This window comes from Ursus americanus, chromosome 2 (genome assembly GCF_024610735.1).
Source record: "Ursus americanus isolate L20-20 chromosome 2, mUrsAme1.1.p, whole genome shotgun sequence".
In the NCBI taxonomy this organism is placed as follows: Eukaryota; Metazoa; Chordata; class Mammalia; order Carnivora; family Ursidae; genus Ursus; species Ursus americanus.
In genome coordinates this window covers 60,119,976-60,192,064 of record NC_142128.1, presented here as the reverse complement: position 1 = coordinate 60,192,064, position 72,089 = coordinate 60,119,976, and the positions used below count along the sequence as shown (strand labels likewise).

At 35.1% G+C, this 72,089-nt stretch overlaps 1 protein-coding gene across 1 annotated transcript; it reads right to left on the bottom strand.

Annotated features, from left to right (window-relative positions):
- Window positions 1-22,768: 22,768 nt before the first annotated feature.
- On the bottom strand, window positions 22,769-45,910 carry RGS21 (regulator of G protein signaling 21). Its single transcript, XM_045809728.1, has 4 exons — window positions 45,900-45,910; window positions 41,477-41,553; window positions 37,303-37,469; window positions 22,769-22,972 (listed from the first exon to the last, which is right to left on the bottom strand). The coding sequence occupies exons 1-4, from the start codon at window positions 45,908-45,910 to the stop codon at window positions 22,769-22,771; spliced, it is 459 nt and encodes a 152-aa protein (XP_045665684.1).
- Window positions 45,911-72,089: the final 26,179 nt, after the last annotated feature.

The following is a 72,089-nucleotide window of genomic DNA, read 5'->3' as shown; positions in this document are numbered from 1 at the left end:
TTTCTTTAGGAGATTTAGTTTGTTCCTTTGATTGGACCTTGTTTCCTTGTTTCTTCTCATGGCTTATTTTTGCTGTTGTTGTGAGTTTTGAATTTGAAAAAAAAAACAAAAAAACAAAAAACAGACACTTCTAGTCCTTATAGACTGCCCTCATACAGGGGAAAACCTTCACCGATCAGTCTGGCTAGAGATTCTGGGGGCCTGTCAAACTTTTTATGGGTATGTGTCCTTGCTGGGCTTCTTTCGTGTTTTCTGCTCGGATTCCCTAGTTTCTTCTTCAGGAGTTTGTGGCGTCTTGCTCGCTCTGGTGTCTCTCTGTGGTCCTGCAGGTTCTGTGGTGCAACCGCTGGTCCGCTCTGTTGTTCTCTGTGATCCCTAGACTTCCAGCCGTGCTGATTTCATCATTGCTCTAGGTCAGGAAAGACAGAAACAAGTCCTTACGGCAGCCCTCCCCACCGCACCTACCCCCCCCAAAAAAAGCTGAAATTCTAGACCCACAGTCCACGCTTCTCTTTCCCTCCCAAGGGAGAAGCTGAGAGTGTGGCTTTTCCTCCTGATCTCAAGCAACAGCAGCTTAGGGGAGGTGCCTCCGTACTTGACACGAAATGGCATTTCTTGCCCTTCAGTGTAACTGGCCTTGACTTTGAGCTTGCCCAGGGTACTGCAACTTCCTAACTGGTTTCTGGAACTCTCCTAAAGGCTTCTTGGGCTATAGATTGGTGAGTTGATGTTTCTGTTGGAGAATGAGGAACCCTTGGGGCCAGTTGTTTTTCATAATTTTAGATTTGAGAAAAGTAATGCAGTGCCTTGTAATTTCCCTGGAGAGCGTGGAGCAGAACTCTGAAATCAACACAATCACATTTCAACAATGACAGATTTGCATATTCAACGAAGTGGAAGGTAAAGATTATAAATATTCTCTTCCTGTTAGGTAGGTCAGATTTTGCCATCACATGAATTATGATAATCATTTGGTTTTCAAATCATTTTGAGAGTGGAAAGTGAGGAGAACAATTGTAAACCTGTGGTCCTTTGTTGTCATTGGCAAATAAGACAAACATTGAGTGATCTTAGTATACAAATGATGTGTGCACTCAAAGACGGTAATGATAAAGTGTGTGTGTTGCTTATTGATTTATTGCCTCTAAGCTCTCAATTAATCCTTTTTGTCTGATCTGTGAAAATGGGCAGGGGCAGTTTAAATATTTTTCCTTTGCCAGCTGGCACTGCATCTTTGCCGGTAGAGGGCGCACTTGCTCAATGCCTGGTTCCTCTAGTGCGGGCAGCCAGCAGCTTCCCCTTGACCCCATCAGGAGAGAACGCAGAATGGGTCTGGTGAGACGTCTGCTCATGAACAGCTGTACCTGGCATTCAAAAGGACGTATTTCCAGCAATTTCTACTAGTGCAGTTCTACAGTTACTTCTTTGCCATAAAACGCAGGGCCGCTGCAGGTTCTGTCATTTCTTCAGAACAAGAAACACACTTCACAGCCCATAGTGGCCAACACGGGCAGAGAGATATTCTCAGAATAATAGTTTAGTAGAAAACTGGAATGGTCGATTGGAACATTGGTTGTCTAAAACAGGAAGAGATACCGGCATGAAGGGCTGGCTTATACATCCTCACAGGTGTGTGCTCACCTTCAACATGACAGGGGCCGAAAGAGTGTACCCACTGGATAGATTCCTCTGTTTTTTTTTGGTGGGTCTGGAGCAGAGGGGGTAAAAGAGGACACAGGTATGACTATACTTTCCTCCCTTCCTTCCTTCTCCCCTCCTTCCCTTTCTCCCTCTTTCACTTTCCTTCTTTCTTTCTTCATTTCTCACCCCTTTTCTTCCTTCCTTCCTTCCTTCTTTCCTTCCTTCCTTCCTTCCTTCCTTCCCACCGCACTCAACTTTCTTTTTCCTACCTGATGCAGTGGACACAGATAAGGCCAGGGCTGCAAAAATAAGTGCTGGAAACAGGGATGACTCCCAAGCAAGAAACTAATGATATTTTTTTTTTTTTAAAGATTTTATTTATTTATTTGACAGAGACAGAGACAGCCAGCGAGAGAGGGAACACAAGCAGGAGGAGTGGGAGAGGAAGAAGCGGGCTCATAGCAGAGGAGCCTGATGTGGGGCTCGATCCCATAACACCGGGATCACGCCCTGAGCCGAAGGCAGACGCTTAACCGCTGTGCCACCCAGGCGCCCCAAGAAACTAATGATATTTTTAAACCTGTATGTCAGACTTCCTAAGAGCCTGATGGGGTGGGCTGTGCCTTCACCCATCTGGCAAAGTTGGGACTAACAGTGAATGCAGCTGTATTGCTTGCTGGTCAAGAGAGCCCACCAGTTCTGTATTCATATAACCTTACCCTAACATATGGGAGGGGACTGAGTAGAAATATTTACTAGCAATCTAGACCAGCATAGTGGCTGAACCTATTGTCCCTTCCAAAGGTGGAAAAGTTGGGGTGTAAATGAAGAGATGTAGGAATAGTAATTGAGGGTAAAGGAATGAATAAATAGATTATGTAATGAGAGAAATATTATTTTGGTACATTTGATACAATATTACATTGATACCTGGAAAGAGATTCAGAGCAAGAGATAATATTGTCTCTTAATTCAATTATACCAGATGCCCCAAAGGGGGAAGCCATGCAGTACTTTTGGAGGTTCAAATAGAAAAAGTTAGTGGAAAAATGGAATTATCCATGGCACATATTGAAATCAAAAGAACTAATATTGTAGCTTCCCAAAGTACATTCATTTTCTGAAGTGTGGTTTGGTTGCAGGAAAATGGCATTTCTGTTCTGATAAATTAGTATTCCTAATTTAAATTAATTTTATTTGTATATAATTTTAAATTGTGTTTTTGGCTATTTACTATTATGTGAACTATAAAATACAAACTTATTTTGTTACTTATTCAGGTAACATTAAAATAGAAATCATTCATCAGCGTTGGTTATCTGCTAGCATATTTTTTTCCTTTTAGAAGAGGTTCATACCTGCTATAAGTTGAATTGTGTATACCCCCCAGATTTCATAGGTTGAAGTCTTGAACCTCGGCACCTCAGAATGTGACCTTATGTGGTTGTAGGATTGTTGCAGATGTATTTGGTTAAAGTAATGTCATAATAGAGCAGGATAGGGTTCTAATTCAATATAACTGGTGTCCTTATGAAAGGAGGGAAATTTGGACTCAGAGAGAACTCCACGTGAACCTGAAGATGGCCATCTACAAGCCAAGGAGAGATGCTTGGAATAGATGTTCTTTTCATGGTGCCAGAAGAACTAATTCTGCCCATATCTTTTTTTTTGTATAATAATATTTATTTTGTTATATTAGTCACCATACAGTACATCCCCAGTTCTTGATGCAATGTTCCATGATTCATTACTTGCATATAACACCCAGTGCACCATACAATATGTGCCCTCCTTACTACCCATCACTGGCCTATCCCAATCCCCCACCCCCTCCCCTCTGAAGCCCTCAGTTTGTTTCCCAGAGTCCACAGTCTCTCATGGTTCATTCCCCCTTCTGTTTACCCCTGTTCATTCTTCCCATATCTTGATGTCAGACATCTAGCTTCCAGAACTGTAAGACAATAAATCCCTCTATTTTTAATCCACCCACTCTGTAGTACTTTGTTATGGAAACCCTAGCAAACTAATACAATATCTGAAGTTATAAAAGGATGTAGCTTTATTATTCTCTGTACCTTTTTTCAATGTTCTTGAAACTTTCTAACATGATTAATTGCTTAGTAGAAAAGAATTTTTCATATGTATCTATTTTTAAACCTCTTTTCCAAATTGTCCCATGAATGTACTTATAATGTTATTTATTCACTTCAACTAGAGCTTGGAAAGATCTGATTTTAAATAATTTCCATGATGTCACTTCCTTTTCTGCCCACTTTTCTGTTTTGACACATTCATGCAATTTTAGAGAATCAAAAACCTTAGGACCAATTGACAATCATAGAGAAAACTATCAAGGTATAGCATGCATGAATTTGATGTGTAACTAGATTGTAGTAACATGTGTATCAAAATTGCAAAGTAAAATCCATTACATTCTTTATAATAATAATTGGTATAGGACTTATGTAATGTGACTTTCTCTTTTTTGGCCTCTTCTTTTTTTCATCCTTCCTTCCTATGTAGACATTGATGCTTTTCTTCCCCCCTAGATTTCTCTAACATACATACACTTCTTGTCTTAATTCATATAGAATTTTTTTCTTGGAAGACAGTATATTGTAGTAAATTTCTTGCCTATCATTTGTGTTCTTAGAACTAAAGAAAAATGGAAGGAAGTCAAGAAATCAATAATGTCACCAGAAAGAAAAAAAAAATTAGCCTCCAGATTCAATCATTTCCTATAAATCGCCTTTGCTTGTTTCTATGACTAATGAATGTATTATGGAAATTATTCACACTCCAGCAGCAACCTCATGCAAACCCATTTGCAGAGGGCTTTGAATAAGAATATAATTCAGCATTCGTTCATTTTAAATGCAAATAGTGGAATCTGAGTAGGACAGGAGTGTCAGTGTGAAAGGGCGTGTTTTCAGGCATTGTAGAAAGCTGTCATGGTGACTAGAAGGCATAACAACTTATTTATAAAAATAAATCTGAAAAGAGAGTGAGTCAGGCACAGGTTTGTGACTTTACTCCTGTCAATGTTAGACAGAAACTGTATCCTGAAAAGTCTTAGTTATCAAGATCCTGAAAAAAAAGCTTTAGAGAAAGAGTAATGACAGAAAACCATACCTTTACAACGGTGGATATACGCAATCTAGTCATCTGCAGGTTATTTGCGATTCCTACAACTCCAACATTTGGAATATTTTCTAAATTAGAGGCAAGGAAAAATTGTGTGTGTGTGAAATTAAAGAAATATATATCTAGTGAGTTCTGATTTTTATTACATTGTGTCGTGAGTTTTAGAATGGTGATTTTGCAATCTTTCCCCACAGGTGTGTTTTTCTCCAGCACTTCCCTGGATTATCATAAACTAAGTAAGTGGCAAAGACTGGGGAATATGTTGAAGCTCATAAGAAGAAAACTAACTGGAAGTCAATCTTAAATAACACAACAACATTGTAAATTTGGGCTATGTCCTCTCGCTTGACTTGAGTGCCATAGGGTAGAGTGTCAGTGAGATTAGTTTGGGAAGCATGGGCTGAAACCCTGCTCTGGGTGAAGCAGTCCCTGCAGCTCCAGCTGGGAGTTCTACGGGGCTAGACCCCAGGCCCTGGAACTCAGCGATTCAGCTTAATTAGCTAGCCAGCCTTCCTTGGCGGGTTGTGCAGGCACCTAATTAGCAGCCAGCAGTTGATTTTTCCACCAGCATGGTCTTTCACTTCCTCCCCTGTTTAGACTTTGAACTGGATGAAAGTTTAGTGGTGAATTTCTCCCCCTAATGGTATGAATTTTGATGTGAAATAATCAGGTAGGAAGGTCATCTCATTCTAAAATACATATGTGGGTCCCACTGGGAATTTCTTCTGAAGATTAGCTGGAGGGAGTCAGGGGAGAGTTTCGTCTATGAAAAGTGTCAGTTGTTTCCCCACCCAGGGCCCCACACTTGTAGGGTGTAGACCAAGGAAATAGGCAAGAGAGGGGCTAGTTAAGATATTTTTAAAGAACTGGTTACAGAACTTTAGTCAAACTTTGACGTAATTTTTTAATTCAGTGGTGTGCAGGACATGAAAGGCTTACAAAATCAAGGTGTTTAGCATCATAACCACTATTATGGTTACAACTTTCTTATCGTTTACAGAAAGCAAACACAGCCAGCTTCAGTTCGTTGTACTTCCTGGTTCTAGATTAGATATTACAGGAGAATTTAAAATGTGGTGACTGTGTACGAAGCGCATCCCACTGCTTTGTGAAAGGAAGCTTCTTGCCCTGAAGTTGCCTATAACTTGGATGTGGAAAGGAGGTGGAAGAAATAGACTATTTTGATAAATGTTCCTACATTTACAAGATTATACATAAACATTTAACATTTAGAAGCAGAAATTTTGTTCATTTCCAAGGCATTTCAACACTATAGACATTTGTCTTTCTGAAACAAAATTTTGATTTGTTACTTTGTTGCTTCAACTTTTACCATAGCTTCCTCCTCACTCCAACGCACAGAATCTAAGGTGCCTTTCGGAAAGCTTTATCTGAGCTTTCCATCCCTGTCAGATTTGGATGTGTTCTTCTATGAGCCCTGTCCTTTCACTTGAATATAAAATATCATTGGGTTTGTTTAATTTTACTGCTAAATTGTACTTTCCAAAGAGGAAGTTATCCTATCTATTCTATTCATTTTTGTATCTCTAGAAACTAGCAACTGCATACCTCATAGCAAGTATTCAATAAAGATTTCTGGAATGTGTGAATTAACAACTCTAACTTGCGGCACATAAGCAGGTAACAAAGCCAAGCCAAGAGAAGTTCATTCCTCTTTTGTTTGGACACCTACAATCTAGGTTTATTAGGTGTTGGTTGGGGAGAGGAGCAGTAGAATTTCTAGGGGTGCCACATGTCTCCACTTTCACATTCAGCTACAGAAATGAGGAGATCAATGAATGCTAACTGACATAGGACAAGCATGGAGCTGGCTGGGTGTTGAGATTTCCTTAACTCATGGTTCTCTTTCTCTTTTTCTCCATATCCTCTCACCCTATCTGGTACGTTTTGAGGATTGGTTTAAACCGAACATTCCTCAGATTTCTCTTGAGCCTCTGTTCCAAACAGGCAAGCGGACACACACTCACACCCATATACTTTTTCTTAAGCTCTCTCTGCCATCTCATCTGACTTATATACAGGGCCTTGTATCATTGCATTCTTATAACAATTGTCTTATAACTTGATCAGTGAAAGTAACGTAGTATTTAACCCACTGAGAGGACTCCCTGTTTCTCATTCACTTTTCCAACAGCCACAATTATGAAGAACCTCAACAGTTAATTATTTGCTGTATTAATGATTGAAAGGATTACATAGATGACTCGATAAATGGATGGATGGACAGATGAATAGATGGATGGATGATGGTAAGAGGGTCTGAAGAAATAACTGCTTTTTTCCATTACCTTGTCAACTTGAATTATTATTATGTTCCAATAATAGATCATAGGTAGGTGAGAGTAAAAACTCTGCAGGAAGGGAAATTAATAGCAAAATAATAAACATAATAAAATATATTAAAGAACATATTGCAAGCAGTCTGGTGCACAGTCTTAGACATTTATATTATACAACAGTACATCAAGTTACTTAAGATATTTCCTTATTTTGTGAGATTTGTGTGGGGGTTGGCATAGAGAGAGCATAAATTTAATAAATTAGACCACCACCCCCCAGGAAAAAAAAGAAAAGTGATTTTAACCCATTGTTCTGATTATGCTTTTCCTTGAAATTTTTTACTGTAGTTGATTTAGTGCCTGCATATGTTCTATCTTTGTACTTGATGAATAGTCAGTTGATGAGGAGCTGTCCTGTACCACTCATAATGGGAATTGTGTTTATTTTAAAAATTTCTATAACACCAGAATTTAGTATTCCTCCCAATACGCACAAATTGATTTAAGCAGAAATGGCAATGGATTGATGTCTACTGCATTGGGCTTTCAGAACAAAAGCAACACAGTAAATGAAGCTGACTTTCAAGTGGGCAACATTGCTCAGCTGCAATATTGCATAAGTGCAATATGGAGCCACAAGGTGCGACACAACTAAATCTATATATGGTTAATTTAGGATTTGAGATGATGACTTCTTTTTAGAAGATGGCAAACAGCAGATCTGGGAGCAGTGAAGTTTCAGTTGAGTCATCTCACTTGTGACACTTATTTTAAATGCAATCTGTTAACTCAAAGTATTACCATCTTTAAAAAATATAGGTCTCTTTTCCCAGGCATTTTCTCTTATCCATTTGTAGGCAGCTTATTGAAGAATGTCCAAAGAGAAAAATCCCATCTCATACTAAGAAATGTACTTTGACATATTGTGTTTCTCTAGCAAAGGATGACTCTTAGCTCTTCTGTTGATTTTTCCCTCCTTCTCTCAGAGAATGGCTTCCTGCAAGTTCAAATGTAGCTCTATAGTCACAGCCAATGGAACAAAGATATCTGAGCATTTTCCCCATATTCCTTATAATATGACCAATTATTTTTTAGTCTTTGGGTGGCTGTTGGGAGACAGTTTTCCACCAACTTCTCAAATTTCTGCCCATGTTGAAAGTAGAAGCTGTTTGGAAGAAAAGATTCACTGTAACTGTGCTCTGAGTTTTGAAGGGAAAAACCACTTTATTGATATTATAAAAATCTAATAGGAACAGAAAGAAGAAAAGGGAAATCTATGCACAGATGAGGGCAATAGTAAGCAGTAAAAGAGAATAAGACAGAGTCACATCAAATCGGGTACTTACAACATCCAACCTCACCAGCTGGGGAAGCCCTGTGGAGACAGCCAGGCTGGAGCCCCAGTTGAGAGGCCTGGGCAGAGTGACCTCCCCTCAGCTGAGACTTCCAACTGGGCATAGGGCAAATGACGGAGGTCTGAAGTTAAACCTACCTGTAGTTTGGAATGAGCTGCATTCCTATGTTATCATGTCTTTACATCTCCGAGGAGCCTGGAATAGGTGTGCTTGCCTCTTTCCCCCGCATTTCATTTTTTTTGGGGGGGGGGGCTATGGAGCAGCCAGCCTGGAGCTGGAAGGAATGTAAGGCAAAATTTATATCTCTTAGCATCCGGACCAGAAGGGCCAATTCTGACCTGCAGGCCAGCTAATGTCAACTAATCAGGCTCCCGAGATCACTCATGCACACAAGTTTCACAAATATTCTTTCTTTCTTTCTTTTTTTTAAGATTTTATTTTATTTAAAGATTTATTTTATTTTAAGATTTTATTTTATTTATTTTAAGATTTTATTTTATTTTAAGATTTATTTTATTTTAAGATTTTATTTATTTTAAGATTTTATTTATTTATTTGAGAGAGAACATGCACAAACAGAGGCTAGGGGCAGAGGGAGAGGGAGAAGCGAACTCCCTGCTGAGCAGGAAGACCAACGTGGGACTGGATCCCAGGACCCCGAGATCATGACCTGAGCTGAAGGCAGACGCTTAAATGACTGAGCCACCCAGGTGCCCTGCAAACTACATTCTTTAGCCTGCCTGCGTCCATGCAAGTCGAGGTGGCCACCTATGCAGGACGAATCACAGAAACCTCCATCCATACAATACAGAGGCACTGACCACTTTTGTTGTGGTCTTATTTGTTTTTGTAACAAACAGCCTTTGGAGATACTGTCTCTCTTCAGAACAAAGGATAGGCATGTTTACTGCTCATTATAAAAGATTCAGATCCCTAAACTCAGGCTTTCTGTCTTGTAACAAACCACTGAACAAGCAGGTGTCACCTGTCCCTTTGCATACTGCCCTGTGGGAGGTAAGACTCAAGGATTCTGATAGTCTGACTACTATTACTATGAGTAATAACATTTTTTGGTCTCTGATTCAGGAGTCTTGTGTCTTCTTCTAGCATCTGTGGAATTTTAGCAGGCTAACTTGTTAGCTTAAAAATGAGATAACAACTCATATCCTTCACAGTAAGTGAGAATAGTAAGGTAAGATATATTATTATTTTAAGCATTGTGGTACAGATTAATTATAGCTTAGGTTTTATTTTATTTTATTTTATTTTATTTATTTATTTTTAAAGATTTTATTTATTTATGTGATAGAGAGACAGCCAGCGAGAGAGGGAACACAGCAGGGGAGTGGGAAAGGAAGAAGCAGGCTCATAGCAGAAGAGCCTGATGTGGGGCTCGATCCCAGAACGCCAGGATCACGCCCTGAGCCGAAGGCAGACGCTTAACGACTGCGCTACCCAGGCGCCCCAAGGTTTTAACAAATATACTTGTAACATATGCTAACTAACCCTTCACTAATAGCTAAATTATTGTGTGGTAAGTTTAGAATAGTACTAAGAAGACGTGTTTCATTATGATACACAGCGTTTTCCCTCTTCTCTGTCTTGGGTAGTGTCTCCAACAGTGACTGTGTCTTCTCCAATGCTGTACGTGCATTTATTCAGTGTTACAGTGAGGGTAAAATTACATTTGTATAATGTATTGTGTTGCTTTTGACAGCCAGTACACTGCATGTTTTGTTGAAAAGTTACAACTTTTCTGAGCTTAACATTTTTTTTTTGGGAGAAAAGTAATCTTAAATTGAAAGTTTTACATTTAAAAAATTTTGGATACTTTCTACCATAAGGTTCTTCAATTATTTTCTTACATTTCATGCCCCCAAGAAATTGTATTTTTCTCAAGGCATGTTTCTGAAATATTCAACCTTAATAAAAATGTTTCTGTTTGTTCACATTCAAATATGGTTGTATTTTAAAACTTGTAAATATTTAATTACTACTAAATACTATTTTAAATTCATGGAACATTACAATTGTTTATAAGTTTGGTAGCGTTCTGAAAAATTTTAAAAAGCCTAATTTAAAGAGCAGTTTTAAATAACTCAAATATAGCTTCATAATACATACATTTCATAAAATAGAAATTTTCATTAAGCACTTACACAAAGACTTAAATATCTTTTTATTTCATACTGCAGATCTAATAAAAGTAATTCAGCATAATAACTATGTTATTATATTTAGGATTTAGAATTCTCTGAAAAGTGCAAATTCAGTGAGATAATAGTGTTTTTTTTTTCCATTATGCAAATTTAGCAGATTTTTAAAATAGTCAATGTCTGATAATTATAAAGTTAATAGTGATAAATATGTTTGAGATTAAGAAGTTATATGTATTTCATAGGGTTTTTTCCCCACTTTTTTAACACGTTACCTTTCATAAATTAACTTGGGTACTTCATCAGGGACTGGCAACTTTTATTGTGCAGAAATGAAAGCTTGGTCTTGAGAATCATTATGCTATATTGTGCACTGTGCTTCCTTCTCACTTGATTTCTCTTTGGTTCTTGTTCCTTCCCCACTTCTATTTCCATATTTACTTTGCTCTCTTCTTTTTCTTACTTTTTTAATTAAAAAAATTTTTTTTCTTTAGTGGTTTGGTCCATGGGAACCATAGACAAGAATGGGTGAGTGGCATGGAGAAGGGAGAATGCACAGCGTTTTCCCTCTTCTCTGTCTTGGGTAGTGTCTCCAACAGTGACTGTGTCTTCTCCAATGCTGTAAACATAGCTCCCTTCTGTGGTTCCAGTTTTTGCCAGTCAACCCCCACCATGGTGTTCTGGCCACAACAGACACTTCTGGCTTTTGAGGTCTACTAACCTCTAGCCCGAAGAGCAAAAGTGGCTTCCTGCTGATGTTAATCTCTGCATTTCATCACCATTCTTTTCTTAGCTTTTCAGCTCACCCATCACTTTTATAACTAATTCCATGTACTAAATGTCCTCTCTTTAACCTACCCAGAATGTTTTTTTCCCCTACTGGATACTGACAACTCTCTTGAAGTGAAAAAGATCTTTATTGCTCTTATTAGTCAGAGTTTCTTCATTTTCTTTTACTCCTCCCTTCTAGGTTCTTCTCTCCTCTATTTTAACTTTTTATTACTCAACTGACATTGACTTTTTTGCAGATAGAACAGGCTATGATTACAACCACCCAACAAAGCAATATGAAAAACAATATTGACTGGATTTCTTATTACACATCATATGTATCACAATATAAAAGGAATAAGTAATTAAAATAAGTTTTTTTTTAAAGATTTTATTCTTTTATTCGAGAGAGAGGGCAAGAGCAAGAGCAAGAAAGAGAGCACATTCATGAGAGTGCAGGGGGAGGAGGGACAGAGGGAGAAAAATCCCAAACAGATTCCACGCTGAGCATGGAACCCGACTGGGGGTTTGATCTCTCAACCCAGAGATCATGACCCAAGTCGAAATCAAGGGTCCAACGCTTAACCGGCTGATTCACCCAGGCACTCCAATAAATTCTTTTTAAAATAGTTCATGAAAACTGTGTAATGATTGTGTGTGTGCATCTGTGTCTGTGTATATACATATATATATGATTAAAAGACAGGAGAGAACAAGGCATTGAAATCAAACTGAAGTCCCAGTTACACATCTTGTTTTAGAATTTTGAGCCAGTTTACTCTCTTTGCTTCTGCTTCCTCATTTGTATGGTTAAAAAGTTACCCCAGACCTGGAAAAGAGGCAAGGGAAGACTGCGAGTTTTCAGAGTCGTGCGAGGACCTTGTGCAACAGGCTCATCCAAGGACTGTTTTATTGTCTAGGGCAGTGTTTTGGCAAATTATGGCCCACGGGTAACATCTGGCCCAAGGCCTGCATTTGTTCAGTCCTTGAGCGAAGTATGGATTTTACATTTTTAAAGAGTTATTAAAAAATGAAACAAAGATTAGTGTGTGACAGAGACTTTATGTGGCCCATAAATACTAAAATATTTACTATCTGGCACTTTCTAGAAAATATTTGCCAACTCCTGCTCTAAGGGAATGAACCGTTGTTTGATTTACTATTTACTATTGATCAGGATTCAGACTCCATGAAGGTAGATGATTAACTTATAAATTGATAAGTTGTAAATGACTTTCGTCCATTGGAGAAGCAATAGATTTGTGTCTGGCAGAAAAGATATCCTAAGATTACGGCTGTACTACTCTCTAGCACATTAACCAGTTTCTCTTTCTTTCTTTCTTTCTTTCTTTCTTTCTTTCTTTCTTTCTTTCTTTCTTTCTTTTTTCTTTTTTCAGGTTTTGTTTACTTATTTGTCAGAGATAGAGAGAGAGAGTGGTAAGTTGAGGGAGAAGCAGGCTCCCCGCTGAGCAAAGAGCCAGATGTGGGACTTGATCTAAGGACCCTGGGATCATGACCTGAGCTGAAGGCAGCTGCTTAACTGACTGAGCCACCCAGGTGCCCCCTCCATGTTTTTTTTAACATTCTGTTTGAGTTCTGCAATACTGAATCCTCGTAGCTACTGCTCATCTCCTCCTACCGGTAGAATTGGATGCTTATCAAAGGACAGGGAAGTGTTTTGTTTTGTTTTGGTTTCTTTTTCTCCTTATGTAAGTTTTACTCATTATTGTTAATACATGATTTGATTAAATTGTGCACAAATAAAATCAGTGCAGGAAGAGCAAGTTGATTCAATGAAGACCACACTGAATGCTCTGAAAAACCTCAACAAAGGTGAATTGCTACATAATTGCCATGCAATTAAGTGTGAGTGAAGCAGCAGCAAAAGTTTGATGTGCTTGACTATGATCAGGCCTCTGTTTGGAAGTGCTTTTGAAAGTTTTGAAAATATGTCTGCTATTTGTAATACTCCTCTGTTGTATCTTTATGCTTTGTGGCACAGTAGCAACTAGGAAGTTTACTACCTTTTGTATGATATGATAACAGGGTAGTCACATTTTCTTAGGTGTGGATTGGGGCTAATTGAGGTTAAAAGCCCAGTCACAGAGAGATTCTTTTCTCTTCTAACCCCTAGTGAACTTGGTGAGACATTTGGGAGGCATGGAGGAGAGGTGTACCTTTTGTTATAAATAGCTGAACTCTTCTTCTCCTTGCCCAAGTTAAGAAAATGTAAGGCACTACTATAAATAGTCTGACTGCTGACCCTACAATTAGACTGGGCTCCCACATTTGAAAAACAAAAATGTGGGAGAATATCTGCATTCAGATTATTTCTTGAAGTTCTCATTCACTTTAAAGAAACTGGAACTATAAATTGAACAATTGAGATTGTGGGTATGGAGTCAAAAGACAAAGTAGAAAAGCTGAAACCAAAAAAATAGATTCATACTCAGAGAAAAAATTCTTCAGTTAATACTTTTTTCTTATATATTTACTTATTTTTATGATTCTTTACTTTAATCGGTCTTGATCATATTGAAAAAGATGATTTACGATCAAATAAGGAGTGTAGTACTCTAAACCCATAAAGACACTAGAGTAGATATTTTGATGATTCTTGAGAGTAAAAAATCTCAGCTTTTATGACAGTTAATAGCTTCCCTGTGATCATGAAGCCTTCAACATTTTTATTTGTCTCTATTTATTTTAAGTAGTCTCCACACCCAGTGTGGGGCTTGAACTCAGGACCCTGAGATTTAGAGTCACATGCTCTACCAACTGTGCCAGCCTGATACCCGAAATTAATGCATTTTTTAGTATGAACATGATATCAGTTATAATACCTGATTCATATCCTAATAAAGGCACAGAATGGGTTTTCTGGGAAACCTTGATCCAGGCAAGAGGGAGAGTGGCAGTGGTCAAAGAAGGCATCCTGGAAAGAGTTCTGAAAGACCAGAGGAATTTAAGCAGTTTCTTTAGGTGGTGATATTTTAGGCAGAAGGAGCAACAGATATAAATACTTGACAATGGTGTAGCCAACGACAATATTTTAATATTGTGGGACAATAGGATGGTGCAGAGACAAAGGGTAGAGCATAGATGAGAGGCGTTTCTCAAAAAAAAAAAAAAAAAAGGCAGAAACTATGCTATGAAGGGTTTTATACGCCAGACTAAGAAGTTTGGAAATTGTCTTGAGCATAATGAATGTCTGTTAAGAGTTTAGGTAAGAAGGCTACTTCATACGATTTTCAGTTCAGAAAGCTTTCTCTGCCTGGCAAAATATAAAAGTGAATCACGGTGTGGTAAGGCCAGCACAGAGGGTGCCAGTTAGGTAGCTGTTGGAAAAGCAGCAGAAATGGTGAGGCCCTGAGCTAGGCTTAACCACGGCAGTGATGATGGAAATAAGTTGAATCAGTCGCCATTAACAATTATTTATTTATTTTCTAAAGTTTATTTATTTTATATATTTATAATCTCTACACCCAAAGTGGGGCCCAAACTCACGACCCTGAGATCAAGAGTCTCACGTTCCTCCAACTGAGACAGCCACGCACCCAGTTAGCAATTATTTAGAGATGAGATTGAAGGAGAATTGTAAAAAAGATTCCCTGATTTTAGACTAAGGCACCCAGGTGATAGATGACTGATAACTGAAGGAAGAGCACACGATGTCAGAGGTGCTGTTGTCTGGAGGTAAGATTGCCATCATTTTTGAGTGTGTACAACTTGAGACGTTTGTGTAACAGCTAGGAGGAGAGGTTTACCTGGATTAGATAAACTTGAGGCCTCCTCACTAGCGTGGCTCTGGAAGGGGTGCTATGCTTTTGTACAATTCGCAGATACAAGGTATTTTAAACACAGTTTTCTAAGATTACTGTCCCTTTCCACTCTGACTCACCCCCCACAACCAGCACACACACACTCTCCCTCTCGACAATGGCTAGGTGAGTTTTGGGCATCCACCTGAGAGGTGATGATGATACAACAGTTTGGATTGAGGATGAAGTACTTAGGATGTTACTGTAGCCACCCTGATTCAGGAAAGCCTTTTAGAAGCACATCTACTCCCCATGTGCTGATTCATCTGATACAATGTGAAGAGACAGAGCCAAGTGTCCCAAGGTGCCTGGTATAGGAAAGTGTGGGTCATGGAGGAGAAACAAAGTATGAATGTCTGGAACCACAAGTTGTTCTGTGGGAAATTCTTCTGATCATCCAGATGTGCAAAACTTTCAGTGGAGAATTGGCTCTTACTAATGCTCGGTCAGACAGAAGTTCTTTTCTTTCATGATTGTATCTGATAATGAAATACAGAATTATAAATGTTTCTTCTTTTTTAAGGGAATTGTGAGATAAACTTTGGCTGAGGGGCGCCTGGGTGGCTCAGTCCATTAAGCAGCCAGCATCTGACTCTTGGTTTTGGCTCAGGTCGTGGTCTCAGGGTCCTGGGATCAAGGCCTGCACAGGGCTCTGCGCTCAGCATGGAGTCTGCTTGTCCCTCTCCCTCCCCAGTTCCCCCTCTGCTCCTCCTCTGCTCCTCTTTGCAATCCTCTCTATCTCGAATAAATCAATCAAATCTTTAAGAACAAAACAAAACAAAAACTTTGTTTTTGTCCTTTGTCAGACACAAATTTATAGCAACACCACATAGGGCGAGTTTATCTGTGTGAGAAATCTCAAGTATTTTGCATTTTATATATCAGTAATAAAAAAATAGATCTGATGAACCATGCTAGATGAAAGACTGATTTATCTTTCCATGCTTTCTACAATGTTACAAAATAATGGAAATGGAGTAAATTATAGAGTCATGCCAGGGAGTTAATTAATGAAAATGTATTCATTTTTTGGTTTCTATAATGCTGTGATATTTTTCAGCTTTTCAAACATTATGATTTTTTGTTTGTTTTAAGTATGTATTTACTTTTTTAAACCTAATTTTGTATTCAGAATTCTGTGTTCCTTTTCTTAAAGAGGGCCCTCGATATTGTCTAAGCTTCAGATCCCAAGAGTCTTGAATCACTCCAGGAGCCAAAAATACTCATCGTGGTAGAGACTGGGGAGTGTGGATGCCCCTGGAAGAGTGAACTGAGGGACAGGAGAATGAGAGCAAGAACAGAAACCTAAGTTTGGGAAATGAAGGAGTAGGCAGAGAAAGAGGAGTCCATGAAGCTGGTGGAAAAAGAGCAGCTAAGGAATGAAGACAGTAGTGGAAAAGGGCACACAGAGACCACATGATTCGTTTTAAGAAGGAAGTGGTTAAGGGTGTTTAGTACCTCAGAATGACCATAATGAGAGTACTGAAAATTAGTCACTAGATTTAGTCTCTAACAGCCATGGCAATTTCAGTGAAAAGTGAGAGCCAAAGAGAAAAGCCCCACTTGTGCTAAATTAAATAATGAATTTAGGACGGGTGAATACGACGTGCAGACAAAATCTTCCTGATGCTTCACTGTGAAGAGGATACATCATGGGAGAAATAGAGCAAGGACTAAGTGTGGAGACAGCTTTTTCATTAAAAGTGGAAGACCTGAGCATTTGTAACTGCTCCTGGAAGTTGGGAGGAAGAGGTTTTAGCTACTTGAGGAGGAACATGGACTTCTTTTATATTCCTCCAAACCACAGGACATACATAGGCAGCCCTACAAGTTTACTGTTACTTTGAATACCTTTAACGTGAACCTAAGTCCTGATCCTACTTCAGTCATTCTGATTTTTTAACAAGATATTTCTATTAGTTTTAGCATTATTTTTCCATTCTTCCAAGGCCCAAAGAACCACTCCACGGTGTCTTTTTGCAGTTTCTTTCCCTGTCAGACTGGGCCCTCTACCTATGGTTTTCATATGCCGTTGCAAGCTCTGTTCATGTTTTCTCCGGCTCTTCTCTGGTGGATGGCCACTGCATTTCTCACACATTGACTCTCATTTCTAAGTCTTGGCCAATCCCATTTTAACTAGCCTTGTCTTTATATATTTTGTAATGATATTAATGTTTTTTAATTAATTAATTTTGTAATGATATATGTAATGATATTAATTATCAATATTTATAGACACATGTATTATCCTGCAATTATCATGTATGCTGTAGTTCTTTTAATTGTACATTTTACACAAGGTAAAAATTACTTTTCTCTGTGAAAATACTTTGTGAGCTGCTGTACAAATCTGCTGTCTTTCCAGTTTATGGCATGTTTTTGAACACTTAAAAAATTTGTTTTGTTTTCTATACTGCTCACTTCAGAATTATTAATTCAGTGAGAAATCCTTAAAACTCAACTTATCAGATGATAGTTATCAAACACTTACGAATATATGATTATAGTTTTTCAGCATTGACTTAAGAAACGTTCATCCATGTTTCAGGGCTAATGATTTCATTTTAATTGACTACAGAATGAAAAAGTAAAAACTTTGCTTAAATTTGCCTCTTTTCGAAGTTATTGATTTTGAAAATAAATCTTCTGAATTGACTAACATTTGCTTTCATTTTCTTTTTTCAAGTCTTTACTGCTATTTGAAATGGAGGTACTATGAAGTGTGATTTATATGGACTTAAAAATAGCCAATTAGGGGTGCCTGGGTGGCTCAGTCATTAAGCGTCTGCCTTTAGCTCAGGGCGTGATCCCAGAGTCCTGGGATTGAGCCCCACATCGGGCTCCTCCGCTGGGAGCCTGCTTCTTCCTCTCCCACTTCCCCTGCTTGTGTTCCTTCTCTCGCTGTCTCTCTCTGTCAAATAAATAAATAAAATCTTTAAAAAAAATAGCCAGTTAAAATGAACAATGCTTTTAAAAGACAGAAACTTAAAGAAACTGGGTTCCTTTAGTGGATATATCCATATGTTCACATATTCATATAACCTTAGATTTCTCAATGAAGTTCTAAATGTACTTAAAATCACTACTTAATGATACTTTTTACTCTTCATTGACTTCTACCACTTAATATATAAACAACATTTGGGAAAATGGCTTTTTATCTGGTTTAAAACACAATTAGGGCTCATGGTTTGAAATTTCCAATCAATCTTTAACCTTTGAGTGTTAGGGTTTATTTACTTATTTTGAAAGACTGCTTCTAGCAAAAAGAAAATCCTATAAAATAATCTATAGAATTGTTGGACAATAAACAATACTTTAAAAGCAAATTTGTAATCAATCAATCATAAATTCCACATTGAAATCTCCTTGAAGTGCTCTTGGTTTTTAATAATAGATTTTGGTATGATACCATGAAAGATTTGTGTTCAGATATGAAACAAACACTGCTTTGAATGATTAATTTTAAAATCCACTTTTCCTACTAAATAGTAAGAATTTCCCCTGTGTTTTCTGTTTATAAGAAGTAGGAAAAACCAGTCTTATGATTTTGAATTCATGATTATGTCTTCATGGTAAACATAATATATTTGGAAAGTAGAACAAAAACAATAATTCAAAGGCATCAGGAACAAAAATATTTACTTTTTAAAGGCCTAAAAGGATAAGTTAAAAGTAAGATATAGTAATGAAAACCTACATGAAATAAATGCAAGAATAGTTAATATATCTACATTACGAAAACTTTAACTTTTTAAATCCGTTTTTAAACAGAGCCAGATATTTATTATATTTTGTATCTGAGCCATCGTTACTTGCAAAATTAATGATCCAAATATAACAATGTATTTTCCTAAATGCACAAAAAGTTAAAAATATTAGAACAAAAAAATACATCATATTTGTATGGAACTAACTGCTTCAAAATTCTTATTTGTAAAAATATAAGTCAATGCAATAAGATTTTATGTGAGATATCCAGGAATAGTTAATTACACAATCATTACTCAAGAAAAGAATATGAATTGAACAAGACAGTTTTCTTTTCTCAGAAATATTCATAGCCGGTTTTAATCTAGATATAACACATAACACAAGGCATAAATATTTAATGGCTAAACAATAACCCGGTTAAGCATTGTTGGTTTTTTTCTTCCTCTACCAGACATCCAATCCTGTTTTTGTATCTTAAAATAAAGAGAAAAAATAATGTGATTTCTTAAAGAAATGAGGTCATTTAAAAAATGTTATTTTCCCACCTCTGTTATACTTGGAAACACACCAATGTATGTTCATTTCTTGTTAGAGTTAATTACATTTATGCATTTTATATTCAAACATACACTATAAATAGTAATTGCATATAACCACAAAAATTCTTCTGAAATGACATAGCTAAAGTAAATAGTTGTCATCTGATATTCCTTCCTGATGATGTCGCATTAAAATGAAACGGCAGATCTGACAAAACAGTAAGAGGAACATAGAATGAGCAACTCTTTATTCATATAATAATTGATTGCTATTGTGACAACATCCAACCTTTTTCACATAGTTGTGAAAAGGATACACTTTAAATTAATTGGCATCACCATGAAATAAATTACATGACCGTGTGGTTGGCAAGCAAATCAGGCCAACATTAGATATAATTGGGGTGAAACTGTTATATAGAAATTGTGTGGGTGAAGGCTAGTGATAGAATTTTTGCATAGGAAATAAATGTGCTAATGATACTGAGACCAAATAATATGTTTTTATCTTTCAAGAGAAAAAGAATCTTCTTTTTTTTTGAATACATTTTTTTAAAGGTTTTGCAACAATGACTCATATTGATTACTTATGTTAGGAAATAAATGATTGGGAAGATCAGCTCTCCAGCATCCACTTAGACAAAAGGAAAGTCAATTCAACCTAAATTTCAAGTCCAAGATAATGGATTTGAACTTTTCTTGAAATTCCAGGAATGATATCCAGCCTGTTCTTCAAAGTTATGGGCCAGAAAGCTACTATTGTTTAAAAGCCAAGATGATACTAAGGTTATAAGAAAAGATATCAGAAAGGAAATGGAAATTTTTTTTTCTGCCTTTACTATATCAATAGTACTGTCATTGGGAATACCACAGACACACATAGTTACTGCAGCACAAAAAATTAGGAAAATTCTGGAGAAAAATAAAGCACAGAAGGTGAGTAGAGTGAATTCTATATATAGACAAACTAAAAAAAAACTTTGGGGAAGATGAAGTTTGACACTAGCTCATGTTTGCAATGCCCTAAAGGTCTCAGAGTTTTATAATAGAGCATTGGTTTAAAAAAAAAAAACCTGGGGCTCCTGGGTGGCACAGCGGTTAAGTGTCTGCCTTCGGCTCAGGGCGTGATCCCGGCGTTATGGGATCGAGCCCCACATCAGGCTCCTCTGCTATGAGCCTGCTTCTTCCTCTCCCACTCCCCCTGCTTGTGTTCCCTCTCTCGCTGGCTGTCTCTATCTCTGTCAAATAAATAAATAAAATCTTTAAAAAAAAAATCTGTTGATTTTATTTTGAGGCTGAAATAGATTCTTTCTAGGCAAATATAAGGAACCACATTTGCATAAACTTATAGGAATAAGTAATCATTATTGATGAATTATTGCTATTGATATTCAAATAAATTCAAAAGGGTTTTGAATAAATTCATGGATCCTAGTTCCACATTGGATTGTTAAAAAACCTAACAGTTTTTTTTTTTAAGATTTTTATTTGGCACATACCATGTTTTTACTCATTACCCACTATCTCCTACTTCTAGGCAGGGTAAGTTTGCTTTGTGGCTTCCTCTGCATTGTTAGAGAAAACCTGAGAGACAGGCAACATAAAGTCTTACTCTGTGATAACAAGAAGAAAGCTGCAAACTGAGTATAAAAAAACAATTGGAATACTCAGTGAAAGGAGCAGTGCCTGGCTATTTGAGGATCAGTAGGAATTGAGCTCGCCAGGCGTCAGTCCTGTTCTAGCTGGGAAGGAGTCTACATGGCCGCTGTGGGAAGAGGCAGTGTGGCACCGTGGGAGAGGCGCTGTTCTTACCAGCTGTGAGACTGGAGGGAAGAACTGAGACCTTGCGTGTTGTGTGTCTGAGGAGGGATGTAATTTTAATTTCTAAGTCTCCTTCTAACTTGTAGTCTTTTTCATCTGTGGGAATCATCTTCCCGCAACCCCCGGGAATAGTTTTAAATTTCATATTGAAAGAGAGACTAACTTAAGGTTGGAACCTTTAGAATAAAAGGTGAAAAGTATGGAGCTATTTCTCACTACGTGCACCTTTAAGGTGGCACTGAATACTTCACAATCAGTTTGTGTGATGCCTTCCTTTAAAGACTTTGCAAATGTACAGGGAGTATTCCATTTGCATGTGCTTGTTTATTTTTCATGACAAAGGGGAGAGAAAATTTTGTCTATCAAATGAATACTTTGTGGAAACACAAAGTAAGCCATGCTATTTGTCCTCTATTTTAAATATTGAAATAACCTCCAAATTGGAGATACTAACAAAAATAAATAAATGTTTACAAATAAAACGGAAACATAGAAGATCTGTTGAATCTTTGTAGCTCCTCATAGTGACATTAAATTATTCATGCTTAATATATAAGTAACAATTTTGGGAACATCTCAAAAACGCATTTTGAAAATTTCTTTGAGTTCCATAAACAAGTTCCAGTACTGAAAGAGAGAATACATACTTAACTCCCCAATTCAAGTAGATAATGTGCAATAATTTTTTATTTTGTGGGAAAATTACTGCTATGCAGTAATTATATATAAGGACTTAGCCATCCATTTATATAATGACTTATCCACCCATTTACCCATCTTATTACTCTTCTTTCCTTATATTCTTATAAATCCAAGAAAACCAGTCCTCTGCACCCTCAGAGCCCTTTCTATGCATTTGCCATTGAATTGAACCAAGTGATATATTTTGACAAACTTTGATCCATGGTGTTATTATATATATACACACATTTTTGCAGTTTTCTTTTTAATTAATCTGAGGACCATGGCAGTTCAGATAATCACCACATTATTATCTTGCAGATCCTGATTAAAAGGACATAGCTGAGTACACTAAAGGGAGGGTTGTGTTTTGGTTCAGAATTTTTCTTTTTACAGAAGTAAGGTTTTGAATAATGTAAATGGCATATAAAATCATATATATGGTGGTAAACAGGCTCCCACTCAGCAACATGAAGATATATAGTTCTTGAATTCATAATGTCATGAGAATATCCATTTAACGATTTAAGAGTGTATTACATCTCTATTAACTCCCTGTACTCTCCCAGTAGGAGATTTCTAAGTACCTGATAAAATGAATAATTCTAAACAAATGACTTAAAAATTCAAGCTTCATATAGATATATAGAAAGTATTCTTCTGCTGGAGTGAAAAAAAAATGTTTTCTAAACCTTAAAAAAACTTACCTTGTTTTTGTATATTTAAAACATTTTAGCCTTGAGTATAGTGATTAAAAGTTGATCTCTCCTGTCACTTGTTTTCCCCCAAATTATAACCTGATTATTAGTTTATCATTTACCTTCTTTACAAAAAAGGGAGCCATTTCTTATGATTTCCAACCTGTTTGCTATTTACCAGTTTCTTATAAATCTCTGACTTTAGAAATCGAGGAAAAGAATCTTTGGCCATAAGACTATAGATTAACTTCTGAGCCTCATCAAAACATTTGAGAGTTGGTTCTGCAATATTCTTGGAGATGAGGTCCCGGGTACTGAAGTCAATGTTGATCTGTGGAAATAAGTTTGCATATCATTACATTGGTTTAATCCAGGAATACATAGTTTATACAGTTGGTAGACACATATTATTTTATTTATTTTTCTAAACACAAAGTTAATCTAATGCAAAACAGCAGAAGAAGTCATACATTTTTTTTTTGGAATATAGAACCCATGTTTGGTTTAATTATTTTTCTTTTTTTTCTGTGTGATCTTTTCTTATTGTTAATGGGGAAGACAGTAAAAAGGTTGTCATTTGGGGAAGCAGCCAGCAGCAAACTAAAGCATGCTGGATGCAAAGAGACCAACCAGACACTAAAAATTAGCCTGGGTAGCTCAGTGGGTTAAGCGTCTGCCTTCTGCTCAAGTCATGATCTCAGAGTCCTGGGATCAAGCCCTGCATAGAGCTCCCTGCTCAGAGGGGAGCCTGCTTCTCCCTCTCTCTCTGCCCCTCCCCTCGCTGGTCCTCTCTCTCTCTCTCTCTCTCTCACTATTTCTCTCTCGTGTTCCCTCTCTCTCTCAAATAAATAAATAAATTCTTTAAAAAATTATTATTTTTCCTAGGTTGGGAGGGTTGGCATCGACAGAGAACAGAGGTAAAGCCTTATTTTGAGATTGTAAAAAAATGGCAAAGGTGAAAAATCAAACAAGATATTTCATGGTTTTAAATTTATTTTTCCATAAATGCTTTTTTTCTAGTACTTTAACCCTAATACCTATAATATACTTTTCACAGACAGAACAATAACTAGAATTTAGTAGGTTGGCTTCTACCAGCACAGTCCCATTCTCTATACTTTTCCATGTTTCCTACACAGCATTGCTTTTCATTCTAATTTGTATTTCTTTTTGTTTGCCAAAATAAACCAAAAAACATCCCCCTCTTCACTGACTTTCATGCCTTCCACAGAATATACCTACATGTGTGTGCACGTGTGTGTATGTATATCCTTGTCCCCAAACCACTAGCATACATGAGTATCCTCAGCAAGGTCTAAGAGAGATCTATTACGTTGGAACACACCATTCATCTGCAAATCAGTAAAATGCCCCAAACCTTGTGAAGATGCTCGTCCAACTCTATACATATTCCAGAATATATTCTGCAAAGCAGAAATTTCACATCCAAGTTGTCTAATTTAAATTGAAAATATTCATGAAGTGCAAAAGAGATTTGAATCTTAGAATTAAAAATTCAAGAAAGGCAGGTGCTATATCCGTCTTATTCATCCTTCTATTTTCTGGCACTTAGCAGAATATCTGCCACATAATAGGCAATCAATAAATATTTGTTGAATAGAATTAAAATGTCTCTTGGAAAAATGGGGAAATTGTAAAAATGCCATAATTTGGGGGTTTGGTAAAAGAAAGACTATAAATGACAATTTGTGCTTATTGAATTGAGGTTAACAGAGTCAGACAGACCTGTAATCAAACCTTTCCTCAGCTACTTACTTGCTATTCATACGAGTGAAGCAAGTTCTATGATTTCTTTTAATCTTTGATTTCCATGGTACAGTAGGGAAGAGTAATAGCATCTACCTTAAAGTGTTTCAAGGATTAATGAGATAAGTAATATCAAAATATTTTAGTATTATTATTCTAAGGAGAAGAGAAGAAGAAAAAACTTTTAATTTGAAAAGAATCAGAAAAAGGCCACTCTTTGTTCACCGATGTTTTCCTTCTTGAGGCATTTCAGCTACTCAGGGATCCCACATCTGCACCTTTATTTCTCTGACCAACCTCCTATGTCCTCCATCAAAGTTCCAGGTCAAATCCTACAACTCCATGAAGGCCTCAAAATCTGGAATCAATTTCTTCTTCTTTTTTTTTTTTTTAAGATTTTATTTATTTATTCGACAGAGATAGAGACAGCCAGCAAGAGAGGGAACACAAGCAGGGGGAGTGGGAGAGGAAGAAGCAGGCTCATAGCGGAGGAGCCTGATGTGGGGCTCGATCCCATAATGCCGGGATCACGCCCTGAGCCGAAGGCAGACGCTTAACCGCTGTGCCACCCAGGCGCCCCTGAAATCAATTTCTTCTTCTTTATACAGGAACACGGTGGAGGGCAGTGGAAAGACGTTGGGATAATTTTCTAATCTGTGCTCTAACACTTAGTACCTTGGTGACCTAGGTTACTTTACTATTTTTGAGCAATGCTTCCTAATCATTAAGCTAGGTAGTTCCTATGTTTTTATAAGAATTAAAATAAAATGATCCTTACATTCTTTAATTCCACAAATATATATGATTATCTATTACGTACTAAATGCTTTCTATACTTGGGAAATGACAACCAACAACTAAATAAATGCATTATTTTAGAAATAAACTTGAAGGATGAGAAGAAGTCAGTCCTCTAAGAGTCTGGGCGAAAAACATTTCTAGCAGAAAAAACGACAAATGCAAAGTCCCTAATGAGAGAAAGAATTTGTCATGTTCCGAAAAGCCACTATGCCTGGATGGGGGGAGTACAGGGTGTGAGAAAGAAAGTTCTTGTCATGAGATTTGCCTACAAGTCTTGTAGGGCTTATGTGCAGTGTAAGGAGTTCTTATTTTTCTACTAGAAGCAATAGGAAGACACTGAAGGGTTTTGAGGAGGGAAGTAGCGTGATGACATGTTCTGAACCTGGTATATTGCCTACCTCCTAGTGGGGATCAGTGAATAGTGGCTGCTGTCAAGCTCTTGGCAGTGTTTTTTAAACATCTACGGTAGTCAGTTTCATAAATCCTATCTTATGTTGTGGGGATATGAGAATAAATGTTGCCCGTTTCCTCCTTTAGCTATGCCTTTAATTACTAAATGGCATCATCTGCAATTTACTTAACTTTGTATCCCCCATAATAGTAAACATAGCAATTTATCTCATTGAGGCATTCATTCATTGGGGGAGTTTTCGCTGACAGCAGGGCTGGTGTGTGCCTGGTACATAGTGTTGGCTTATTATTATTATTTTAATCAGAACTGAACACCTGCAATAACTCCCCATTTCCTATTTAAAAAGTCCAAAGCCTTGATTTCGGCATTCATGGCCTTTACAACAAAGTCCTAACTTACACATTTTTTTCTCCTCTATGTGTGCCCTGTATTTTTACCAAGCTAGACACTTCCCTTCAAATTCCTTGTATTTTCCCACCTATGAACAGTTTTTTCATACTGTCTTAGTCTACCTGAAAATCACTCCTCTCACCAAGTCTTTCACAGTCTTTTATGTCCATGAGGTTACATTCAAGTAATATCTACCCTGTGAAGTTTACTTGTGGATCGTTTTCTTTTCGGACCCATCAAAGGATTTTGTGTTACTTAGACCATATTTACATTTTGTGCACCCTTCTCCGTGCCTTATACCAGGTAAGGATTTAATAAATAGAGACTGTATAAATAAAGTGAAAAAATGTCTCTATATTTGTTAAAAATGATGTTTAAATTTTAAAGAGAACTATTCCATTTCAACATATATCAGTCATTAATATTATTGATTAAAATAGATGAAGCTTGTACTTCTGACTTATCCTTCTTATTTTTCTGACTTGTCTGTTTTCCTACCAAGGAACTGCCAACATCAGCTATGATAGCTGAGTGATGAGCAGATATACTAATCCCAGGAGATAATTAGTAGTCTTATGAGGCTGTGTCTTGGCAATTCAGCTTAATGTCAGTGACAAAACATCACACCCACATGTTTGTATAAATGTGACTATTTTTCTCCAAGTTCTTCAAGCTCGAAACATAGGAATCATCTCTGACACCTCTTTTTTCTCTGATCTCTCTCTCTCTGTTTTTTCCCTCTTTTGCTTTTTATTTTGTAATTTCACAGTGGCTCTTTTCATTCTCACTCCTATTTCTCCAGTTTAGCCTTTTATAATGGAATCCCTTTCCCAAATTCTGAAATTTACCTCTAGTTTCATACCTTTTCTTACAATGTCTTTCTCTTCTGAACATGTGAGAGCATAACTATATCAATTTCACCAAAGTATCAATTTCAGTATATGAATATTCAGCTGAAAATCCATTATTTTTTATAACATAAACTGTAAATATCTTACCTTGCCATTTGAGTTTCCTCACACACTGACTTCAATGTGTTGTTTCAAAATCTTCTGCTTTCCTTAGCAGTATCTATAAAACTGGTCTACTCTCTGTTCCTAAAGCAAATCTTGTACCTAAAGCTTGTTTATGCTGTTTTCACCATCTAAAATCCCTTTTGCCCCCACAATTTCATTCTATACAGATTTTCCTTAACCTTTATCATTTAGCTTAAGTTGAATATCCTCTGAGAAGCCTTTCTTGGCCACAGAAGAAAGTCACTATAATTTCCTCATCATTATACATTATTTTGATTTAAAAATCAAGAAATTTGATTACTTGCTTAAACAAATTTAGATACAAAGGCTTCTGTTAATATTAATTATTCAATCTGATTATCAGAGAAAGATTTGTCACTGCAAAGGGAATTCAATAGTTCATGACATGGAATTAACTTGTTTTTAATCTGTTGTCTTTTCCCTATTTCTTTTGCTAATTCCCTTTTTCTCTGCATGCCCTTCAAAATATGAGCAAAGCAGCTATGCATTCTCTCAGTTCTATCCCAAGTCTAGCCCTAGATTTTTTTCCTTTGGTTACTCTGTCTTCTTCCCTGGCAAAATATTTGAACAAGGATATTATCTCTAAAATAACTATAATGATATTCAGGTATGATTATTTTAACTGCAAATAATAATTGCTATTATTTATTAATCATTAGTACTGATAGACTGTCTTTATTTTTTTTTTAAGATTTTATTTATTTATTTGACAGAGAGAGACAGCCAGCTAGAGAGGGAACACAAGCAGGTGGAGTGGGAGAGGAAGAAGCAGGCTCCTAGCAGAGGAGCCTGACGTGGGGCTCAATCCCAGAACGCCGGGATCACGCCCTGAGCTGAAGGCAAACACTTAACGACTGCGTCACCCAGGCGCCCCTGATAGACTGTCTTTATATGGCTGCTTTATGTCACCTATACACAACTATACAATATACAGTATTATTATTCCCATTTTTCTGAGAAAAAATACTATATATCTGAGAAAGTAGGCATTTTATTTGTAGTCATTCCTAAAATTTATTTATTTGAAATATCATATTAAGTGGGTGCTTAGGAATTGTGTGAAGGATCTGAATATACAAAGGAGATTAAAGTGAAAAATCAATCAAGAAGACATATTTTGAAAAAACATTCCAAAGGAAAAAAATATGCTTTCTGAAGGAAATGAGATCTTAAGCAGATCTTTGAAGTATTATCATGAATAGGGATGGATTAAGGAAGGAACTTGCACATGGGTGGGTAAACCAAAAGAAGCCCAGTGGGTTTTGAGAGGAGGAAAGGCAAGAACCTGGAAGGGAATGAAGGTACCAGATCATGTGGGACCTTGTAGTTCTTGTTAAGGCATTTTTACTTAACCTGAGAACAATGGGAAGAATTTTTAGTAAGGGCATGATGTAAACACATGTTTGAAAAAAACATATCACTGGTAGCCATGTGTTATAATATCTGGGTATGGACAAAAGGAAGAAAAATGAGAAAACCTTACCAAAAGTTCAGGTGGGCAGTGATGGTGAATTTGCTGTGAAATAGCAGGGAATGGTGAGAAGTGCATAGATTTTAAAGATATCTAGAAAGTGGAATGAGTGAACTTGTGATTAAATAGTGCACTGGGATGAGGGACAAAATCTTGAGGAATGGCTGGATTTTAGGAATATTCTGAAGCATGAGATGACAGAAAGTGCTGATGGATTGGACATGGGGCACAAGTGGAAGAAAATCAAGGATGATTACCAATTATTTATCCAGAACAAATAGAATGATGGAGTTGCTATTAACTAAAATAGAGAGACTCAGGTAGAAAAAAAGTTTTGAACAGAAAATCAGGACTCAGATTTGAATTTGTCAAGTTTGAGCTGCCCTTTTAAAAATATGGAACCTTGGGCGCCTGGTTGGCTCAGTTGGTTATGCGTCTGCCTTTGGCTGAGGTCATAATCCCCTGCTCTGCAGGGAGCTTGCTTCTCTCCCCCTGCCCACCCCACTCATGCGTGCTCTCTCTCTCTCTCTCTCTCAAATAAATAAATAAAATCTTTAAAAAAATAAAAAAAAATGAGATCAGAGAAAATCATTGGGAGAATGAATGTAAGCAGAAAATGAAGGGGATTTCCTTCCCTCATCATAGTGTCTGTTGGGTTATGAGTCAGAATAGTAAAAGAAATTGCTAAATAGCAGTCAGTAAGGAAGGAGGAAATCAAATACTAAAAATCAATTGAAGATAGTGTTTCAATTAAGAGAGAGTGATCAGTTTTGTTAAATGCCCCCTGAGAAGTCAATTTGGGTGAGGTATGAGGTATGAGAATTAGGCTGTCAAAAGTGTCTTGTTTTTTCTTCTCAAATCCCTTGAAATTTCAGCAACTGGAAAAAAAGTAAAAAATGTTAGGCCTAATATATATATATATATATATATATATATATATATATATATATATATATATATATATTACATTCTTTAAAAGAATCACTTCTGGGGGCATGTCTGCATCCTCGACTTTGCATAGCTCTCAACTATGATTTTTGGTTGGGTTCTACCAGAAGATACATGGATAAATTTCTATCTCATAAAGCAAGGCAGGAGATGCTGAGCTTGGAGTAGACCAAAGGTAAGATCCCATCAGGAAGTGGCCTTCTAAAGAAGCAGCCTTTCCAGTGGTGTGATATTGAGGCATTCCTGAACTGCTTGGGAGTTACAGGGAACCTTAGACTTTGCTGAGCAGTCAAACTCCTTGGTCCAGAGCTGAACAGTGTATCAGTTAATGAAATAAACAGAGTTATATTACTTACTAATATGATAGCTACTTGCATATTGTTTGTATGGATACATGCTTGAGTTTCAAGGACTCTGAGAAATATAATATTTCCTTTCCTTATTTTTTCAAAAGATTATGAATTATCTTTGATATCTGAGCCCTCTTCACTGTCAGTCTCAGAAAAGAAGAATTGTGATTTTTACTGAATCTCTGACAGTGGAGATGTCATCACAATCATTTAGAGGCTTTTAAATTCTGTCAATTTTGAAAAGGCCTTGACACAGGTGACATTGACAGCAATCCATTGCATGAAAATGACTGCATTCCGAATGATGTTTGGGGTAGTTGTTTAAAAACAATTTTATTCTAAAGACCCAGAATATTTTCATACTAGTGTGATTTGGTTAACTCTAAGGTATGGGAGCCAAATTCCTCTTTACTACACCAGCAGTTTTAAATCCTTTCAGTTTTCAACAAATTATTTTATCAGGAAGAATACATGTTTAAGGGTACCAGCTGGCTTTCCTATGACCCTCCACTCTGCTTTCTATATTTTTACATAATTTGAATGAAAAGTTTTCAATTGTGTTCTCACATTCAAATTAGACAGCCTTTTCCTCCTCTAGAATGTATAGAGGAGCGGGAGACTGTCATTAAGCACAGGGTGTGTGCGTGCATATGTAAAACACCTTAGTAAAATGGAGCAGGCAGCGTCTTAGACCTCATTCACAACAGAGCTTAAAAATTACTTTTCAAATTAAAGCCGCCTATAATCATGTTTTTGGTTACATAATTCTATTTAATCACCACGAATACCTCTTGTATTGCTTCATTTTTGGCAACATTAAAGGAAAACCAATATTCAGAAATACATTCTCAAGGGTGACTATTAAAGTTGAGAATGGCAAAGTTTGTAACATCTAGAAGGAATCCATCCCTGCCCAAGACTTTATCCTTTTGTTTTATTGGTTTTAGAGACAGAAATCAGTGACACGTGTTGGGAGATAGTATTAACATCTCAAATCGGGCAAAAGAAACAGAAGAAATCATAACACATTCAATCACACAAATTGCTAAAAATGGATGTATACATAATGTATATGGATAATGTATATGGATTGCTGAACATAGATGTAGGTGAGCAAAAGCTATCTGGAATAGCTGAGAGGGAGTCTGATCGACTGGTGTCATTCACCAACCCAAGCATGCTAATCCAAGGTTAATTTCAGTAGCACAAAGACTCACGCAAGTTCAAAAAACACTTTTTTTTTTACTTAAAATGCAGCAACCAGTTTTTCAGAGGACCAAAATGATACTGCAAATTATTTAGAAGAAGTACTCCTGCAACTCTTTCCCCTCTTAATGACATATTTGAATCTAAACTTCGTGATTTAAGAAGTTATACAAAATAAAGAGAATATGAGAAGAGAAATAAAGCTTTTGATAGAAAGGAAGATAGACTCTATGTGCCAAGATGATTTTATGCTTTTGCCTTTAGCATAAACATCAAGGTTCCTAGGCTATATTACAAACATTTAAAATAAATAGTAGATCTAGAGAAAGGAATTTGAAACCTAAAAGCATGGGCTGTAGACCTCTCTCCTCATGATCCGTTGTATCTTTATGACTGTAGGACTCATTATTTTTCTCTAGGGCTCAGTTCATTTTCACCTGTGCAATGTGGATGATTGTAATACCTCCCCAGGGTAGTGATCATGATGATCAGATGAGAGAGTCCCCGTAAAAGCATCGTGCAGATGTTACTGAGAGTTTCTCTAGCTGTTTTCCTTCCTTTACCTCCCTTCCTCCCTCCCTCCTGCCCCTTGTCCTTCTCCTCCTCCTCGATCTCTGCCTTTTACTCCTTTCTCTCTCTCTTTCTTTTTCAGAGACCCTTTATTTTAAGATGAAATAAATAAGGAGGAGGAAATTATTGGGATCCAGGAGGGACCGTTGCCTCAGTTTGCCCTCTGAGACATACCGTGCTAGGCGTCCTTCCCTCCTGGACTAGCCTTCTAGACACTGGCTGGCCCTTTGCTGGACTTCCTCTTCGTCTTCCTTTCCTGTCCTTCTCTCCCGTTACGTTTTATTTCCCTCTGTCATTCCCTCTGACTCCCATTTCTGGTCAAAGCTTATGAATTACTTCTTTTGAGATACATTTTCTCATCCCCCCTAGAATTGGATTTTCCTGTTCCATGCTACACATCACCTGTGTTCCCTACTGTGACTCTCATGAAAGTTTATTGTAATTATTTTTTAACTGGAGTCCTCCCCTCAAAATGGTTAGCTTTACCTATTCAGGAGCTCTGTCCTTTTTCTTGTCTGTACCAGCATGGTTCCTGGCATATACTAGACACTTAGTGATCAGTGTACAAAAGGTTAGGAAATTAGTAAATAAGCAAACTCATTATATCTGGAGAGGATTCTAGAGTTGGGGGACACTGTTGATAAGCAGCAACTTGTGGGGCTGGACAAAAACATCAACATGTTGGGGAAATGGCACTTAAAAATGCAAAGAAAACATTTGAATAAAAGATAGAGAATACAAAATCGGCATGACAATAATATCAAGACATACTTTTCATGGGCCTCTCTCTACCAATAATTCATATATCTATTTCCTTTCCTTGAGATTCCATTTAAAGCTAGCCTTATTTAAAATAAAGACCTTATCTCAATATCTTGTTTCACTACTAGTCAAACATTATATACTTCTAGGTATAATGTAAAGAATTTCCTCTGTAATTTTTTTTTTTGCCCTTAATCATTTGTTGCTTTGCTACTTTTCCCTAGTTCCATAAATTTTTTTAACCCAACTAGCTTCGAAGTTTCTTTTGAGCCAAACCATAGTTTCAACCTATTTTATTTTCTTGCATTTCCTTATCAAGCTGCCTACTTCACACAACATATTGCATTATACTTCAGTGTTTTTTAAATCTGTTCTCCTGCCTAACCTGAGCTGCCCTTCCATGGAGGTCCTTTATCTTATAAGGAGGTGAATAGTAGACACAGAACAAGCATTTGCTGTTGTGAAATAAAATTTGTCAATAAAGAACATTATACTGCCTTCAAAATAAAAGCAAAAAACCAGACACAGATATTTTAAAACGTGTCCTGCACACACCCATTAAGATACCTTCTCCTCTATGACTATAGTTTCTTCTTTGTTTTATGAATTACGGTGTCTTCACATTTAATAAATGCCTTTTTGTTTTATTTGTTCAAAGATTTTATTTGTTTGAGATAGACAGAGCACAATCTGGGGGGAAGGGCAAAAGGAGAGGGAGAAGCAGACTTCCTACTGGGCAGGGAGCCCAACAATGGCAACGCCAGGCTCTATCTCAGGACCCTGAGTGGAAGGTGAATGCTTAACCGACTGAGCCACCCAGGCACCCCCTTTAATAAATACATTAAGAATTAAATATTTCATACTAATAATATTCTTTGACTTAAAAAACTGCCAGTGTATTTGTTCCTAGATTGGTGATAATATGTAGTTGAATTTATATAATTTTAAACATTACGCTGTTATATGATTTGGAACATTTTCTATCTCAGCATGACAATCAACATAAACATAGACATTTTTCTCTCTAATAATATATTTTTCATCCTGAGTAATTTCCTCTTCAATAAAAAGAATGGCACAAATACAATAGATATAAAAGACATAAATATAACATGAATATTTAAAATCTGTCAGTGTTTTCACTAATATTTCACTAATATTTCAAAATATTATTTGAAATATTTTGAAGAGTTCCATTTTCCTGAAATCAAGTAATATCATTTTCTTAAAATTTCTGAATATTATGAAATGAGTGGCTCAAATTGAAGGAAGAATAAATAAAAGTTTAAGAATTTCTTTTACACTTACAGGTTCTTATTGTATGCAAAGTAGAGGCACTTTAAAAAATAATGCTTGTGGGGATGCCTGGGTGGCTCAGTCGGTTAAGTGGCTGCCTTTGGCTTAGGTCATGATCCCAGGGTCCTGGGATTGAGCCCTGCATTGGGGTCCTTGCTCAGCTGGGAGCCTGCTTCTCCCTCTCCCTCTGACTGCTGCTCCACCTGCTTGTGCTCTGTCTCTCTCTCTGATAAATAAAATCTTTTAAACAATTAAAATAAATAAAAGATATTGCTTGTCTAATAATTTTCTCATTTTCAAATCAGTTAAAATACCTAGCTACACTTTTTTTTGCTCAGTATTTTCTTATGAAACTGTCTAGGTATAGTCCATTCAATGAGTAGCTCTTCTTACCTGAAACTAGTGATTTGCTAACATGTTTTTATAATGGTTGTTTTCAGGTTGAAACTACAGACCTTATAGTGACTTCTTTAAAAAAAATGAGGGATTACAATTTCCTAAAAGCTGTTCTACATGATATAAACCATAGACTTGTGATTTCATTCATCATTCTCACGTGTCCTGTGTGGTTGTTATGTGCTTGCTTTATAGATGAATTATTAGATGGGAAGCTGAGGCTCAGAGAGATAAAACAGTTTACCTTACCACAAGATTACAGGATTTGAATTTAAGTTTAGGTATCTCTAAACTTGCAATTTTCCACTATATCACACTAATTCTCTATTAGCATAGAAACCAGAGAAAAGGTAATGCTGTAAGGGAGAGGGCATAAAGTCTAGTTACAATTATTATCATTTCTCATCAAGACCTAAAAGTTCAACTTTTGTTGTTTTGTTCAATGTGCTGTCTTTGCCTATTAGAACAGGAAACTGAGAACTGTTAGTTATGTCAATTTATGGACAGGGATTGTTTAGTAAATTTAGTATAGTCTAATTGTAAATTGTCTAATTGCATCAATTAAAAATTAAGGTATGCTAGCAATTTTATAGATGAGGAAATAGAAGTTGGAAAGAAAATAAATAGGAGTTAATAGACATCTATATAACATGATTTGCCATTGTTCCTTACTTTAGGATTTTCTACCAAGAAAATTAGTTCTAATTTTGATTCTTTATATGAGTCACTTATACAACTATAATTGAATATGGAATATTCTCATATAAATCTCATTCTTGAACTAATTTTTTTACCTATGAAAATCATGTTTTCCAGCTTCCATATCAAATATATGACCTTGTAAGCCTGCCTGCTAGATAAAAAATCTAGAATACTTCCCACCCTTTCTTTATCTGTACTGCTGCCTATCCAACCTCACCCCCCACTTCTCATTAGTAATATCAAAATGTTTGTAATTTTCAGAAAACACTAGGGAGCTTTGTACCTCCATGTTATATCACTGTGCCCTCAGTCTGAAATATTCTTTTTTCATTTGCATTTTGATATTACTCTTTTCATGATGTAATTTTTCATGTGTGAATCACCCTGAAAATGCATCCCTTAACTCTCCAGATTTAATCACTTTTCCAGTGTGTTAATAATGAACTTTAAATGTGATTTTATTATTATATTGTTTATTGTGTATTTGACTGGTTTTATTACATGTCAGTCTCTCCTGCTCTGTGACTTCGTTGTGGGGACAGGCACTCAAAAAATCATTTTAGTAAGTCAACATACTCACAGTTGTAGTATATTTAACATACAGATGATGGACTACAGAGAAATGCCTTGAAGACTGTAACTAATATATAAGAGCCAAATGCCCTTTAGTAATTTGGGAAGTGAAATTTAGTAATCTGCTGACCTGGAAACAACTAATGGCAAATAACAGGAAAGATAATAACTATTTCAAATGTATATCTGTATAGTTCTTTGTTTTTAGTGAATTTTGTCATATTCAATAATAACATTTTTCGATACTCCAAGGAGAAAATATAATCTATTACTTGAAAAGCTGTCATAAATTTAATTATATTTTATTTAGTCAAATTAATTAGATGGACAAAGTATAAAAAGCCATAAAAGTTTTATATGCTAAAATAATAACTGTGCTGCTTATTTAAATTATTACCATATAAATTTATTTTAGAAGAAAAGATTAGGAAATAAACAAAAACTATCCTGTCAAAATTGATAATTTATTATATATTATAAGATTGAATTCAGCTATAATTAAAAGATGACATTTCTTATTAGAAGACTTTTCATGCAAAATGTTTGAGAATTTTATTCTAAAACAATCGCTGTTAATTAGCTGAATTCATAAAGAAGAAAAAATCTGGCTTTCAAATCAATATCACAATAAATAGGATATCTCTAGAGCTGATTTCAGGCCTTTTAGGGAATGACACATTAATCAACTAGACAAATCTCATATACTGTATTTTCAATTTTCCAGAATTATTTATTGATTCTTAGATGGTGACTGGGAAATGAATGTTGAAATAGCTCCACAGCAGTTAAAATTCTTCATCCCCTTCACCCCTAACCCATGAATTCCAGGCTATGCTTTAGTAACTCATATGTCTGCAAAGTTATATTACCCAATGTATCTTGCAGTAATTAATGTCCAATTAAAACTTGAACTATTGATACAGTCAGTTTATGTCCTAGATTTTCTGAAAGTGTTTTCATTTCACGTATTCTGTTCTTTGCCCCCATAAGTGTAATAACCCTTCTCACATCATGAATCCTAATTTTGGATCAGAAAATATGATAACTATCCCCTAGGAGGAAATTGATGTTTTTCCTCTGTAGGAAAGATGACTCGTACTAGTAGTTTATGTTTGGTACTAGTAATTCAATGTAGCTTTCTGTTTACTACTTATGCATTAAAATTCTTGGCTTACATGATATATTGAGCGAGGAACTGAAATCATTTTAAACTATAAATTGCTTAAACTTTAAATATTAAAGGGGTACATGGCGATGATCATGGTTTTGGTTCTGGAAATGAAATCAAATATAAATGAGGTGTTACACACACTGAACCCTTTTTTGGGGGGGCGGGGGAGCTATTATCAGTCATTCCAGGTTTCTCTCTAAGGCCCTTTCTACTTTTCTTATCTTAAAGCAGCACTGGTGGATTCTGATTACCTGAAACATTGCCTCACACCTTTGGCTAATTTTTAGCGTCAAAGAAATAAAGGTAAGCAAAGACTTCTTTTGGAAAGTAAGATATTACATGCCATAATGTAGACATCCAAAATATTAAAAATGAAGAATTCATGCTGTTGGTTAGTAGTTCTATTTTCCCCCATATACTGTTCTTTACTTTTAAATGAATTATTCTATTCTAGAATTCTATTCCATGTTGACCACCATGATTTATAAATGGGAGAACAAAAATGAACTTGAAATGCAAGAATACATTTAAGTAACATTCTATAGCATCAACTTTACAGTGATTAAGATAACAGACACTATTTTTCAAGAGTCCGTATGTCGTGCTAAGGAAACAAAAATATTGGTCATATCTGGCACATAGTAGTTGTTGAAAAACATTTGCTGAATCAGTAAAAGATAGGATCATCCTAAGGCACTTCTGAATACATAGTGACAATTTGATTTCCCTTTAGATGGATTAAGTGTCTTATAATTGGGAGCAGATTTGCTAGGAGATGAATATTCACTATCCTGGAGTATTTTACTCACCTCTTTAGGGGCATCAGCTTCAATGAATTCAGAATAAATCATCTTGGCTTTAGAAGCAATTTTTTCTGCACTTTCTGTTTTTTTGAAGTCTTCACAGGCAAGCCAGAACTCAACATTTTCTTCACTAAACTCTGATTTTAGAAATGTTCGAAAAGCATCCAAACCAGCTATAAAATATAAAAGAAAAACTTTTGTATATCATGCAGTGCAATATATATAACCAACATGAATACGTTGTACATTTTAAGCATTTACTGAGTACTCAGTGGCAAATATTTATCATCCCTCTCTATATAGTCATATGTTTTTGTTTTTAAGTTTAGAAACCTTACTTTGGATCAGTAATCATAAACATAAAATATTCTTGTCTCTATTTCTCCAATTAGCTCCATTAACAAAGAAAACCTGTACTTTTTCTTTCTAGATCTGAAACATCAAGGAGCTGTCTTTAGAGGAAAGTCTTGACGGCAGTTACCTCACGGGAAATCCAAGAACTTAGCTTTCTACACTCAGTGAAATAAGCCCAAATAAAGTAATGATGTTACACTAACTTCCGAGTGAGAAGATCTTTGTCGCTATGAGTTGGTGAGGAAACAATTTGATACTAAGGAGTTAGATTGCGTGCATTAGGGCTCAAAGCAAAGAAGGAAAGATTGGCATTTGTTAATCTTGAGTGAATATATTGGCCAATTCTAATCTCTAAACCAAGAAAATAACCAGCAAGACACTTGGTATGACTCTTTCTTCCCTTTATGTGGTGATAGGCAATTTTAAATCAATAAAGCAAATGAATGAGCTTTTCCCCAATGCTGCCTTAAGTAAAACACTGATGTCCCCCATTCTCCCTCCTGGTACCTGCTCTAATTTAGCCTGTGAATGGTATTTTTCTCCTGCTCCCAGGTAATCTCCTGAGCATGCATTTCTCCAGAAACTTTAGACCACTTACTTGCAGGCTTATTTACTTTGCGTTGTTTAGTATATGTTATTTCTTTTAAATTTAATCACAACAGGTAGTGTTTGTAGCCTGTGATTCCCATAGGTCCCACTTCACCCCATTATTTGACTTTCAGCCAAATTTACACGTGTATTATTCCTATTTGAGATTAAGATCGTTCCTTTCTTTATTTTCCTCATCAAAATGTGCCCTGAAATACTCTTCCTTAGTATATCCAGAGCTCACTCAAGAAGGTAATTCTTGCTAAATCAGTTAGGGATGAGTAGGGTTGGCTAATTGAATTTGAATTAAAAAAAAAAAGAAAATCGAACCAACAAAAATGGACCAAAAAAAAAGATTTGGATATCTATATCTAATTATTTTTACAACACAAACGTATTGGGAAGAATTGAAAATGAGAAAAATATATCAGTCTTCGTTTGACTAGTAAAAATTTAAGATTAAGATCTGGAATTTTTAAAATAGTATAATTTTGAGGGGATTAGTAGCCTAGATAGTGACTGTTGTATGCAATATATCTATGTCTATATCTTTATCTATATCTGTATCTGCAATACACACACACACACACACACACACACACACACACATAAAGGAGTGTGCTTCTAATTAGATAGCAGGTTAGAAAGGTCATTATCACCTTCTTGCAGTTGAATGGACTAAGGTAGTAGTACCTTGAGTTCATATTATTTGGTTTCAGAGACTGTACCTGTCTGAGGTCAGTATCTGTTTATAAATGAGACCGTGGATCTCTCTGAGGAGGAAAATGTACATTTTGCCTTGGGAGGGATTTGCCTTCCAAAACATTGGTGACTTTCTCTTCCATCTGCCACAAGGGCCCCTTTGCATGTGCTCAAAGCAGCTCTTCCTGACTGCATACTCAGAGATCTGATCCTTCTAGTTCCAAAGCAGAGACGAATAAGCTTGTGGGGAATCAGGGGAAAGGGAAAATAAACTAGTGGAAAAGAAAATGTAAGGTAAAGTTTATGGAAAAGGGGCCAAAGTCAGCTGTTTGCAGGTTCTGCAGGTGGGAAGCAAAGTGATTTTAGTGAGAGAAAATAGAAAAGGCTTCAGGGAGCAAGATTAAAGCATCCAAAAACACTGGGAAATTAAAGATAGATTTAATAATTTTTTTATTATTCGAAATAGAGTTGAAATAACAAGTCATTGCAAAAGGTTATCAGGTACCAATTAAAATTCTCAGTAGAAATATTGGAGAGTGTGGATGTCGTTAATATGTGAGCACTATAAAAAATTCAATTAACTGCACATTTATTGCGTTTAAAAATACATCCAAGAAGCTTCTGTGACACAAATTTAGGTTATAAAAATCCTCTTAGTAACATTCAATTAAAATTTCCATGAGTTTTGTCCGAACAATGATGAATTTGAGGGTTCAAAGCAGAATTTATGCTAAAATCTATTTCATAGAGAGGATAAGGTATACTTTAATGGCATTGGAAGAATGTTGTAGATTCCTGTCTGGCAATATTTTATATGTGTGTCATGAAGGCATATGAGGCTTCCTCCCAATGAGGATTACCTAAATGTGTCCCTGAGAGACAGGAAGTTAGAGATGAAGAAACTTATTATTTTCTCACATCCTGCAATTTTAATGAAGGACTACTCGGAGGTAATAATTATTGGCTTCTTTCCCTCTCCCATCACTCAGTTTGGGACACAATGAAACAGAATAAACAGCTAAAATGAGCTAGTTATCTCTGTCTTGGACACACTATCTTATTGAACTACATGCAATTAAAATGATATTCTCTGAGGGCACTCTCTACAGAATGGAATGGCTACTGGTTAGGCTCAATAGGGGCTGACAAATGGACTAAGCACTAGGTGTTGAAACTTACATGAGCTGGTGCACAGTACCTGCAAGACATATCCCTACGTCCACAGAAGAGTTAGATAATTTGGTGAGTCATTTCGCCGTTCAAAGCATTAAAAAGTATTTTCTATTTCCAAGCTATTTTGCTGGTATTATAAAAAGCAAAAAACAAACAGCTGCTCAAATGAATCTGTGACTCTTCTACTTTATGTGGGCACAAAATAGAAAATCTCAGGGGGTAGGCAGATGAAAGCATTTGCCTTCAGCTCAACATCTTCCATGCCTCTGTTCCGTGGTGCTGTCCCCTGGAACTCCCCGACTCCAGCCAGCCAAGTCGCCACCTGCAGAGATACTTTCTCGAGGCTTCTAGTAAACCTGATCTGTCCCACTGCTTATACACTTAAGTAAAAAAGAAACATGCCATTCAAAACTTACAAAAATGCAATTCCAGCTTTGATGTCTTTAGCGTATATCCTTAGTTAGAGTCTAGGAGTGATGTGGATTATTTTATGTCTACGCTTCAGGAATTAATTATTTAAGAATCATAAAATCAGAATAATTTTGTCTAATTCAATCTAATTTTGCCTATGAATAAACAGCTATGAAGAATTCACCCAACTTTATTATGTTTTAAACTTTTCTAATATTCTGGTATTTACTTTACAAATTTAAAGTAGAAATTCCATTTGATCAATATCAACAATATTAATTATTAAACATTTTTTAATACATGTCTCTGTAGAGCCATTTTTTTTCCTGTGTGAGATACAACTGAGATAAAACTGCTGCAAAACAGAATTGTCTAAAACAGAAACAGAAGTTCCAAATGACTACTTTGAGTCAAATTATGGGGTATTTTATTATTGAAAATAAAATTACCTTATTGAGCCAATATTAAATAATATAAATACATATCCACACATGTACATATTAATACATTTAAATGTTTTTGTTTTCACTAAAAATTAGAATGTCAGTTGAAATAAATACTTAAAAATTGTTTTTAGCCTCTAAGACATCAAAAAAGTGATTTATTTAAATTTTAAATTTTCACTTTACAATAGTTTGTATGTTTCTTTCAACTTGCAAGAATAGTCATTATATATACATCAAATGATAATGAGCCTAAGAAAATGACAAATTTGTTACTTCCTGTTTGGGATTTTCTTTTTGTGTTAATGTTTGGAGTTTCTATAATCATGTCTTATTTTAGGTCCAACCTAATTCCTATTAGATTTGGGACCTATATTCCATTCAGATTTGTGTGACTGTCAGGAATCTTATGCTTCAAATATTGATCAAACTCATATTTCATAATGACTACAACTTTTAGAATTTAATGATTTACTTTTAATCATTATATTTTTAAACTTAGATCTTACCTTGGTTGGTTAAAAGTGTATCCATATTTTCAGACCACGCCATCGTTTCTGTTGTTGGTGACCTGTAGAAACAACATCTACCCTTGACAATAGCATTGTGATCTTTTTCTTCTGTAACCTATAGTAATATTTGAGTTACATGTATTTGTTGAATTACATAATTTAAAAGAGCTTTGCACCACTAGTCAAACTGCCAAAGGTCAACAAAAATCGTATAGTGTTTTCCACAGTGGACAGCAATAGCAACATAGAGTGGGATATAATTCGACATCAGCAAGTATTTATTAATCTAGTTTACAATGTTATTAATTTTTGCAAATTCTTACAGTCTAATAAAGGCACAAGAGAGATACTGCTCATGGTTCTATGAAGTATAGCAAATTTTTTTTCAACTATAAATACATTGATTGTTAACTCTAGGCTATTCCCGAAAAGGTAGCATGATAGCCATTGTGATGAATGAACTATTTTCTAAGTTTTCACAGTATATAAAATTATCCGTGTCATAATTAGGTATCTCAAAAAGGTTAAAAAAAAAGTTTCAGTTAAGGATTTCTAACATGTGATGATCTTAAAAGTGTTTATTTATAGTATATAGAGAAACCTTTGCCCCACTCCGAGACAGCCTTTATTTCTCCTTAGACTGGTATGCTTCCAGTTCTGGGATGATTTATTTAAATCTAGGAATCTGTCAGGACAGAGCAGTATCTTTTCCAAAGCAGTCAAAAAATTTATAGACTTAGGTCTTCTGAAGAAGGTATACTTTTGGGGATGTGATGCAGAAATAGTAAATCAGGTTTAAGATATAAACTCTCTGATGCAAATATATCATGCATTATTCCCCTTAATAAACTAAGATCCTGATGAGATAAGCTCCTATCCACAGAAAGCATCTGCTACCCAGAAAGAAAAATCTTAGATTATGTAGCTGTGATGTGCAAATGACTTACTTATGGAAAGCGATGAGCTAATTGAAAGTTTTTATTAAAATAATTGATGATAAAATAGTTTCATATTTAGTCATTCTTATAAAATTTTACCTTTGCATATCAAGGTGACTGGTCTTAAATGTGCTATGTGAAGAGATCTCTATGCTTTTATATTGTATTATTTCTTGTAATTTGCTGACGTTTTTATTATTTGTGTTGGGATCGATTGTGCTCCCTTCTGCTGTTGCAGATGTGGTTGTGTTTTCAGATAATGGTTGTCCTTACACAGGGTACAGAGAGGAGGCTCTGTGACTGGAGATTCATTTTAGGTCTTCCATTACTTACATTTCCTGTCTGAAACTTTCTTCCCTGATGGTGGGCAGATGATTTTCCTTTCTCCCTTGATTTACTAAATCTTAGGGATGCAAGATTTTTCTGTGAACATTTTGAAATAGTGGCTTTTCATTCAAATGGACATTTAAATAATTTAGGTTGTTTAATTTCTTTTTTTATTGATGGAGAACAAGACCCAAACCTAAATTTAAATTTACATTGAAGAGCTTCTGTGCACTGTAAAACCTGTCACCCTAATAAGCTTATGTTATATTTCATGATTAAAATATTAGGTCTTGTAGGAATTCTATCAAATAGTGCTAAAATTATCGTATGATCACTTAAAATGCACATGTTCAAATATGTCTCTATTTGAAGATTGATATTTAGTGGTTAACAGAGTTTTCAGTTTACAAACCACTTAGTATGAGCGAAATGCATGTTAATGAACAGGGCAGTGAGAAGTTTGGAGCCCAAGCCTGGCCACACAGTACACCCATTTTGAATGAGGAACAGCCACCAAAAAAAGCACACGGGAAACCAAACAAAACAAAAAACAAACCCCCTGAGTAACAATCTCGGCAAAATAACACTCAGGGATGAACACACACTTCTCTGTTGTGTAAGGTCTCTGATGAAAGGAATAAATAATTGTTATTTTCCACTACCAAAAACAGCATGTCTGGTCCAAAAATGTTTGTTAAACATATAAACAAATAATGAATGAATGGCCAAACCCCAAATAGTGGCAGGTATTAAAACCTTCAATGGAGGCAGAGCAATGGCTTTCAAGATGCTGGTAGGTGACAGTGATAAAAAGGCTACTGAAAGTTATAGCTGAATTGCATTAGTGTCAAAGGGTGTAATTAACAGTGGAGGGAAGAGGAGACAGGACGTGAAAGATTCCCAGGGGAGCGACAGACCATGGACCTCACTCTCATCCCCGAGGAATGTGAAATTGGAGAAAATGGTCAACATCCATTCTAGAAGGCATCAAGGCAAGTCATGTCATTTAGGGAGAGTCAGATTTTGCTTACGTCAAAAGCAAAAGGAATATTCAGGGGAGACCTTATCAGATGTAAAGAAGTCTTTTAGGAGTGGAAGTATTTAAATAAATGGTAGCTATTCTTGTTACCTTCATTAAGGTAGGAAAACCATAAAAACAAAGGAAGAAAACAAAGTCTGGAAAATGGTGTGAAACCAAGCACAAAAGAAAAAATTTAATGTATTTTCTAAGGATAGAGAATACTATAGGTGATAGAATTAGAGATGCTTGGATATTCCTGTATTACTTAGGTCAACCAAATTTTCCATTATTATAAAAGGGAAATCTGCCCTTTAGGTCTCTGAAGGAATACCCCTCCTGGTGTGTGATAAATCCTGGGAGGCTCTCAGCTCACTATTTTCTAATCAATTTCAAGTTTTGACTTGAAAGGTTCAATTTTGACTACCTGATATGATGGGAGGGTCAGTGGGAATGCCGTATTCACTTTTCCGGGGCTAGGCAAAAGGCAACTATTTAAAGGAATAATGTTCTTAATTTGTTGTTTAAAATTTTAAATTCTGGGTTGATTGTATATTTATAATTCTGTGGAAGAGTAAATGATTGTTATATATGAATAAACTGAAATAGTATTTTTGCTAGCATCAAAATGTTCAACAATGCATTGAACGTTCAATCTGTAGCACACTGTGTTAGGCGTGTCATATACTTTACCTTATTTATTCTTGGAAATGACAGTCTGTTTTAATTCTACACTACCAGTGAATAAGGAGCCTCAGAGATGCTGATGACTGGTGCAATATCTTGCATGTACTAATGGGCAGTTAGAATTCAAACACAGGTGTGTCTCATAACCCAAACTCTTCTTACAATTCTTCCTAGAATGGATGAGTCAATACACACATGCTCACAATTTGCTCGTGTTTTGGAACATTTATAATAAATACTTTCAAAATGCTTTTTCTGTAATAGAGTTTATTGCATTTCACACAAATATTTCCTATAAATATTAGCTAAATTGCGATAATTGAGTACTCAATAGAGTTTTCAGAAGATAGATTCTTAAATCTCATACGTTGTCAAATGAAAATAGGACATTGCTCATTTTAGATGTGAGTGAGAAATACATTTTATGTTTAAAAAAATGCAACTATGCAAATGTTAAGAAAGAAACTATTGAATTCAAATTGGGGGGAAAAAGAAGGTGGCTGATTTAAAAATGTACTGACTTGGTTAAATTTTACTTGGTATGTGTTACCTTAAGTAAATGGATAATGTACCACTCTATCATTTCTTTCTCTTTTTCTTTTATTTTGATTTTAGTTGTAACTCTAACTGAGCTTTTGTCTGACTCTTTTCATTTGTGAGTGTGTGTGCATTTCCTGTATAATTGTGATGCATAATCAGAGTAACTTTTCATATGTGTATGATTTGCCATGAAAATTCACCATGTATCTGGAGCCAAAATTGCACTTAGTGTTTCATGGGGTTTTGGCTGATTTCCTTTCTGTTTCCTTCATTAAGCGAGTGCCATCAAGGCCAGCAGTCCCCATATTATGCGTCGGGAGAAGAGCCAGGCCAGATGGGAACTGCGTGAAAGCTACCAGTTATCTTGCTAATTGTGCCAGCTAGAACCAGTTGTATTGCATTAAAAAATGTGGAATCCAACAACTTAGCTGTTCACACTCAATTAGCAGTGTGCTGGAGAATGGGAAATTCAAGCAAGGAGCCCATGTGCTTCAGGAAGTGACAGCTGCTTCCTTACCCAGCATTTAATATCTGTTTTCAAATTTTTTAATAAATATTGTAATAATGAATAATTTTTGCAAGGATCATACATATCTTTTGTCTCAAACTCTGACATTTAATAATTTTGAAAAGCTTCACATAAAAAAAAGCTGTTTTTTCTCCCCTGTATAACCTTTCTTTATTTTAGCAAATATAATGAATTAACTGCAAAGGCAAGTCATGAATTGTTGACATATTTTAGAAAAGAAGAAGAAATCAATAGAGAAAGGGGAAAAAATAAATCAGCAAGAAAGACAACAATTAGTATATTTATCATAAATGAAGGAAACAAAACATCGAGACTAATGAAGGCTCAAGTGTTTCATTTGTACATCTTCTGAGATAAAAATAGCTTTAAACAGCAACTCACTTCACTGGCATTGTTCGTTCCACTGTCTGACTGTCACAGATGATGCCGAAATTTCTTTTTCTGACTGATCTTCAAGCTGAAGGTAATGTGACAGCAGGAACATTACAATTAGTATGCAAATACCTATCCCCTGGGTTACAAATTGGCATTCTTTAAATCATGCTATGCTCAGCTTTTTTTGTTTTGTTGTTAACTTTTCACTGGTCAAAACACTTAAACTTCTAAGTAATAAATAACCCTTTGAAGAAATGTGACATTTCTCTGAGTCTGTGGCATAAGTGAAATAAATTCTATTTGAAAGTTTGGTTTCTAAAGTTCATATGCATCCATTTACCGGACAACTATTGTTCACATGAGGTTAAATCAACTCAGAAAGAAAAGCATATAAAATTTAATATTCACCTTTAGATCTTTCGTCTGTCTAAAAGATCATTTTATTCCCTTTGTTCTTTGATTTTTCAGAAAGTCTAAGGAAACTACTTTTAATACACTTATCTTCAATAACTATGTGGTTTAAGTATTTTCACAATTTTACTTGTGGACTAAAATGTTCTAGTACATGGCATTATATTTTTTCACAATGTATGCACTTTTTTTTTAGCTTAATAATATACATTTCTGTTTCTTTTAACCATGAATCTCATGGCATGTTCTGCCAATATTTCTTTACGCAATGCTGATGTTGAAGGTAATATGCTTGCATATACTTTTTAAAATAAAGACCGTATATTGGTATTTTTATTTGGAGTCAAAGTTTTGTACAGGTAACCCTATGCGTCATCAAGCTTTTATCTCAATATAACAGAGTTCTTCCGTAGTAAAATTCCACCAGGATATATTTATGACCCTCAAAATAAATTTAACACTTCAGAAAGATTGATGATTTTCAGGGTCGGAGAAAGAAAGGAGTCAGAAGACCACAGAAAATCTGCTTCCCCTTGACTTAGTATTGAAGCAGGCCCATTTAGTTGATCTCTAGAAATGCCAGAGGGCACCTAGAAGGCAAGTGGCCCTGGGCTAATGAGACTGACAGAAGTAGAAGAGATAACTCAGAAAGTCAGTGTGTCATTAAGAAGGGATGTCATCAATTAGCTCAATTCATTTTGTTAATTCAAGCACCATTAAGTAATGGTCTTATGTTATGCAAAAACTGAATCATTAAGCATATTTAGACTTTTTGTTTTGCTGAGGGGGTATAATGAACTGCTAACTCTACAATATATGTTTGAACATACACACTTTGGAAAAATAAACTGTCAAAATTTAAAGACCCTCTTGGTAAAAGTCATGCTAAATCTGTAAGAAATACAAGCCAGGAGTAGGCTTATTTTGTATTAAAACTTTAAAACAAAACTCATAAATTTCTATTTTGAGTTCAATGCAGTTGCAAGCATGCTCTTTCTCATACATCCTTCCACACAACACATACTTACTATTTGTGTAATGTACACTGCTCATTTCTTACAAACTTCTTTTAATTTTTCAGGAAAAACTAAGAATTGGATTTTATTTATCAAAACGAAGGTTCATAATAAAGGAGCAAGTGAGTAAATGAACTGTCTTCTTAGGCTGAATGATTCCCTATTATGTCCAATACATCTCGACTTAAGATTGTAATGCATAGACATTGTCGAGGCAGCTAAATATCACCACCTCTTAGTCCTCGGAGATTCAGATTCCATAATCAGAGCTCACATCTAGTGTTACAGGCTAAATAATGGCCCCCAAGGATGTCCCTGTCTCAACGCCTGGAACCTGTGAATATATCAGCCTACATGGTGAAAGCCTGTTGATTATCCTCGATTATCCAGACGGGCCCAGTGTAATTACAAGGCCCTTACAAGAGGGGGCAGGAGGGGAAAAGTCAGTAGCAGGATATGCGATGACAGAAGCAAGAGGTTGGAGTGATGTGTGAGGAAGGTACAAGAGCCAAGGGTGCAGGTGGCCCTAGCAGAGGAGAAAAAGGCTGGGAAGCAGATTCTAGTCCTGCCAACGCCTTGATTTTAACCCAGTGAGACTGATTTTGGACTTCGGACCTCCTGGACTGTAAGATAAATTTGTATTATTGTAAACCACTAAGTTTATAATATTTTGTTACAATAGCAATAGTAAAATAATACATCCAAGGAAATCCAGTCTTAAAACGCTGCTTAAAAGAAGGTAGAATGGAATAAAATGGACATACACTTTGAGACTAGAGCAGTGAGTTCATATGTAGTGAGAACCCTTCCTGCTGAAGTCATCTTGACTTCTCTGAGCCTTTTTGCTACTGAGATGGAGATAGTACTTTTCTCACAGGTTATAGTGTGAGACTAAATGGAAATATACTAAGCTAAAATCTTAAAGAGTGCCATTTATATGTTTTAAAAATTTCTTTTCTCCTTATTTGGCATTCACAGACCATAGTTAAGATGTAGTATGGGACTTTCATGGGCAATACTACCATCATACAATCAATGGGGGTTTCTGTATAAGGATGTGAAATTTATTTCACAGATTTTTTGTTTTTATATTGTGTAAAAAATTATGATGGGTGATATAGAGCTACAAAAGTTCAATCAGACAGTATAAAATTGGTAATTTTGGAAAATAAGCACGATGAGGTTGTGTGTGCAATGAATTGGAAGAATGTGAGAATAAAGGCAGGTGGGGGTGTTAGAAGTACAGTGTGGTGGTCCACATGTGAGATGACAAGGATTAACACAAGAACATTTGGAAAGGGATAGAGGAGTGAACATCAGGAATGTGGTTCCTGTGTAGAAGGGATAGGATAGTGAGTGTCGATGTTACAGCTTTCAAACCTCATAGCCTGAAAGGATGGACTTTCCACTAGCGATCACCATAATAACAAAAGAAAAGCAGGTTTGGGGAAGTCAATAGGTAAAAGAAAGTTTGGAGGCGTGAGAATGTTTATTAGACATGTTTGATTGGTGCCTAGCTGGCTCAGTCAGTAGAGCATGCGGATCTTGAACTTGGGGTCATGAGTTCAAGTCCCATGTTGGGTACAGAGCTTAAAAAAAACAATAATTGGGTCACCTGGGTGGTTCAGTAGGTTAAGTGTCGGCCTTCAGCTCAGGCCATGATCCCAGAGTCTTGGGATTGAGCCCCACATGGGGCTCCCTACTCAGCAGGGAGCCTGCTTCTCCCTTTTCCCCTCCCTCCTGCTTGTGCTCTCTCTCACTCTCAAATAAATAAATAAAATCTTTATTAAAAAAAACAAAACCAATAATTGAACACTTGTATCAGAAACTTCTTAAGAACAATCTCCCTGGGCGTTATTTTATGAGAGAGACAATAGTTTTGTTCTCATTTTACATATGAGGAAACTAAGACTCAGAGAGGTTAAATAACTTGCTTACATTTGCACGGTTGGAGAGTAGCAGGGAGAGAGGGAGGTAGAGTGGTGGGACTTGATATTTGAACAGTGGTAATAGTCTTACACCTGTGATATTTAGTTTAATAAGAGAAATAGCACAGGAAAATAGAGCAGAGAACCTAGGGCTTGCCTATTTATTTATTCAATAAGTATTTAAATACTTTAGTAACTTCTGTACGTAGAGTAATGCTTACTTGAATGGGGGAAGAGGACAGCACAGTGAGTTCAGGAAATGCTAAGGATACAGAGTGGTGTGGAATTTCCTTTAAGAACACTGCTCATAGCATTTTGGGAAAAAGAAAGGATGATCAGGAGTGTCAGATAGCTAAGGGAGGTTAAAAAGAATGAGGAGAGAGAGAATTTGCCAAGGTGGTCATTGAAAAAACAAACAAGACCAACAAAGTTGAGATTAGATGGATGAAACTTCACAACAAAGTTGCACTGATTCTTTTTGTAAAAAGAATAAAATAAATTTTATTTATTTATTTGAGATCGAGAAAGAGAGAGAGCGAGAGCGAGAGAGCGAGAGAACATGAGCAGGGGGAGGGGCAGAGGGAGAAGCAGGCTCCCAGCTGAGCAGGGAGCCCAACCCCCAGGACCCCGAGATCATGAGCCAAGCTGAAGGCGGCCGCTTAACCAACTGAGCCACCCAGGGGCCCCAAGTTGCATTGATTCTTAGTCCATATTATGTTTCTATTCAAATTATAAGGAAAAAGGAAGAATTATATTATTATTATTATTACTTTTCCAATTTTTTTTCTGGATGTATATAAAAACAGTTTGTGGACTACTTTAAAATGTAAGTTTCTTTTTGTAAACAAAAGAGAAATTATATTTTTCAATTCTGCTTTGCTTCAAGTTACTACTATATGAGGTGCAATTTATAAAGCAATGAGCCGGAGTTTTGTATGGTTCATAAATTATTTCTGAGAGCATTCTAAAGGAGAAGTTTGAAATGTTTTGAGCAATGGCAACACCACTGAAATGTGTCTGATCTCCCAAAGTGCTGCTTAGAAATATAATGTTCATTTGAATGTTTAGTCCTTACTATGCTTGTTGAAAAATCAGTCACATTACTTGCTAGTCACATCTCCTGTTGTATGTCCTGAATGTACTTTCTTTGTGTTATCTTAGAATACCAAGTCACTGATAGTCAAAGAAACATCTGCTTCAGTAAAGTGAAGTAGTTTAGAAGTTTAACAAGCTTTCTGATGCAAGCAAAAATGTCTTATGTTTTAAAAACTAAATACCATTTTACATTCTAATGGATTCATATACCTAAATTAATTAATTAGAATTAAATTTGGATAGTTTGAAATGACTAGAGCTAAAAGTATTATTAAATCAAAAGATCAGCTTTTCTTTCTGACTTTTTTTTTTTAGTAAAGAATATTTAACTCTGCATTATAATCTCATAGTCCTCATAATATCTGTTCATTGATTCCTTGCAGTTTTTCTTTACTCAAGCTGCAATTTTTAACAACATAGAGGTAAATAACCATTAAATTGACTTTTCTCCCCTATCGTTCAAATTTCTGTTCCCATCTTGGACACACAGCAGCTATTTTACTTTTCTTTCGACTAAACTTTTTTGCTTTACTATCTGGTAGTGCTCCCATTTAATGCAAAAACATGTAAGGCAAGATAGCTGTCATGAGAGATATTAATAAAATTAGTAATATGATTTATAAAACACAATTGCAACTGGAATCTATATACATATTCAGCCAAAAATATTTTGTTCACTTTTTGTGGCCCAGGAGAATATTCAAGACATTTTGATAGGAAATAAATATCACAGTCTGAGTAGTGGAATTTTGAAATACTGAGTTGATTAGTTCTCTGTACATTGTAGCTTTTTAAAACATAGAACAGCATTGATCTGAGAACACTAATGGCTAAAAAGAGAGGATGAAACACAATTCACACGATATGTATCTAAATTGAAGTTCTCTGTTACATCCAAACATATTTCAAGCATAGCATACAGTATTCTTTACTATTTTATAAGACAATAACTCTACCTATTTTATTATGTATTACTAGAATCAATTATCCAAGCCATGATAAAAATTAAAAAATATTAATTATATTATTTCAACCAGATCCAAACTCTAACTAGGGACAACTTGGCCGTCTCTATTTATTAGTTATCCAGAATGGAAAAGGAAAAAGGTAAATAAAATTCTCACCAAGCCAATCACCTGTCTTCCTTAACACATGACAAGATTATTTTCATTTCTTTTCTTCATAACAAGGCATTTACCCTTGCACAATAATTTTGTTTTCATAGATACGAAAATATACATTATAAATACATACATGCATACATACATACATAACTTTTAAACTTGTGAAATTATTTTTCTAGAATGGAGGAGGAAAAAGGGCAATGAAAAACTCTTCACTCTTTACAGCAAGTATTAGTAAAATATCTGGCTAGATACTTAGGGACATTGAACCATTTAATTTTTTGACAGGCTGAATGAATTTCTCTTAATTTTTAGATTATTGCTTTAAGAACTCTCTTTTCAACATTATAAAGAAGGCAGAAAGTCATCAAATATGTGCATTGCCGGGAAGCAGACAGAAGCACTGTCTTCCATTGAATTTATCATTTATCATTCTTTGACTACCGAGCCTTTTAATCTTCTGATCAGCGGTGCTTAGGTTTGACTTATAGACTGGCTACAGGAAATTCAGAAATGTCTTATATACATTAATTTTCAATCAATTGATTTTTAGACAATATGCTTTTCGCAGAAGGATATTATACAGAGTTGTTAACCTAGATACTCTTACAATGTGTACTTTCCTGAACAATGAAAGTCTTCACTGGTTTCCCATTGTTTACTCGGTATGTCCAAAATCCTTAGCATGACAGCGTGAAAACTCTTTGAACTATTTGGTTCATTGATTTTTTTTTTTAACTTGGAATTCTCTACCCATTTTTTTGTGTTCTGAAATACCTCAAAAGCATAGCTTGAAAGTTGCTTCTTCTTGGGAATCTTTGGTATTCTCCAAAGGACTATCCTGCCAATAACCTATGGTGAGTAGCACTGCAATGCTACTAATCACCTGTTTCCTACTGAAATACTGTGTTCCAGTCTTATTTTCTTGTCCGGGGCAGAGACAGAGTCTTATATATCTCAAAGCACATGGCGTAGTATCTTGCACTATAAGAATGCCCAGTAAATATTTACAGAAAGAATAAAATGAGATGGATATGGTATGAAAGCATATGTAAAACTAAGGGACATACTGGAAGTATTAAGAAAAAACAACAACAACAGTGAGGAGGAGGTTGGTAGGTAATCTAGTGAATGAGAGTGATTGCCTGCAGCAAGCCTCTATTATATGCCATATACTGCAGATAGTTTTGTATAGAATTTTTGATTTCATTCTTTTACAAATGCTAAGATTCTCATTATATATGTGAGGAAACAAGTTGAAAAAGTCAGTTCCTTCTTCCCAAAATCACTTGGTTTAAGTGACTCTTCATTTTGGCTCAGGTTGTGATCTCAGGGTGGTGATATTGAGCCCTGAACTGAGCAGTGTGCTGCATGTTGAGCCTGCCTAAGATTCTCTCTCTCCCTCTGCCCCTCCCCACTCTAAAAATAAATAAACAAAAATATTTTAAAAATGAGAAAATTGACATTTTTACACATGGTACATAGTTCTGTCCTTTTTATCACATGTGTAGATTCATGTAAGGACTCAAACATGGGTTTAACTGATTCCAAAACCTATGTTCTTTCCTTGCACATAACTTAAAATTTCAAGTTATGTATGTCCTTCAATGTGAAGATATTTGGTTTAAATTTAAAGAACAAATGCATTAAGCATTGTCCTGATGACCTATGAAATTAATTTGTTTAATAGAAGACATATCTGTGAGAATAACATAATGAACACATTTGTTCAGCATCCTATCTTAATACTGTTATTTATAGGTCCTAATATGGTCTTAAATATTTATTTGGAAAAGTATATGAAATACAATTTAAAAATAGGATTTGTGTAATATCATTAGGCAGGTTTTCAAGCTTTGTAATGATGTAAGTAGAATATGCATTATGACTTGTTTTAAAAGAAGTGCTACCCTAGTGTCAACCCAATCTTGGTGTGAGAAGGGAAAGGAAGTGAAGGGGGTTGGATAGAGAGCACATATTCTTTTGCACATTTTTTTCTTTTGCAAATTTTACAATATGATTTTATGTACTTTATGCCCTTTATCGGATGGGATCTCTTAGCAAGCTTAATACACACACGTAAGCACCACATATGATCTCCAGTATCTATTTGCAGCTCAAATTTTATTGCCTCTCCTCTTCAGCATTTGTCTATCCCTGAATTTTTGGGGAGATCCTCAGTTTCCCACAAATATTTCAGCAGAATTTAGACGTTGCTTGTTCTCTTTATTTCATAAAGTGTCTAGATGAGAAATAAACATATGTTAAGTGGCCTGTCATGATACAATGATAAAAGTAGGTTATACTCATTGTTCTGTGAAGGGGTGTAAGTTCCTTCCAACATAGACAAATTCAATTCTAAAACTAAAATGGAAGAATGTTGGTAGAAATCATTTTATAAATTGTATTTTACCTTGGCCACAAAACTATATAATCGCTATTTATTATCTTCACTTTAAACTGAAGCTCAGAGAATGCATTAAGATTTTTACTTATGATTACATAGATAGTAAACTTCTTAAATTAACAACTTCTGGACCTTGGATTGAAGCTTAGATCTCTCTAAATCCAAATATGCTTTCTACTACACTTTTGATGAGTCTTAAAATATCGCCTAGCTTAGCAAAGGACATGCGGACCCAAAGACAGTGTTACATATACAGGGAGTCCATCTTTTTATAACCAAAATGTGTTTAAAGAGCCATATGTCAAAGTAGTTCATTTTTATCACAGAATTAATGATATAATTCTGACTTACATTTTAAGCCGCACAATATGCTTTATTTACCTTTTTAAAGCTTTTTTATTTTGACATAATTATAGATTCACAGGAAATCATAAAAATAGGACAGAGAGGTCCTATATATTCCTAACTAAGTTTTTCTCGGTGGTTGCATCTTACAAAATTATAGCATGATATCAAAATGAGAAAATTGAGGGGCGCCCAGGTGGCTCAGTCAGTTAAGCATCTGACTTTCATTTCGGCTTAGGTTATGATCTCAGGGTGGTGAAATTGAGCCCCGTATTGAGCTCCGTGCTGGGTGTTGAGCTTGCTTGAGATTCTCTCTCTCCCTCTGCCTCTCCCCCTCTAAAAATAAATAAATAAATAAACAAAAAATATATTTAAAATGAGAAAATTGACATTTTTACACATGTACATAATTCTGTCCCTTTATCACATGTGTAGATTCAGGTAACCACCACTGAAACAAGATACAGGACTATTCCATCATGTCAGTGATCCCTCTCATTTACAGTCTCTCGTCTGCATCATCTCTAATCTCTGGAAACTACTAATCTGTTCTCATGTCTCTATTTTTTGTCTTTTGGTAGTTTTATGCAAATGAAGTCATGCAGTATGTGACCCTTAGAAATGGGCTATTTTACTTAGTATAATGTGAGATCAATCCAAGTGTGTGTATGAACAGCCTGTTCCTTCTTGTTTCCCAGTAGTATTCCATAGTATGGATATACCACTGTTTGTTTAACTGTTCACCTATTGAGGAACATTTTGGTTGTTTAGAGTTGTTGGTCTATTAAAAATAGAGCTGTTATGTTGTGTGTGGGTTATTTATGTAGAAATGTTTTAATTTATCTGGAGTAGATAGTGAGGATTGTAATTGATGGGTCATTTGGTAAGTGCATATATATGTACATGTATGTATATATCTGGATATACATACACACACATATATATTTTTTAAGAAACTGATGAAATATTTCCAGAGAGACTACCATTTTATATTCCCACCTGCAATGTATGAGATCCAGTATTTCTACATTCTCACCAGCTATAGTTTTGTCACTGTTTTGTATTTTATATGTTTTAATAGGTATGTAGTGATAACTCATCATGGTCTTATTTTAGTTCCCTTATGGCTAGTGATGGGGAACATGATTGATCCTTTCAATATGGAGCTTGATGTTCTTCAGATCTGAGGATTTTTTTCTTTCTTTTTTCAATACATTCTTTTCTTTTTCTTTCCTTTCTTTCTTTTCTTTTCTTTCTTTTCTTTTCTTTCTTTTTTTTTTTTTTTTTTTTTTTGGAGATGGGGCGGTGAGGGGCAGTGGGAGAGGGAGAGTGAAACTTAAGCAGGCTCCATGCCCCCAGCATGCAGCCTGACATGGGGCTCGATCTCACAACCCTGAGATCATGAGCTGAGCTGTAATCAAGAGTTGGATGCTTAACTGAATGAGCCCCTCAATTTATTCTTTTTAATTCTGCTTTCTTTTTTTTTGTACTTCTGTTTATTAATTAGATTATGAACATACTGAATTTCACTTCTATATTTGGTCTTTTTTCTCCATTGTGAAACTTTAGTCTAAGATTCTGCTTCATCGATAATTTTTTTACATCAAAGAACTTTTCCAAATTAAAAAAATTCTTTTTTACTCAAGACCCTTCTCCAAATATCTTTGTTATTGTGGGTATATGCTATATTTATTCTTTTAATGTTATTTCAAAATGGTCTATTAAGGAGAGGAGATAAATGTATTTTTGATCTGTTATTTTTAAACAAAAATTACAGACTTTTTGCCTCTAATTTAAACAATTATATAAAATATTAAATATTTTTATTATTATCTTAAAATTTCTATATAGTTATAATTTTTCTACCCTATCATGGAATTTAAAGATTTCAGGTATTTGCTGAATACCTGTGACTTAACTTTTATTCTCACTATTCTACCAATTAGGTATTTAAGTTTGTCTAATTTTCTGAACAGTATATATTAATATGCAGAAAGATGAAATTGGATCCTTATCTCATACCATATACAAAAATCAACTCAAAATGGATTATAGACTTAAACGTAAAATCTGGAATCCTAACACTACTAGGAGAGGCACCTGGCTGGTTCAGTCCGTAGATCATGTGACTCTTGATCTTGGGGTTGTAAGTTTGAGCCCCACGTAAGTTGTAGAGATTACTTAAAAATAAAATCTTAAAAAAAAAAGCTACTAGAAAAAAAAGAGAGAAAATCTCCTTGACATTGATCTGGACAATGATTTTTTGGATAACACACCAAAATCCCAGGCAACAAAAGCAAAAATAGACCATTGGGATTACACCAAAAACCTTCTGCACAGCAAAGAAAATAATTAACAAATTTAAAGGTAACTTACAGAATGGGAGAATATATTTACAAATCATATATATGTTAAGAGGTTAAGATCCAAAATATATAAAGAACTCATACAACTCAATAGTGAAAAACAAGTAACCTGATTTAAAAAAGTGGCAAAGGAACTCAATAGAGATTTCTCAAAAGAAGACATACAAATGGCCATGTATTTTTCATTTCCTTTTTGATTTCCTGATTGACCCATTCATTGTTTAGTAGTTTTACCTCCGTGTCTTTCCAAATCTTTTCTTATGGTTGACTTCTAGTTTCATAGCTTTGTGGTCAGAAATGGTGCATAGTATGATTTCAATCTTTTTTGTATTTGTTGAGGCCTGTTTTGTGACCTAATATGTGATCTAGTCTGGAGAACGTTGCATGTGCACTTGAAAAGAATGTGTATTGGGATATTTTAGGATGGAACATTCTGAATATATCTGTTAAGTCCATCTGGTCCAGTATGTCATTCAAAGCCAATGTTTCCTTGTTTATTTTCTGTTGAGAGGATCTGCCCATTGATATAAGTGGGATATTAAAGTCCCCTACTATTATTGTATTAATATCAATAAGTTCCTTTATGTTTGTTATTGCTTTATATATTTGGGCCAACAGGTACATGAAAAGGTGTTCAGCATTACTAAATCATCAGAAAATGCAAATTAAAACCACAGTGAGCTATCAACTCATACCTGTTAGGATGGCTAATAGAAAAAAAAAAAGGAAGAAAGATAACACTTGTTAATGAGAATGTGGAGAAAAGGGAACCCTTGTACACTGTTGACAGGAATGTACACTGGTATAGCTATTATGGAAAACAGTATGGAGGTTTCTCAAAATATCAAAAATAGAACTGTGATATGACGGGATATATATATATATATATATATATATATATATATATATATATATAAAGCATGATATTTTGGTCTTGAAGAGATATCTGCATTCTCAGGTCATTGCAGCATTATTCACAATAGCCAAGATGTGGAAACAACCTAAGTGTCCGTTGGTGGATGAATGAAAAAAGAAAATGTGATATCTCTATCTATCTGTACACACACACACATACACTTGGAATATTTAGTCTTAAAAAAGAAGGAAATCCTACCATTTATGACAACACAGGTGAACCTTGAGGGCATTATGCTAAATGAAATAATGCAGACAAAGAAAGACATATACTGTATGATCTATTTTATATATGGAATTGAAAACAGTCAAACTTAAGGAAGCAGGAATAAAATGGTGGTTACCAGGGATCGACTCAAGGAGAAAATGGACACATGTTAAGTGAAAGGTACAAAGTTTCAGTTATGCAAGATGAATTAGTTCTGGAGATCTAATGTATAGCATGGTGACTCTAGTCTGTATTTTGTACTTGAAATTTGCTAAAAGGGTAGAACTTAAAGATTCCTACCATGCACACTCACTAAGAAAGAAAATGGTAATTATGTTAGGTGGTGGTTATGTTAATGAGCTTGATTGTGGTGATTATTTCACAATATACACATATTGTGTATGTATATACAAAATATCAAGTATATACCTTAAATGTATATAATTCCTCTTCATCAATTATAGCTCAATAAAGCTGAGAAATCAGTTTATTTAAAACAATTTTTATCAGTTCACCTACAGCCTCTCGATCCAGTAAAAAGGAAGAAAGTAAGTTCTGCAAAATCTGTATTGCTACGTGCAGCTAGATCTAAACAAGAATGCAGAGCTCTTATTTACCAAGGCTACATTTACTCAACCAAACAGTATACCAACCATAAGCATGGGCTATTACAATATATACACAGGCATCAATACTATAATCTGCTATATTGCATTTATCCTATTAATTATCAAAATAAGCCTCAGGGCCACATTACCAGTTATTAAACACCTCAACCTGGTTATCCCTCAGCTCATCAAATTCAATGTGTCAAAACTGATTTCCTCCTTTTTCATCCTCTATCATTCATTCCTCATATGTTGCTTATTACTAAACTATACTCTCAGCCACTCAGATGTAAATTTCACAGTTATCATTAATGTTACCTTGCACAAAGAGAATATATTGCTGGGTCTCATTTAGATATTTCTCACATTTATCTATAGTTCCCCAGGTCTGCCAATATTACTGTAGTCCATGTCCTCACTTTTTAGTGAGATGAACACATCTGTCTTAACTGATTGTGCTGTCTCCAGATTGTTCTCTCTCCAAATCATCCTATATGTTGTAGGAGAACCTTACTGAAAACATATATGATCTCATTATTTTCTGTCCTATTTTCTATCCCTCTGTTACTTACTAAATTATGTCTGAACCTCTTAAGATGATTTTCAACATCTTCCACAATCTGCTTCCAACTCAAATTTTTAGATTTTTCTTCCAAAGTTTATTGCCTCAAAGTAGGTTGTACTTTAGGAAAACTATTTTTGTTTCCATCTAACTTTCATTAATCTAGTCTTTATCTTTGTCCAAACTCTAAAGCCCTCTGGAATTGCTTTAACCTCATCCTGTTTAATTTTCTAAATTCTGCCCATAAATTAAAATTTGGCTTGCTTGCTTTCCCATTTCTCATCCACAGAACTGGCAGTGGTCTCTTATTCCTCTGAACTTCCATCCCATCTATATGACGCTTAATCACTTTTTAACTTGTGTTCTGCTAGTGTATGAGCATGTCTTCTCTCCCCTTATAGATTTCTTATCCATGAAGATAAGTTTTTAGTCAGCTTTGAATTCCTTCTCAGTACTTAGCACATTACTTCATACATAACAACAAAGTTGATTGACATATAATATTAATAACATCATGGATAAAAATAATTAAATTGGATTAAAAATAACTTTAACATTCTATGTCTTCCTTCAATAGCTTTTCAGGACAACATGGCTTTAACTTGTCCTGAACATACCTGCAAGATGGAATTTGTCTTTGAGTTAGAATATTGCTGTTTAAATAAATAAATTACCGTACATAATCCTATTCAAATGTGGAAATCTGTATATGTAGATTTTGGGGGTTTGGAGCTTGATTCCATTTTTTTACTCTTTCCTGTCTATGCTGACCTCCAATCCTCATTTGTATTATTGCCTCAGGCAGCAAGATTATGGCACAAAGATTTGGCTATAGTTTTGCATTAATTGCATGACACACCTCATTTGAGAAACATCTCTCTCCTTTATAGTCTATGAAATTGTCCTAATACTTTAATTCCTCAGTTGCAAATATTTAAGTAAGAGTAACAGGTGGTCATACAATTTTATTTTTCTTATGTCAGCTGCAGTTTGCATAGATACATTTTTTCTTTAATAAAAACAATCAGATAATTAAAATACCTTTCCACATTTCACTCTTTTCAAAAATAGGTACAGAGTCAGAAATATTCAAAACATTACTTTGAAAAACAGGAGACCCAGTTAATCTTAGGGTAATGGCTTTGAGAAACAAAATTAATGATGGGATACACATTTATGCTCATCATGATGCTAACATATATTCAAAGGAAAAAATAGGTAATTGGATTTTGTGCTCACACTAGTGGGATCAGTTCTGTATGTATTTAGGCAGCCAATATCTACTTTTTCCACTGAATTCAGTGCAGTGCTGTTAATTTGTGTCCAGTTAAACCTTATAGTACTAAGCCATTAGATGCACAAACAAAATTTGTTAATATTAAATTTGTGATTTATTGGATCAAATAACTTATTACCTATGTTACTCTGATGGAGATTAATGTCTCTAAACCTCTTTTTGTCATTTAAAAGGAAAAACAATGACTCATGGAATTGTTTCAGGAATTAATCTATTCGTAACTATATAGTAATTGATAAATAAATTAATTAAACTAATCACATTTATAATGTGTAAGTATGAGATCCCCTTAATATTAACCTTTAATTTTTCTGTATCAGTAAATATATTTCTTGAACACAATAACTCGTGTCTGCAAACGATATCATGATGTATTTAGTTAACCCTCTACTAAAGTTCGAGTTGTTTCCCTTTTTTCACCATTGTAAATAATACTGTGATGGACATTCCTGTGGTCACATGTTTTACTATGTAGTTATATCAATGTAAAATCCTAGAAATTAGATTGCTAGTCACATTTTAAGCACAATGTATATTTTTATTCTTATTGTCAAACTACCCATTAGAAACTTTTTACTAATTTGCATTACACACACTTTTCAACTCATCGTTGATATGAGTTGAAGCATTTGCCATTTCTGATTGAACAAAGTGATAAAATGCCATAGCATAGGTAATGAAACCGTTCTGTTTTGTTGAAACTTTTGTCTGTAACTTGTAAATGTATTTGATTTAGGAAAACAAAACTACAGAGACAAATTATTAATGGAATTTACTAAGCACATTGCCAATGATAAAACCAACTAATTTCAGGTAAATGATAACCATCTGTGTTTAACTTTTATCTTTAATTTCTGTTTCTAATCTAATAAATTAAATAATAAATAATATTACATAACATGTATACATTATATGAAATCAGTGTTAATTTCAATAGGTCTACGTCATTGTGTGTATCTTTATTTTTAAAATTGAGAATATTACATTTTTATATTGCATATGAGATATAGTCACATTGTCAGTTACTTGGATTTTGCTAATTAAAGACAATCTTCATGGTTTTCATTTGACTAGGCAATACAACTTAAAAATAACAAGCATTTCATAAGAAATTATAAATACTCTATTGCTACAGATGCTGAAGTCAATCTCAATTTTCTGCCAAGATAGTTTTTCTTCATGTCATCATTTTAAGGATAGAACTGATTTTCTATATTCCCCAAATGAACAGTTAATTATTTAATAGGATTTTGTTTTCCATATAGCAAATCTTTTTTAAGATGCTTTCACTTACCCTTAGAAAATACAACATTCCTTATTTCATACATTTTTGAAACTCAGGATTTTTATTTATATTTCATTTTCCTGCTTTCTAGAATCTATATGATCCGCTTGTCACTAGAGAGTTAGTCTCCTAACCTTTTCTGTAAGGCTGCAGTCATTTCCCCAAGCTCTGCTTATTTTATATTGCACTTCGTTTCTTTATACACACTGCCCTTTACCATTTGGTAATGCCCATCCTCCTCCTATTAAGGCTGCAGGGGTTTTGGCTGACTCTTAACAACTTCTTAAGCCAGTTATTTTAAAATATTTAACATCTCTATGATTTGATGCAGATTGAAAGGGGAGTTTATCTGTTGCCAGAGATTCTCTTATTATTTTTCTGAAGGAAATGGTTGAAAGAATCCTTGTTAAAAAAGAGTCATTGTAAAACTTTTCTGGAAAGAGTTATTGTAAAACCATTTCCTCACAAGACAAAGCAAATTTTGGTTCTCCCACCATCCTTGACAATACTGTAAAAGAGAACCAGGGGGTACTAGAGCCTTGTGTCTGCTAAGACTTCGTGGAGAGCTCTTCTGACTTTACTGTCTTTCATATCACTGTCTATCATTATGCAGGTAAGTATATCAATTTATTGGCATCATTCACTTGCTCTCAGCAAGTGGTTGGCACACTTGATATTCTTCTTGACTTAAATGATGTATGGTGTATGAGCACATCCAGATGCCACTTCTGAGCCTTAGGAGGAATTTGAAAAAGCAGTTGTTATGTCTATTATAAATATAAACTGCATATGATATTAGTGTTAATTTCAACAGGACTATATCATTGTGTATACCTTCATTTTCTAAAATTGGGAAGTTTGTGTTTCATTTTGCATAGGGGATAGAGTTCACATTGCCAATTATTGGGTTTTACTTATCAAAGTAGAGACAACATTTTTGGTTGATTTTGTTTGGTTAGGCAATACAACTTAAAAATAATAAGCATACACATTTATTTAGTATTTATAGAATTATTTCTCATATAATTTCGAAGTTACTAGCAACAACTTTGAGGTAAATATTGTTATTTATATTTTTTTAGGTGTGGAAAATGATTCACTTAGGTCATAAAACTAATAAGCTATAGAGTTAAAATGGGAAACCAAGTTTGCTTAAACATTTTTGGGGAGTCTAATATGGTCTCTTCCTTTCCATATCCAGTTCAGTAACTCTGGGTACAATACCATTGCTTATCTCATAACTTTGTTAATGGATTTGAAAGTCACTTTTGTTCCATAAGGTAAACATAAAAAGGAATATCATTATTTTATCTTCTTTTTTTAAGATTTTATTTACTTATTTGTCGAGAGAGAGAGAGAGCACAAGCAGGGGGAGTGGCAGGCAGGGAAGAAGCAGGTTCTCCACTGAGCAAGGAGCCTGATGTGGGACTCGATCCCAGGACCCTGAGATCATGACCTGAGCCAAAGGCAGACACTTAACTGACCGAGCCACCCAGGTGCCCCAGAATATCATTATTTTAAAGTCATGCTGAGCATTTTTCTAAATCCAGTCCTCTAAAGCCTAACCAGATTTGTCAGTCCATGTAGACAACAGCCATTCCATATTCATTGTACTTAAATTATAATAGTTACAGTGTACATACCTTTTAGTATTAATTATTAGCTACAGAATAGCCATATTTTATCTCTATGATACAATAATTTCATTACAATCTTCCACATAGCACATTACTTCTTTTTCACAAAATAACCTAAAAAGATCAATATTCTTCCTGCAGGATCTGTCTTCAGTTAATCAGAGCAAAATTCTTCTTGGTATTATAAGGCAGTTTAAAATTAAAATAGTAAGATATTCAAGCCAAATACCTGCATTCTCAGGGACAGTGCAAGTTAAAGACAGAGAGAAGAGTCAAAATTCATCCCTGTCATCACAAACTTTTTTTAACTTCATTTTTTTAAAGAGCATTTGAGGTTTACAGCAAAATTGGAAGGAAGGAAGAGATTTCCCATATACTTCCTGTCCCCACACATGCATAGCCTCTCCCTTTATTAACATCCCCTCCCACAGTGCTACATTTGTTACAAATGATAACTGATGAATCTACATTGACACATCATGATCACTCAAAGTTCATAATTTATCTTAGGGGTCCTTCCTGGTGTTGTACACTCCATGGATTCGCACAAATGTATAATGAAATGTATCCACCACGAAAGTATCATACAGAGTATTTTCACTGCCCTGAAAATCTGTACTCTGACTGTTCATTCCTCATCCACCCCCTTGCCCTGTCCCCACCCCCCTGCAACCACTAATCTTTTCACTATCTTCTTAGTTTTGTCTTTTCCAGAATGTCATATATTCAGAATCATATAGTTGGTAGACTTTTCAAATTGGCTGCTTCCAGTTAGTAATATGTATTTAAGTTTCCTACATGTCTTTTTATGACTCGATAGCGATAGCTTGTTTCTTTTTCAGTGCTGAAGAATATTCCATGATTTGAATGTACCACAGTTTACCCATTTACTTACTGAAGGATATCATGGTTGTGTCCAAGTTTTGGCAATTATGAAGAAAGTTGATATAAACAGCTGTGCAGATTTTTGTGTGCATATATATTTTCAACTCCTTTGGGTTGAAATGTCAAAGAATCCAGTTTTTGGATTGTATGGTAACAATATGTTCAGCTTTGTAAGAAATCACTGAACTGTCTTCCAAAGTAGCTATACCATTCCACTCTTTCTCCTTCAACATATTAAACTATCATGGTATGTTTATCAAAACTAAGAAATTAGTGTATTACTGTTAGCTGTACTCCAAAATTTATTTACATTTCATCTGGTTTCCCACTGTTTGCCTTTTTCTGATCCAGGATCCAATCCACAATGGCACAATGCATTTAGACAACATTTATTTTGATAGAGAAAATTAACTGCAGTTATTGAAAACTTAGTTTAAGACAACTTATTAGATCAACTAGCCAATCATTCCTTATACCCTAATAGAGGGACAGTAGGTCTAGAAGAGGAAACAAGCAACAGAAGCTAGTGAAATTTAGAGAATGTGCTGGGGATCTGAGTGGTGTGTTCTGGTGTGAGACCCTGGGCTGGAAGGAGTATGGCATTGGTGGGAGACCCTGGGAAACCAGGAAACACCCTAAGGACACTTGATTTAGGAGATGCAAAATGGAGGGGGCAATGAACAAAAGAGTAGAAAAAATCATTACAAACAAACCTTTCAATTGCAAGTTTTCTTGAAAATAATATTTACTGGTTATATAGATAGTGAAGTCAAATGAACTCATTATGAACTCAAACTCAGAATAGGAAAATATTTAGGGGAAAAAATTCAAAGCATATGTACCATTGACTAGAACAGCAAATTCACCAATTTCTTTTTAAGAGATCTTTTTTGTGGCATTTGAAGGAAATATTGGTTTAGAGACTTGAAAAGATATTCTGAGATTTGGAGTAACTTGTTTGATTACTGTCTTGATATGAGAGATTTTTCTTCAGCTGATAGAAAATTTATGATTGATCTAATGTATTTGAATGTCATGTTTCTATATTCAAATGAATCACCTCAGGTTCTAAAGGAAGCAAATAAAATGTTCTGGCTACGTTACCTACATAGGAACGTAAGGGGAATGTCTTTGTGATTGTCAACTTCCCTGGAAGCATCAGTTGTAGACCCCTGCAAGGGCAGGATATTGGATTAGCCGTTCCACTTTTAATTTCCTGGGAACATATTGTGTGTTTACAAGGACATTCTAAGAATAATCTGCATTAAATTCCCTTTCAAAAATGAGACATTACAAAAGATTTACTTGCTATAATCTGAATGCGTGGGTGTGGTTTTATGTTTTGGTTGTTTTTTGGAATCAAATTTTCCATTCTAAAGTAATATAATGTGTTACTCAAAATGAAGGATTTGTTCCAAGTATCGAAAATGAAGAGTTTACATTCAAAAGCATGTTATTGTCCTCAGATCGGGGCTCTTGTTATTATATCAGTGTGTGTAGGTAAGGTTTATGAGAAAATAGTTTGATTTATACTAATTGTATAGCTATACCATACATCTCTTCATTTATTATCATGTTTATATATATGAATATGCAAATAGAAAAAAGCAGTAACAAGACGTAAAAATAAGATCAATAAGGATTTGCTCCTTTTGACAAAGAATCAATAACTTCATTATCTATTTATATTTTTAGTGTTTAGTACCTAAAGTTATAATTTGAAAACAGCAAAGTTCAGGATGATTTTTATTAGACTTGGATTTCATCAGTATGCTTGGGGATTAGAAAAGCCCCAACTCATAAAACTTTCCACTAGTTCCAATGAAAATTCAGTCCTTATGTCAAATCATTATAAGTTTATTAGGCACTTGTCATAACAATACTAATTATAAATTAGATCATTTTATATTCTTGAGATGAGAAAAGTAATTAAATTGGTGGTTCCATTAGTTGACAGACAGTTTTAAAGAGTTTATTTCTTTTGGAAAATCAAGGTGTATTGTTCTTTCTTTTTCTGAATAATTGCTTAGTAGAAAAATGGGTTCAATAGAAATCTAAATCTAACAGAATACAATAATTTTGTTATGAATATTAACCTGATTTTATTACCAAACTTTAATATACCTATTTTAAAGATGTGAATCCTTAGCTTAAAACTTAAATATTAGGATTTTTCTTCATTACGTGAGACTTAGGTTTAAAACTAGATATTTAATCAAATGAATTAAAGACAAAGTCATGATAATATTACCTGCTATACAAGTCTATTCTTTGAAAATATGCTAATCGCAGGCTTTATAAATGACATAGAGATTAAAATCTTTGTAAATCCTTGAGCATTGTAATTAGCCTGTATGATTTTTTTTTTGCTAGCCAGATTTGAAAGCATACAAATAATTATTTTAAAATCAGACAAGCTGAAAAAGATTTTTTCAGTATTTTAGTCAATTAGCTAATCCTAAATTTACTTTGTTTCCTCTCATGCTATTTCCCATTCTCATTTTTTTTCCTGAAACTGCTAATGTGGCAGTAGGAAATTAAATTAACAATGTAGTAAAATATAAATATGTTCTGATGAAGTTTTTAGTCTTCAGTTTGTAGCCCTTGTTTTAAATTGCAAATGTTTTTCTTACCAGAAAGAGTTTTTATTGCAACTCACTTTCTTACACACACCCCTTTACATTTTTTTAATGGTCTGGGGTAGAGAATTAGCATTTACTGAGTTTCTACTATATACTCTCCTCTGATGCTCAACCTCCCATAGAACCATTGAAATGTAAAACATTTCGTGCACATCTATTCCTGCAAAATGTATATTGCTATTTTGTATGCCTATATTTTAAATAGTGCTGTGTTATATATTAATTCTGCTTCTTAATGCCTTTTATCCAGCAGTGTGCTTTTTTAAAAGATACATCCAGGTTGTTATGTGTTCTTTGCTTCTAATTGCTGTGATATACTTCATTGTTTGTCCACCCTTTCCTCCCTATGCTCAAATGCTTCCACCTCCCAGCAACTGTAAGTGTGGCTAAATTGAGCATCCTCCAACAGTTCCCCTTTATCACCATTTTTTTTTAGATAAGGAAACTGAGGCATGGAGAGTTGAGTAGTCTTACCAGGATGGCATAGTTGGGATTAGAGCTCTCACAGTCTGCTACCTGATTCCCTGGCATGCTTAGGTCCTTCAGTGCACTGTTTTGATTTAGTAGTGATTATAGCAATCTACTATTCTTGTATAGTATATTCCAGATGGTTCTCTCCATAAGAACTACACTAGCCTCAACTTTGACCTTAGTGCATAGCTTAAGCAGAAGAATTCAGAGATGGACACAAGAATGTAAACCCTATTAGCATTATAATAAGGAATATATTGTATAACAAAGAGTTAAAAATACTGCTTTACAATGCTCTAGTAAAAATTGAAATGGAAAGGAAACTGCCAATTATTAACTGTCTGCTGTGTGTCGGGCATGTAGCAGAAATTTTATGTTCAAGAATCAGCTTTATCCACATAGGTGCCCTATGAAATAGCTAAAATGACTCCTTTCCTACAGAACAGATAAGTAACCTCAATTCTTATAACTGGTCACTGGCAGAATGAGAAGTTTACTCAATAGTGATTGGCCCCCAGATCTCATGCTTTTCTTACTAAAACACAATGTCTCATTTTAATGAATCAATTCTTAAAAATATAAAAATTAAAAGATTGAGGCAAATTTGCTAAATACCCAGGTGTTTATCTCATTTTGGCAAATGGCATGCGTAATCAGCCTTAGCAAAGGTTCATGTGAAATTCCTTCCAAATACCAAATTCTATATGCTTGTGTTTTCTTATTTTCAAATAATCTATAGGAGGCAGCAAAAGTAGAATATATATGATTTATATATGAAATTGAGATTCATTTTCCTAGAAAACATGTTGAAAAATGTTAAAAATGAGTTTTCAAGTTAAAAAGTTTGTTGTACTCTTTTTTTAAAAAAAAGATTTTACTTATTTATTTGAGAGACAGAGAAGCAGAGCATGGGGGAGAAGGGAGGGAGAGAGAATCTGAAGCAGACTCTGCACTGAGCACAGAGCCTGGCATGGGGCTCGATCCCACAACTGGGGATCATGACCTGAGTTGAAACCAAGAGTCGGAAGCTTAACCAACTGAGCCACCCAGGGGCTCCAGTTTGGTGTATTCTTAAGACAGTTTGAACTCTGCCCTTCTCTTTATTTATTGGTGTCTAGATGGACACCATGACTATATTAAAACATTGTTTCTCTTTTCCATTTACCTTTAAGTGAAAATGACCTGCACGTCTTTATGGTGATTATGACAGGGAATTAAGGGTCTGCATCAGCTCTTGGGAGGAACATTTTCAAAATTCCCTTTATAAAAAAATTGTTGAATAAGAAATTTCTTATTCTTTCAATAGATAATTTTTCTTCTAAACTTGAGCAGCTGAGATAGTAATGAATCACCATCAGTTTAGGTTCCTAGCATGTCTCCTGAATGATAAAACTCACCAGTAAAGACAGAACTAACTTAGCCAAAATTGGGAAGTAAATTATGTTTGGCACAGGAGTGTCTCTTCTTTTAGAAATACCTTTCTTCCCTTATTTCTGTTAGAAGACTAATCTTGGGAGAGGACAATGTTGCAGAAGGGCCAGAAGAGACTTGAGGCATAAAAGTTCTGACAGATTTTGGTCTTCTGGGAAGTTCAGAGTCTAGCCCCAAGGAGGGGGAAAGTTAGAAGCAGGCTGATGGGGTGAGATTCTGTGATATCCCTCAAATCAAGCCGCATAGGAGTCTCTTTTACTTCTTCCCCACAAAGCATTTGTTCGGCTCAGAAGTAATTAGCAGAAGTAATTAATAGTGTTACTTTGAGAATGCTGTGGCTGCTTGATTTATTTTCAAATCAAATGGAAAATTGTAGTGTCCCCTTAACAACCCAAAGGCATACTTGACATTTTTAAGTTTAATGACTATGTTTTAAGATAATACTATATTTTGACACTGTCTATAAATAGCAAGGCACTGAATTCTTTAAAAAGCAGATATATGGTGGAGATATCAATATTTATTGACATTTTACAATATGATAAATATTAGAGACAAAGGAAACAAACAAACAAAGGAAAAGAACTGTCGGCATTTGATGTCATAAATTTTAGAGCGTGGTACTAACCACTAACATACATATATATACTAGTATGAATCATACACTAGTAAATGTACAAATATAGTGACACCACTTCTTAAGTTTGGAATGTGCACACTAACTACCAAAATCTTCCTAAATTCCAAATTAAAAATGTGTAAACTATCTTGAAAAAAGTGAAATATTTCATAAGACATTATTTTATTCAAGATATCAGCATGCATTTTTAAAAATTATTTTTAAAATAAATAGTTGAAGAATAGTGAAAATATTAATTTAAATTTATCTTTAAACTTTAAACATTGTAAAGGTAGTACCTGAAAGAATATTTCAAGTTCTGCCTAAGTTATTTCAACTCCCTATAAATACAACTATAGAAGGAGTAATTTTATATTCAGTATGCTTTTGTGTGCTATCTATATATAACATCTTACGTTTTCTTTATTTATATAATTATTATTTTAGAGCATGGTAATCAACCCTCTAGTAAAGTCTTATTATTACGTGTTCTATTTGCTTTTCTAAAAGATACAGGATATAGGAGAAGGATTAGATACTTTTTTACATTCTGTCTAGCTTTAAAATTCTATGGGTTCTATGAGCCTATGTCTTGTCTCCTTTTTTTTCTCCCTGTGGAGTCTGATATCCTTTGTTCATCTCACTCTTTTACAAATTTGAATCAAAGGCTACTTGGCTCAGTGTCAGTTCACTGACAATCTGTGACAATACATTATTTTGTGCAAATGTTACCAAATGAATAGCTAGGAAAAGTTTTTCTTTTTATGATTCTAAACTTGCTGAGTTTGATGAATAGGATCTAATATTTGGCATTTTTTTTCTTTAAATGCCATCATTTTAATCTTTAACAAATTCATTTATATAACAAACGTTAAATCTCTTTATACTCACATAAATGAAATGCAGAGGAAAACGCTTTCCTTCTTGCTCTCTTGATTCCTTCTTTGTTGACAGGATGGATGGAAGAAAATGTTCTTCTTTTAGATGAATTTTTTTCCAAGTGCTAACTTTTCTATATTGACATATTCCCTATCTTATATATATATATTTTTTCTAAACAATCTTCATATAACTGCATTATTTTTGAGGTCAAGTTTACTATCTAAACACAATTGAATCCATTCCATACTCAAGGTATTTAGATTTTAGTTAGTTTTAATGTGAAGGATTTGGGTGATATTTCTATCCAGTGTATAGTAAACCAAGTTCAACAATAACCTTGACTATCTGAGTGTCTTTTTTTAATAACCTGCTATCGAAATGTGTCAGTGCCTGACATCTTCACATTGTGAAGTCACTTACCTTGTGATATGTAAATTATTTTTTCAGTCAAAAATATGTAAATCTTTACTTTGCAATTGTGCTCTGAGGAAAGAACTTAATTTGAGAAAACAAAACAAAACAAAAACAAGTGTTTTTTTTTTTCTTCTGAAAGCAGCATTTGCATGGCTTTCATATGGTATACAAGCTTGCATGGAAAATTTATCTTTTATTTGACATCTGCATGGCTCATTGTCTTTAGGTCAATGATTCAAAGCTTATCGGAAGGACATTCAAAATGCTTAAAAGCTACATACTCTTTTTATGATTTCAGTTAATCAGGAAATAATTTTTAATACATAAACACCATCTTTGTCAAGCCAAATAGACTTGAAGGGAAATTGTCACATACATATTTTTTTTTAAAGAAATGAGCCTAAATTGGAAAGATGCACTTGAAGTGGGGAGAGAGGAAAAGATAACCACTCATCTGCCAAATCATTTGGATCTTTTCTGTATCAATAAAATAGCTATTGTAGTGAGATCATCTTTAATGCCCACTATTCAAGGATTTAGAGGAACTGATGATTAATTTATGGAAGATAATGCTGTAACACTAACAATACATCAAAAAACTGGGGGCACCTTGGTGGCTCGGTTGTTAGGTGTCTGCCTTCACCTCAGGTCATGATCCCGGTGTCTTGGGTTTGAGCCCTGCTCAGCGGGGAGCCTGCTTCTCCCTCTCCCCCTCCGCCTGCTTGTGTTCCCTCTCTTGCTGTCTCTCTCTGTCAAATAAATAAATTAAATATTAAAAAAAAAACCAATACATCAAAAAACTAAATAGAGGAGGGCCTGGGTGGCTCAATCGGTTAAGCATCGACTCTTGATTTTGGCGCTGGTCATGCAGGGTCATGAACTCAGGGTTGTGAGATCAAGCCCCGCAATGGGCTCCACAGTGGGGGTGGAGCCTGCTTGAGATTCTCTCTCTCCCTCTGGCCTTGCCCTCCTCTTCCCTCCCTCTCAAAACAAAACAACACTGAACAGATTGGTTTGTCACATTTTTACTCTTGATCTTTTGAGGTTTTAGTTCAAATAATTAGCTCTTTCTTTCCTTTCTCACACACCCTCAAATTAAGTAATATTATGTAAGCATTACACTGCTGGGGGAATATATTCATATTCCTTTATTTGGTAGTTCATTTGGCATTTTTCTTTACTCTGTTAAATATGTCTTATGTGTGTAGTATTTGAAATATGATACATCTATAAAAGAAAATACTTAGCAAAAGAAAATACATAGCTTTTCCCAAACAATCCTTAAAGTTAGGTTAATTTTTGCTTTTGTCTCAATGTTTATATCCTTAACATGGTTCTTATGTCCCTAAGGTGACTGAAGAGAACTGAACATGAAAAGAAACCAGTGCATATGAAATGCTGATTAAGTCCTCAGAATCAAGAAATCAAAGGGAAAAGCCAGTGCTGTGTAATGAAGTAGGCCACTTGTAACAGACTAGCTTTAACTAATACAAGTAAACCATTTCACTACGGAAAACAAAACAAAACAGGGAACTGGATAGCTCAGGACATAAAAATAGGAGACATACCTTCTATAGGATATTTCCTCTTAAGTTTTCTCTAATGGTTGTATTCATTTAAAAATACATGTTGAAGGTAATTATGTTTT

Bases quoted from the DNA above. Each gene is read 5' to 3' on its own strand.
- RGS21 (XM_045809728.1), bottom strand. The intron at 37,470-41,476 runs GTAAGATCTAAG...TATATTTTATAG, and splicing joins TACACTTTTAACCAACCAAG to CTGGTTTGGATGCTTTTCGA. The intron at 22,973-37,302 runs GTGAGTAAAATA...TTATTTCCACAG, and splicing joins AAGCTGATGCCCCTAAAGAG to ATCAACATTGACTTCAGTAC.